Consider the following 71,661-nt stretch of genomic DNA (forward strand, 5'->3'; position numbering starts at 1 on the left):
TTCTACCATAAAACAGCAAAATAAACACATTTCACCTATGGGTATTTTTCCAAATATGAACCCTAACATGAATTATTGCTAGAATAAGCTAAATTAAGCTACCGAGACTCCAAAAACGTAAAGAACATTAAAAACGGGGCTTGGGATCACTTACTATGGAGCTTGGAAGCTTGAAAACCCTAACTATGGCTTCCCCCTTGCTGATTTCGTTCACCATGAAGAAGATGAGCATATTTTGCCATCTTTTTCCCATTTAATTCTATTTAATTACCAAATGACTAAAATGCCCTTACTTAAAAAAATCTATTTCACTAATTCTATGCCCATTTTTGTCCATCAACTAACTACTGGTCTAATTACCACATAAAGACCTCCAATTTAAAATTTCATAACAATTAGATACCTCTAAGATGTAGAACTCAACTTTTGCACTTTTTACAATTTAGTCCTTTTGACTAAATTGAGTGCCCAAACGTCGAAATTTTCGGACGAAATTTTTATGAAATTTTTCCGTAAAATTTTAGACCATAAAAATATAATAATAACCATATTTTCCCTCATCGGATTTGTGGTCCCGAAACCACTATTCCGACTAGGCCTAGAATCGGGCTGTTACAGCCCAACTGTAACGTCCCCCTACCCGAGACCGTTGCCAGAGTCAAGCAGGAGACATTACAAAACTTATCTTAGCACTTAAACAGTTTTCGTAGTAAACTATCCATCTGCGTCACGGTCGCTAAAAAAATCATATCTCGAGTTACGAAACTCAAAATCTAATTCCGTAAATTTTCCCTGAAACTAGACTCATATATCTAGTTACTAATTTTTTTCTAGAATTTTGGGTCTGGCCAATTAGTATAGTTTATTAGAAAAATTCTCCCCTCTTTCAGGGTTCGGCTACTCTGACCCTTGTGCACTACGAATCAAATTTCTTCCTGTACAGAAATCCAATGACTATTCCATTTGTTTCAATTAAAAATAGACTCAATTAGGAATCCATACATATAAAGTTTGAGTCCTAATTCTTAATACACAAATTATGGTGAATTTCTAAAGTCAAAACAGGGAATTTAGAAATTGCTCTAACCCTGTTTCACCAAAACGTAAATATCTCATAAAATACAACTCTTTTACCTATTTTGTTTCTTCCATATAAAAAATAGATTTGTTAAGCTTCAATTACATATTTTATTCATCATCTAATTCACTTTATACTATTTTTGGTATATTTTCAAAGTTGGACTACTGTTACTGTCCAAATCTGTTTTTGTATAAAATGTTGATAACTAAGTTTATAATATCTTCATTTCTTCTCTCTACAATATTTACCAACACTTCCTCTTATTACTCTTCACTAACATATCAAAACATACCATACTTAAGGTTTTGGTAACATTTACAAAACATACCAAAATATCACTTAACAACTTAGATACTTTCAAAATGACCAAAAGACATCCTAGGTACAATGTCATTTTCCAAAAAGATAGAAACTTCACCAATTTGAGTTCGGGGATCAGCTTGTATGCTGAGTCCTTATACTTTCGTACCTAGCCTGCGCACGGAAACAAACCGTACGCTGAGAATACTCTCAGTGGTATTTCTATAAACAATAGCTTAATCAACTTTAAAACATGGTAATTCAAACACATTATTGCTATTATTCAATATCAATCAGTACTTTAATAACCTTTACTTTATTTACCCTTATTAACATAACTCGGACACTGACGGATACACGGATCCAACCCACACTCCGGGATAAGCACATAGTGCTTCATCGGAATAAATCTGGAACTTTAACATTATAGTACACAAAGTACTTCATCGGAACAAATCCGGAACTTTAACAGTAGTCGACACATAGTGTCTCATCGACTCAATGTCGGAATATCCCAATACTTCCAATTCCTATGACATGTCAACTATATCCGGCTAGCCTGACACTGTTAATAGGGTATTCAAAATCACATTCATTTCAATATGGTAAAAATACTTACCTCATTCACATTTTCATACAATATAAATATCAAATATAGCAATAACGATTAAGCTCGGTTTATAGAAATACAAACCACTATTTATCGAATTTAATCGATATCTTCGTTCACTTTCTCTTTTCCCTTCTTTGATGACGTATCCAGTGCTACGTTTGCTACTAACAATCATACAATTAAAAATCATCAATATACTAATTCATAAAACACATTTTCACTTTCTATCAAACTTTTACAAAAATTCCAATTTCATTCTTTTTCCATTACTAATCTTTTTTCTTTAACTTAAGCTTCATATTCTCTTTTAATCAACTCATTAACAATTTCTAACTCATAAATTTCATTATAAAACATAAATTTTAAGCTCTATTCAACTTAATCCCTATTTAAACCTAACTTAGAATTCTTTTAATAAATCACTCAATTTTCACTTCTAACTTCAATTTCTATCAATTTAACCCATAAAACCTCAATTTATTCAACTAAATCAATATATAAAAATTTTCTATTTTTCTTCATTTTAACCTCATACATGTAGAACTTTGAATTAGGCATCCATAAACATAGAAATTATAAGAAAATAAGCTAAAACATCTTACCAATCAAGCTTTAGGGCCTTAAACCTCTAATTTCCCTTTTCTATTTCTTTCTTTCTTTCTTTCTTTCTTTCTCATGTTTGCTCTCTGTAACTCTTTCTATCTTTCTTTCTTTCTTTCTTTCTTTTAACTTACTCATAAATCTATATTCAATATAATAATATTAATAATATAATATTATTCTAATAAAATAACTTAATCTATAAGAAAAACTACTTTAACACATTTAATATCTTTACCAACTATTACACATGTTATATCATACATTCACACACATGGCACTTAGGGTCTAATTGCTAGATTAGTCCCTTTACTAATCTTTAATCTATAATTAAACTTTCATACCGTATGCAATTTAGTCCTTTAAACTAAATTCAAGGTACTTCACTTAATTAAACATTAAATAACCATTCAACTATAATTCATAAATATTTCTAATAAATATTCATGAATTAATTTCACGGAAACAGTACTCAAGACTCAATTTCCGATACCGTAACTTTCGGTTCATTACACCAACTTAGTCACTGAATCAGTACTCAAAACACCAACTTTAGCCTCACTTTTAGCATCCTCAGCACTTTCCTTATTCTCCCCATACTTGAATTCCCTCCAAGCATGAATCCTCTAGAAAGCACCTCCGTTGGGTAAGTCAGTTAACTCAGGTGAATCAGACAAAGCGACATCGTTTTGGCACTACCAGAATCAGAATTTGTCGCCTGTAAGACTCTTTTTCTGTAAATGATTCCAACAGTCATCATCTCAAACATAACAAAATAAAAAACATCAAAGCAAAGAAATTCAGAAGGGAAAAAAGAAAAAGAAAAAGAAAAAGAAAAAAAACTACAACAATGGAAGTTTCAACAAACAATTTGGATTTTCTGGAATCAAATCAGTGAAAATTAAACAGAAAAAATGTTTTCTGGAATATTCAACAATAGAAGTTTCAACAAACAATTTGGATTTTTAAAAGAATTAAACAGAAAAAATACTTGTTGATGACAGAGAGAGAACCACTGCTTCTGGGTCTTCTTTTCTTGACTGTGGCTGCTAATTTTTTAAGGTTTCTTTAAAATACAAGTAAGGCCGACGGTTGACGGAGATGACGGACGGAGATGGTGAGGTGAGGTGACGAACGGAGATGAGGAGGCAGATGATGTGGAAGAAAATTTGCTTAGAAGAGAAAGAAGATTGCTTAGAAAAGAAAGGAGAAAGGGAAAATGTCTTACGGATTAGAAATCGGTAAGACAATTTCCAAAATTTTACTTCGGATTTTACCCGTGTTTCCTATGGAAATCATTTTACACAAAACAAACACCGGAAATGAATGAAAATGTTTTCTGGAAAACATTTTCCACCAAACAAACACTCCCTAAATTACTCTCAAATTCAATTACTATACAAAACTTGATTTAGTAAAAAATTCAACTAAGTCAATGATTACTTTATCCAAATTCCAATCTATTTTTTTTCATTTTCTTTGTTATTTTTCCATTTCCCCAATATATTTTATAATTGAATGGTTAAATATAAAAACCACATATGTGGCATCCTCTCATTCGCACTTCATGGGAGTTTTTTTTTTTTAGTAAAAACCATAACGATTTATATTTTTAGGTATTTAATTGGGCTAAAAAAAGTTTAAGTGTTAATGTGAGAAAAGAATATTATGAATTAAACCTGTATAAAATATTATGCTCAAAATATAATAGAGTAAAATGTAAAGTATTATTACTTTTAGTTGTTGTTATTACCATGATGTTTTATTATTTTGGTATTAATAAATAGGGTAAACGATTCTAATAGTTATCTAATTATCAAAATTTTTATTTTAGGTATCTAAAAAAAATTGTAATTTAAGCACCTATGTTACATAATTTGGCTATTTTAATCACTCGTTAAAATCACAAAGTGCAAGCTGATGTTGCAATTAAAAAATCGACATAATAACAAACTTAGTCCTTAACTTTTTCATATTATATAGAGATGAGGTGGGGGAGGTGAGACACGAGAGGAGGAAAGGGAGAGGGATGGGGTGGGGTGGGGTGGGGTGGAAAGGATTTTTATTTTATTTTATTTTATTTTATATTAATATAATTTTTATTTAATATTTATATTATATAATTTTAAATTTATTATTGTAATTTAAAGAAAAATATATTTTATGTATTTTTTTATTTTTTTTAGATTTAGGATTAGGGTAGTTTACCTTATTAAATATTTAGCTTAAATTTTAATATAAATATAAAAAATAATTTATGATAATCCATAATTAATATTATAACATATGAAATATAAAATTTAAATATGAAATCACATTTATTCTTTTATGGTTAAAATAAATTAGCTATTTGTTTAAAACTACGTTTAGGTTGGTTTCACTTGGAAATCACTTTTGAATCTCACCAGAAACAAAGGCTTAGGCTTAGGGTGGGTTTTTGGTTTCACTTGGAAATCACTTTTGAATCTCACCAGAAACAAAGGCTTAGGCTTAGGGTAGGTTTAGATTGGCGATTGGGTGTGGTGCGGTGCGTTTACTTTACTTTTTGTCTCACGCTACAGTATCGCTATAGTATCTAATCTCACCGCCACCGATGTTTTTACACTAACTGCAGGTAAATGCACCGCCCATCCAAACTCACCCTTAGTTTGGATGAGCGGTGTGTTTACCTCCGATGAGGTTAAAAATAGTGGTGGCAGTGAGATTAATTACTATAGCGGTAAGATTGGATACTGTAGCAGTGACATTAGAAACATCGGTGTAATGTGTGTTTGGATTCAAATGCAGTTGTAATGGTGAGGTAAAAATAGAAAATAATTTTTAAGGACATTATATTAAAAATGATATATAATAGAAGTTTTTAAAATTATTTAACAATTACAAAATTAATAAATGATTAAAAATTATTACAATTATATTTATTTTTAATAATAAATAATTAAAAATGAATTAAAACTCGAGAAAAATTCAAAAATTTATTTTATTTAATATTTCAAAATTAATCATATATTTAATTATAGGGGCTTAATTCATTATTGAAATTATTGAGCCTTTAGAAAAATAAAAAATTGTTGAAAGATAAAATAATAAAGCAACTCTAGAATAAAAAATAAAAGAAATAATATATGAGTAAAAGAGGAAAAGAAAAAGTAACTGAAGTTGCTAAATTTTTACTGGACCAAAAGGCTTCAGTCTGGAATTAAGCCTCCAGTGAGGTGAAATGTATTTTCAACGTATTGAAGAATGCTTTCCAAACAGCCTTACGTTACTAACATTTCAGTTGTAATGTTTTTTAGCCTAAAAAAGCAAACACACTGAGACCCGATTGCATCTAAAGGAAGCCCTAGACAAAAACAGAGGGAGTAGAGTACATTTCCCTCCCCCTCCTGACCGGCGAAGAATCCATCAGCGGCGGAGGAGAGAAGACCCAGCTGCCCTAACAGTTTTGACAAGAAAAGAGAAAGCAAAACACGAAAACAACTGAGAAAAGAAAAAGAGAATAGCAACCGGAGTAGAGGAAGGGTGAGCGGTGCTGGCCAAATAGCCGGACACGTGACAAAAATCTGTTTCTGTCTCTGGTGGCAAAGGAGAAGGAAAATAAATCTGAGTATTAGGTTGATTATCGTCCGGAATTAATGAGATGAATTTTCTGTAAGAATGGTGGTGGGTTGAATCAACTATTCTTTGTCCAGTTTTGCCGATTGTAATTAGTTACTGTTAGGATGATTTTATAGCGTTACTTTTTAAGCTTTCAATAATAATAATGTGTGACTTCATATTTTTTAAAAGATTTTTTAATTAATATCATACGTATACGGTTTCTAATATTAGATTGTTTCGTTTTAATAATATTAAATCTTAATTAGTGTTTATTATTTAGCTAAAATTTATGTAAAAAAACTTAATAAAATATATAAATATAAGGTTTAAGAGTTTTTTAAAACTAGAATTTTAAGATTTATAATTTAGGGAAAGGGTTAGACTAGAATTTAGGATCTAATGGTTCTAAAGTCTAGAACTTAAGGTATTAGACTTTTATATGAAAAATAAATTAATAGTAATAAAAGATAATTTGATAATTTTTGATGTATTATATTATTTGTGCACTCTAAAAAAATATAATGTGGGGCGTTATTATTGGGTGTCTAAAAAGTGAATTTTTAGGATAATCTAATCTAAGTTAAACTCTTAAAATTTTACTTTAAATTCAAATTTTATTAAATAAAATATTTTACCTTGAGAATTAATTTGTAAGATTTCAAGCATTCAATCGTCGGTTTTTCTTTCTTTTATCTTTGATAATATATGATCCATTTATCAATTTTATTATTTTTTTCTCCTATTATCCAATCTCTTCAAATATAACACGAAAAATCCAAGAGATCAAATTAGAGATACACCTTGCACAGATTTTTTATATTAAATTAAATCATTATTAATCACTTTAGAAATGACTCTCAGTTCTCAGTTGACTATGTTTTAGTATATAAATTTTTTTTTGAAAAGATATTTTTTTTTCAAATTTTTTTACTTATTTTTCTAATTTCAAACAACTACTTGTTTAAGAACCAAAGCAGGCATAAATGCTGGAGTGCGAAGTTTAGATCATAGTTATTGATATCGCATTGATACTGCTGGTGCCGCATGGTAGGATTTAAACTTTCGATATGTTTGGGCTGTTTTTGATCCATTAGCATTTCCATGTCATGCTCATATTGTATTCAAAATAGTCAAATCAGCAGGGAGGATGATGAACCAGAAATAAACAACCAAATAACAGGAAGCTATAATTCCATTCATCTAGACAATTTCTGAATATTGTCAATAAATGTATCTCATAAATATAAAACGGAACGGAAAGTGAAAAATGGGGATTGTGTAAAGAATGGAAAATTATTGACCATCTTCTTTCTTCCCCAAAACGCAATCTAGCCTAACTTACAGGAGACTTAAGGAGGTGGATCAATTGAGAGATAAAATAACCTGAGATATCAGCTTTCGTACTTGCACAGGTTCTCGAATCCCATGTACTCGTGCCGCTCGATTTTCCCGATCATGTTTGATATGCCAACACCACCTACCAAAAGTAAGCCAAGAATTGTTTTTTGACAAGTTTGAAGCCAAAAAAAACAAAAGTCTGTCAAAACAATTGGAGGAATATCTAAGCTCACCTAGTGATATTGCACTGACAAATATTGTGGAGGCTAGAATGAAGATGATCAAAGATGCCCTTCCAAATAAAATTATCAGCTTTCGGACAACATGCTGTCCGATAAAGGCAGCAACTGTAGCTACCCCAGTGAAGTAGAGAGCTGCAAAATAAAGTACGGAATACGTAATGTAACTCCAGGGAAAATGTGGAACAACGATATGTTCATGTAGACGCAACATCCCTTGCAGGTTTCAATGTTCCCTTTTATTTCAATAATAAAATTATCGCACTGTTGAGATACCAACTTACCGTAAGGTACTGGAAAACGCTTCAGAAGGTAATATTCTACAACAGACATGGACGAGGAAAATGTCATGGCAAAGGTAGCTGTAGCACTTGATACCTGCATGGAAGTTGGTAGGAAGCCAAAAGAACAAAAATAACAAACATTGGATCATCTTCAAGGTCATAATGAGACAAGAACTGATTTTCCCTCCAATGTGATCATCATTCCAATTAACATATGAAGGATAAACTTCAAGGCTATGACTACACATTCAAAGGGCACAAAGAAACTCACTTGAGGAGGGACACCCAACTCCAAGAATAGTGGACCCATGATAAATCCTCCTCCTAGGCCAAGTAGACCGCCGACAACTCCAGCTAGTACTCCAAAAGCACAGTAGGTAACAAGCTGGGCTACTCGAAAACTTGTGCCATCTTCTCCCTTGGATGCAATTACTCTATACCCTTTATAGAGACTAACTGCCTCGTATAGAGATACCCCAAGTGAAACTGGGATCTGGACAGAAAAAGGATACATTCAACCAGGTCTCAAAGAAATCATTGTGACGAGGATCAATGATGATCCTCAATGTCAAACAATTATATCTAGATCATGCCAGTCAGCATTGCAAAGAGGCAAAAAAGATAGAATGTACCTGCAGCAAGTTCAACACCCAATACAATGCTGAACAAGTAGTTGTATTATTCTGTTGCCAAAAGTCGTGCTCATCAGTTATGCCTCAATGATTCATATTCTGTTAAATATTTGAACCATAAAAAATGGCAGAGGAAATATAACCTTGGTAATCTGCAGTACAAGGAATGCAATCCAAACGAAACAAAGGAGTCCAAGTTCTTTCCAACAAACATTCTCCAAAATAGAGACCTGCAATGGCGGTGTTATTAATATTGAAAACAAAAAGGAACTTGGTAACAGCAGATTACAAAGTCGACCTACTTCTTTATCTGAGTCATCCTTAGGAGGATCACTGCTTGGGCCACTAGGAAGAGGCTTGTATGCCACATCTCCACTACCAGTTTCTGATATCATATGACAAGTATATGGGCTCAGGTCAGAACGAAAAGCATGAGGAAAGGATCACCAAATGATCTTAAGAACCAACTAAAGGAAAAAAAACAAAGTAAACAACTGACCAGTTGGTTCCAAGCGCCTAGCGGCCTCCTAAAATCCAAGAGAAGAAGCTTTCAGATAGTTAGCAATTAATTTTAATAATATAAACACAACACACACTGAATGAGAAAGTCACTTCATTGTTTTTAGTAGATTAAGCAGCAAAAAGATAAAATTCTGAAAGAAATTATCCAGAAGTTGTCAGCGCTTATGGTATTCTGAAATAAAAAATCCTTGAAATCTTTCAACTGGCCATCGATGAAAACAGAAATAAATTATTTTAAAAGTTTTGACAATCGCTGCACATCAGTATGAGTGAATGAGTTAAAAGAAATCACCTTTTTCAATATGGTTTCCTTTTTCCACGTTTCTACACCCTTGAAGAATGCCTTTGTTGATGTTCCTGCAAACCATCCGATTGATTGAAATTAAAGATCGTTCTACAAGAACATTATGCCCAGCAAACGCAACACTAAATCAGCCAACCGTTACCTAGAAAGAGAATAATAAGTAAAACTGTGACCATCCAATCTGCAAAGAGCACATTAAAAGTGACTCCAATGCTAATTCCCATCATGAGCATTGGCTGGATAAGAAGAGCCAAATCATAATCAATGATAGGCATATCCAGTGTAGGATGCCTTAGCTTAAGGTTGTAGTAAACAGTTGAAGCTGCTGCACCCATGATCATACCTAGGAAAATGCCAAAAAAACACATAAAGCATAAACTCATCTATATTATATCAGGCTCATTCGTTTTGGTAATCACTGACTAATACGATTCAGAATTCTCACATTAATGCATTTATAACTCATATAATTTTATTCGAAGCATCAAATCAAAATACACCTATTTATTTCCCTTGTTAGTGTTGGATAGGAAATTCCAAAATCTAGGAATCGAAGTTAGCTTACAAGCAAAACCGTAGCTGCGATTTTCAATTACTGAAGTATGGATCAACACAAAAATAAAGATGAGTAGATTCCTTTCTTTTATTTTCTTTAAAACCAAACTCAGTGTTCTGATACAGCAACAAAATCTTTTAATAAATTCCCATTTTTTTTACATTTCAAGTGACCTCCTGCACCTGAGCTATACGCTTAAGCTCAAGAACAAATCAAACTAGATAAGAAAAGGTGTTTAAATATATACATACATATAGACAGAGAGAGAGAGAGCGAGCGAGAGAGAATGATAAGAAAGAGTTTGTTAAAAAGAACATATTGAAGAAATCCTTTTCTCTTGATTCTTGAAAAGTGAAATTGGTAAACATATTAACTAAAAGGAACACTTTACCCAGAAGAAACACGGTACTTTTTTTTCCCAGTTTTTCGTTATTATTTGCTTCATAAAAATTTTCACCATCTTCTTTATCTCTCCTAAACATTAAAAAAGCAGAAGAAGAAGAAGCTTATTTGAACATAAACATCGGATTCAAAAAACTTACATTTCGAAATAGCTGTGGATGATTTTGCATCAAACCCAATAATAAGGCTAAGCATAGGAACAAAAATGCCACCTCCACCAACTCCACCTACACTCCCAAACGCTGCTCCAAAGAATCCAATTATACTTCCCAGCACAATTTGCCAATTAAATTCCATTTCCTATTCCCCGAAAAACATTAATCAAAAAGGTTAAAAAGCTATAAACTAAGATTAAAAAAAACCCAATTAAAGACGTTAAAACAACAACCCAGCGAAGTGAAAAGGAAAACATTTTTATGATTTGTAAAAAGGAATTCTAATGGTGTGTATATACTTACAGGCCAAACATGGTGATAACCTGATTCATCAGATTGCCACAAGAAGTTAATAGCTTTGAGGAAATAATTATTGTTTGTTTCAGACTCCTTGACAGATTCTCCATTCCTCAAGCTTCTCTCAGCTGAAACTAGCATAAAAGCTACACCAAAATTGAAGAAATTCAACATTATCGACCTCAAAACACTCGGTTTTACACCAAATTTCGCCATCTTGATAGTAAAACTCGACCAACTTTTTGTTTTTGACACTCTCGCTCTTCTAACAAAACAAATAAGACACCTTTTTTGGTATCAGAATCTCTCCTTTTCTACCGTTAGCTGAGAAAAGAACAACGTCAAAAAGGAGTTCAGTTTCCAAGGATGCAAAATGGATGAAAACAAACAAGATTAGATTTAGGGATTCAAAACCAAAAATAAAAACGATTGTAGAGAGATGATTTTTTCGGATTTGAGATTTGGAAAAAGAAAACGTGAACGCAGAAAATGAAGAAAAGAATCACAATTCTTCGGCACTACGACTCACGTCTCTGTTTTTCTCTGTGAAAAAAGAAAAATGACTTTCTAAACATAGCACGCTCGAGAAATAAATACACAATAAAGTGGATAACAATAAAACTGAGATCTTTCTCTTTAAATTTTTATCATTAATTTTCTTTGTTTTGACGCAGTTTGTTTGCGGTTCGGTAGGACTTGGATAGGTTGCCTATTTGCCCCATTCACCATTCGGGTGGACCTCCATATCCATCTCGCCCGTTCTAGAGGTGCTCATGGCCCGTCGGCTCGGCCCGATAGCCTGCCCGAAATATGGGAGGATTCGGGTAAAATATAGGCCCGAAATATGGGTTTAGACAAAAAAATGAGGCTCGTTTTCTCAGCACTTTTTCAGCCCGGCCAGAATATAATATTTTTTTTTATTATTTTTAAAATATTTTTAAAATACTATTTTATTTTTTTAAAATTTTTTTGGTGTTTATTTAAAAAATGGGCCAGGCTGGGCTCAGGCTTATATTTTTTCCGGGCCGGGCCAAAAAAATTTTCTCAGCCCCGCCTGACCCATGAGCACCTCTAGCCCGTTCATACAACATTTTACTTTCCGTGTTAATTTGGTTAAACTTAGCTATTAGTCCTTTGCAAAAATTGTAGATTTAATCTTGTAATTTGGGTCTTTTAATTTATGTACTTTTCAAATCAAAAGATCAATTTTAAGCTCATTAGGTTAGGTTTTATTTCCAAAATTTAATGCAGTAAACATATTTCCATATGTGTAATACTACATCGGTAGAGGTGCTCATGGGCTGGGCGCCCGGCCCGACGGCCCGCCCAAAATATGGGAGGGTTTGGGTAAAAATATAGGCCTAAAATATGGGTTTGGGCAAAAAATGAGGCCCGTTTAGAAAATGGGTTGAGCCTCGGGCACCACTTTTTTGGCCCGGCCCGAACATATAATAAATTTAAATTTTAAAATTTTTTTAAAATAAATTTTTGGTGTTTATTAAAAAAATAGGTCGGGCTGGGCTCGGGCTTAGGATTTTTTCCTGGGCCGGGCCTGGACAAAATTTCAGGCCCATATTTCGGTAGGGCCGGGCCGACACGGGCCAAAATTTTTTCTAGGCCCGGCCCATGAGCACCTCTACATGTCGACTTGTTATTTTTATGTATTACTCAAAATTTCAGTTAATAGATTAACAAGTGTTATTTGCATCAAGACTAAAATTTCAAATTTCAAAAAATATATAGACTTAGAATGACCCTATTGGAGAATATGGACTAAATCTATATTTGTACGGATAGTACGAGATTGAATTTAACCGGATACTCTTGTTGTTTGGGCTAGGGCTATAATTTCATATTTTGAAAAGAATATGGACTAAAATTGACCAATTTTAAAAAAGTATAAAAACTAAATTTAATCAAATTAAAAGTATAATGAATATATCTCTAATTTTTACAAAGTACAGGGACTAATTCATAATTTAACCTATTAATCTCTTTTTATAAGTAGAAAGTTTGAGAAAAAGGACTGAATCTAAGGAAAATAAAATAAAATAAAAGCTGGAAGGTCCAAAGTTCCGAATCTCAATTTAAAAATTTCATCCTTCTAATTTCCGCCCGTCAAATCTACATATTCCACTTACTCTTTTTAATAATTCAATCATTATAGCTATCAAGTTTAAGTTAAAAGAAATAAAATTTATCTATTTATTTTATAAGTCATCCAAATATATAAGTAGATTTCTCTCTATCTAAAAAATTAGTAATATTAAATATGTTAATATAAATAATATTTTAAATCGATATGATAAAAATATTGTATTAAATATAATAAGTACAATTATATTAATAAATTAAATTATTAAAAAATTACTATAATCAATTTATATCAATATAAATAAATCTCTACCTAATATTATTTTGCGTTTACTTAATTTAACATTGACTTAGATGACAATAATCAATTTGTATAATACAAAAATTAATAACAAATTCCACGCAAATCGCTTATAATAATAAAATTTAACTATTATTATTTAAATTATCACTACAATTTTAAAATTAAAAACATGCATATAATACAAAAATTAAAAGAAGCCGTTGCTTTTTTTAGAATGAAATCATGGCCCAAGCTTCTTGTCGTTATAAATCAAGCGGTAGGTTTTCATTAAAGGCGACGATAGAGAAAGAGTCTCCGTTTGCGTTTTATTCAATCATATCGTTGACATTAAATTTTTTGAGAAAATCTTAATCTTTTGCGTAGAAAATTAAATAAAATGGCCTGCATTATTAGATTTGAGGAGATGTATAAGTGCACGTAATTATAAATAGGTGGGCAGGTGCCAGGTAGGGACATTGATTTAACTTGTAAAATTAAGTGCTGAACCCCATTCTATAACATATAATTGGGTCTCTCTGTGCCCCGACTCATATATTAGCCACAAACTCACATCAAATTGTTTATAAATTCCAATTATAACAATTATAAAACTATAGAAAATGCATTAACCGTAACCACCTGAATGAAAATGAACATGAATAAATGCACATCAAGATTCATCCCATCAATATTCAAAAATTACAAATTTATTTTAAAATTAATATATATAATTTAAATAAAAATCATATCTAAAATAAACTTGGACAATAAATGTCAAAAATCGATATACATTTATTATTTTGAAAATATTTACTAGTTAACAATATTTTAATAAAAATATTACTTACATATATCTAATTTATTATTTTGATACATATATTTAACTGAAATTCAGTACACATTTTAATGAAAAAAAATTGTTACTTATTTTTCATAATAATAAAACATTATTAAAGACACCATTAAATAAATTCATATACAAAATATTTTCTATTTTTAAATTATTAAACGTAAATCGACTCAATCAATAAACTCTCGATTGATTTTTACCTATTTATGGTATAAATGTAGACTCTAATTTTATTTGATTCTTAATAAATATTGACTCTTACTAAAATATTAATGGTAAGATAATATAGTATGCAATACTTTATTGATTATTATAAAACAAAATATTACTAAGTGTGAATATTATACCAATTCATATATTAATAAAAAAGTAAGGTTATTATAAAAAGATAAACCTATTTTTAAATACAATTTTAGTAAATTATTTAAAAAATATTTTTTAAATGAATTTTAATATGTATTGCTAATTTAGTAATTCTTTAAAAATTGTGTCATCTATTTTTTTTTATAAATAATGTCCATAAATAAGTAAAAACTTTTAATGAATTTTAAAATATAGTACTGATTTATACGAAATCCAAGAACCTAAAAATATCTTTTCAAATTTTATAAGAGTCTTAACTTTATTGCCATGGACATTGCTGCCTTTGCACGAGGATGTAGGCTCAGTACGCTGCAACACATTATTCTTTAATTTACAGGTTGGAGACCAGTTTTAGCATTGTTTAAAAAAAACAGATATTATTAAAAATTGTTTAATATTTTTTTAATCTTTTTATGTATTAATTTCGTAATTAAAGTATTAATAAAATCTTAACTTAATTAATACAAAATTTGAACAGATCATATAATACAATTTAATTGATATATATATTCAAAGCCGCACCGGTAAAAAATAGTTTCTTTTCTAAGGGTGGGTTTGGATAGGCGATTGGGTGCGGTGCGTTTAACTTATTTTTTGTCTCACGCTACAGTATCGCTACAGTATCTAATCTCACCACCACCTCTGTTTTTACACTAACCGCAGGTAAACGCACAGTCCATCCAAATTCATCCTAAATCAAAATTAATGTTTAAGTTAAAATGGAGTTATACTTTGGAAATATTAGTACCGCTGAGCATGATGCATGAAAGCATCAGAAATCAATATTTAATCATTTATTTTATTGTATAAAAAAAACCATTTATTCTATTGCCTTTGCGTAATTCAACCCCGTGTTTGTCTCCGATATTAAACGAATAGCAGTAAACGTCAGACGACACCGAATGCCGCGAGGGAACAGAAAATTAATTTTCATTTCCATTTCTATTTTGATATTAATTTTCGATATTCTGATAAGGCTTAATTATCAGGTTCATTATTATTACTAGATCATGAGGTACTGTAATTGATATGATAAAAATATAAAAATTTATTTATTGTTTTATAAAATATTAAAAATTTATCGATAATCTCACAACTGAATTAAGATTAATTATAATTTTAAGTAATATATTTGATATTAATCAAGAGGAGTATATATTTAAGAATGTTTGATTTTAATAAATATATAATAATATAATCAATAAATTCTATCTAAATTTAATATTTTATACATCAGTTGCATGTGTCCTCATCGCATTCACAAATCTCTGATTTTTTTTTTACTCCAAGAAAATTCAATTTATTGATTTCAATTAAAAAATATATATATTTATACAGCAATAAGTTAGATAAATCCAAGTCTTGAAATCCATATCAAGGGGAGACGACGACGTCAATAAATTTTAACCTTATTAGTACGATTTACATAAATATGTAATCGGGCAGCTGATCTCAGTCTGACTTGTAATTTGTAACTACATATTAGTCCTTACCTAATTGATAATAAAAAACATATAAATTGGCTATTATAGTTGTACCAGTGTTTTCAGTTAATATATTAGGAACGGACATTTCTGTATCTGATTTGTGAATATGAACAAAGGCTTCGCAAGTTGGATATAAATAATGCAGCATGCCATGGGCATGGGAGATTCAATCAGCATCTTAATTATGACATTAATGAATATTCTATCTATAAAAAATATTATTTATTTCTTCAAATTCAATAATTATAAAAATTAACACGCCAAGTGCAATTCCTTTTAAATCTTTGTAAAATCAGAAATATGAACCTTAAAATTCAAAACAGACTCTAGCAGAAATTTTACAATAACAGTAATAATTAGGTACCAGTGGTTGAACAACTTGACATTAATATCAGTTTTTAATACCCAGAAATAAAATAAGAGTGACGTTTGAGACTGGATTAAATAGGATGACTGACGACAGTGGCAGATTATTGCAGTTTATAAATTAATTAACCTTTTTTAAAGAACTAATTATCTAAATACGCCAACGAAGCTCGTTGGTTAGCGAATGTCATGCATGCTACTTCACCAAACTGATATTAAATTATCATAAATTAAAAGACCTTTGGTGGAAGTCATAAGAAGGAAAATTTATAGTCAAAGTAACATATATTTGAAATAAATTATAGTCATATTTAATTATCATGTATATAAATTCAAAACAAACCTACCCACTTAGGCTTAGAAAAATGCATTATTCTTACTGCTAAACAGAAAAAGCTGGATCATTGGTCATGTTAATTAAAACCATCTTCAACATGCAAATTTATGTCATTTGAACATAGGGTGTATCAGATGCATACTCACTAAAAATATGAAACTATTAATTAGAAAAAAAGAACTATTTTTAAATAATTATAAAAATGATTAAAATAAAATAATATTGACTAAAACAGCTGAAATACATATGAAATGAAACATAGAGATGAAGAGTAAATAAGAGAATCGACCACGTGGTTAGAAGTGAGGTTAATAATTGAGATCCTATCCAAATTTAATCGAGTACTTATCGGACCCACCACTGTACGAATACTGTTGAGTGTTATCAACCACGGCTTTGCGTTTGATGCCTCCGTCTCCTTTGGACCATTGCTGTAACACACGTACTAATATTCCTCTCCTTCACCCCTATCCTTTTCTTTCTTCGATATAGTCGAGTATGCGGGAAGGTCAGCAATCGCTTTCAAAATGACCTGGGATCCATTTTTATTTGTTCCACATTTCCACTTGTGGGTTTCCCAATTTTCACTCCCACATTTTAAATTATTTGCGTTTCACACGATCAATTTAACCTTTCTCGGCACAAATGAAAGAGTCAAAAAAGATAAAAGTCAAAAATTGTAATGTTTCAACTACAAAATGGATAAGCATTCCAAGTAAAATAATTATAAGTTGGATAAAGGATAATTATTACGATGGTAATTATGTCTGTTTTTTTTTAATTTTAAAGAACTCTACTTATATAATTATAATATATAAAATTTAAAAATTATTATTATAAAAATATATTAATAATCTTTTAAAAAATTATCATATATATAAGAAATTTGAAATATTTGCTTTCTAACATTGAACATATATATTTATTGTCATAATTAGTTAGTGATTGATCAAGTATAAATAATTAATAATAAATATACATCGATTGAATTTTAATTTGATTAATATGAATATTATTGTTAGTACAAGAACACATGAATATTTTAAAATTATTCAAATGATATTAACAAAATAACATTAGTTAATTAAATTTAAATATAATTATTTATAATTATCTCAATTGACAGGCTCCAATTAAGTGACGAGTTAATCTAAAATAAATTATTGGATGAATTTCCCAACTCACCGTAATGTTTCAAGTACAAAGGGATAGTCCATTTTTGACTACCGTATCATCTGTTCACTTCAGTGTTTCTACAATATTAAACTCGTGTGCATTACTGTTCCCCTATTTAATTCAAACTTTATATAGATATGATGTGTGCAAAATTTTGAACTGATCCGCCATTTTTGAATTCTCTTTCAATGGGTTCACCACGTGAAATTTAAAGAAAAAACAATGGTTCCACGTGTCTTTAAAGAAATGTTTATAAAACAATGTTTGGTCTTATAGTGGAAGAAAGGGTTAAAGTTATAATATTGGTTTGATATTTTTAGCAGTAATTTGGTTGATTGGATCTGGACTAAATTTGCTGAAAATGTCGAAAAGGAAAGTGGATCTGGCTTTTTTTTGGGATATTTGAGAAAATATTTAGGCTAAAGTTGTACGACGAGTTTTTATCTTCTTTCTTTAAAATTAACTCATTTTCTTAAATATCCCAAAAAATAATATTTTTTTGGACATCACTAGTTGCAAAGATAGTGGCCAAGTGTTTGTGCAGTCGCAGGTAATGATGAACCAGACTTACATTAATTGAGATGATCCAAAACACTAATCAAACAGAATCAGATTATATTAACATTACATGTGGGATTTAGTGATGGGTCACGGACGTTGCCAGTTCATGTTGTATATATAATCCCTTTGCTTCAGGACAGTTAAGATGGTCCGTTATATCAAGCGGTCCAGTAATATACCTTTTGCAACTTGTTCATTATTGCCCCAGTTGGATCCAGTTCAACATTCCCTTTTCCCTTTTGGGATTTTTTATTAAAGCACATGCGAGGGCGGAGCCAGAGACAAAGGAAATAGACGGATTCTTTTTTGGCTTTACTGTGAAATTCACGAGCTAAAAGTTATAAAATTATTTGCTAATTGCTTTCAAATCCTTTAAATTTTCATAATTTGAATTCGTCCAATATTATATATATATCTCTCCCCGCATGTAATCCTCGTATTCGTATAGTTGGTATGAAAAAGAAAACTCAAACAAATACTTGATCTTTAAGAGGTTGTTTAAACGAGTACTTATTGTTTCAAAACAATCGAATAAGGGTTTAATGTTTTTGAATTTGATCAAACTAGTACCTATCTGAGTATTTGGATTGTATATATGCATGGGCGAAGCTAAATTTATTTTTACGAGGGCCGAAATTAAATTTTAAATTTTAATAGTTTATATCTATATAATTTTTAAATGATTAAATTAAACTTTTATCATTTTTAGGGGGTAAAAATCTAATTTTACTATTACTAATTTAAAATTTTAAAATTTTTAAAAGACCTAAATAAGTAATTTTCCATTTTAAGAGTCCGGATGTGTACATGAATATATTTGTGGTATTGAAAATTTCACTAATGTAACATTCATAAATAATGTAAATTTTAAATATATTAATTCCAATGTGTATTTTATATATAAAAAAACACACACATTATTTGATGAACTCTTTTACACAATATTATTAGAATCTATTCCTAAATTTTATAAGAATCTTAAAATTCAGAAATTTCTCAAATTTATCAAAGTTTTTTTTGAATCCAAAGAAAAGAAAAAAACTAAATTATTAACTTATATTGTAATCTTAGACAACCCATAACATCAATGCCTCAAAAAACCTAATGTTTTGGCTCTTCATCTTCAAGGTTAGTTAGCTTATTTGTTTTGAAATTATGAATTTAGAAAAATAGTTTTTTAAGTGTTGTGTTGTAATGGTCTCTTTGTTTGTTTATGTTGTCGGTTCAAACATAAATAAAACAAACGAAATTGCTTAAGGTGAAAAAAACGTGATTCTTTGCATCTTCAATGCCACTTGAGTACACCGCAAAATTCATGGTTGATTGAAGACAGATTTGGATGCTAAGGTTTTACAATGTGTTTAGTGGCCCTTTTACTTAAATAGCTCAAAAAAATATTATATTTATAAAAATAACTCAGGTTTAAAAATAATCTCCAAAATAACCTAAAATCAACCGTACCCACTCTTTCTTTGCACCAATAATTGTCTAATCATTGTGTCAGAATTAAAAAATTATTTTTTTGAGTTTTAGCCTGTCAATTACCGGAACCCATATATTTTTTTAAATTATATAATACTGATATACGAAAAAGAAAAAAAAATTTTTAGAGTGCTGGCCTGTCAATGGCCGGTACCAGTAAACAGTAAAAAAGAAATTTTTTTCTTTTTTTTCGTGTCAGAGTCAGATATAAAAATACGAAAAAAAATTTTAAAAATTTTTTTTGGGTGCTGGCCTGTCAATGGCCGGCACCCAGTGAACAGTAAATTTTTTTTCTTTTTTTTTCGTGTCAGAATCAGATATAAAAATACGAAAAAAAAAATTTTGGGTGCTGGCCTGTCAATGGCCGGCACCCAGTGAACAGTAAATTTTTTTCTTTTTTTTTTCGTTTCAGAATCAAATATAAAAATACGAAAAAAATAAAAAAAAAATTTAGGTGCTGGCCTGTCAATGGCCGGCACCTAAATTTTTTTTTTATTTTTTTCGTATTTTTATATCTTATTCTGACATGTAAAATTTTTTTTACTGTTCACTGGGTGCTGGCCATTGACAGGCCAGTACCCAAATTTTTTTTTTCGTATATCAGTATTATACAATATTTAAAAAAAATACATGGGTTCTGGCCATTGACAGGCCAAAACCTAAAAAAATAATTTTTTTAAGTCTGACACAATGATTAGACAATCATTGGTGCAAAAAAAGAGTGGGTACTGTTAATTTTAGGTTATTTTGGTGATTGTTTTTAAAGTTAGATTATTTTTGTAAATATAATATTTTTTGGGCTATTTGGGTAAAAGAGCCGTGTTTAGTAGATGTTAGCTTTGTGAAATTGGGGTCCTTCAAATCTAAAAGGGAGGAGTAGAAAGAAAGCGCAAATGCAATGGATTAAAATTGGTTTGACGTTTGCAATAATGTCGTGACTGTAAGTTGTGTTTTCCCTTCCCATGGCCGAATTAGAAAGGACAAGAACAAAGGTGTGGAGATTAGAGCTAAGGCTTATCAGTGGCATGGTCCCAATGAAAATTTCCCCGAGAGTAGTACTAGTACCGATGCTTGATGCCCCCACCAGGCAAGGAACTCCTCCATTAACTGACTAATTACGAAAACCGATGATCCCTATTCTCTTTGGGCCTGGTCTTGTAGGCAGATTAAAGGTTGTGTTTGCGCCTACACCAACTCTAGCAGGCAAGGTCCAGATGAAACGAAAAAAGCCCATTCGGTCTGATTCGGCTCTTAAATCTTTAAACTAACCCAGTAAAGACTTGGCTAGAGTCACTACTGCCTTCATTTCAGCGACAGTTTTATTTTCAAAGAAATGGGGCAGTTTCAGCTTCAACAACAGATCATGGCACTGAAGCCATATCCATGCACATTCATGTCTTTAGCTTCTTGTTATAAACCCCCTAAACTTTTCAGAATTCGTTTTTTCCCCGCTTTTCCCACACTCAATGAATCCATCAAGTTTCATCATCTTCATTCTCTGCCCCCCGTTCAACCCCGTTTGGTATGCAAGATGAATGGCTCAGGTTATTTTCTACTTTACTAATCCTAGTTCTACGAAAATATCTATTTGTAATTTGATTGTTGTTGTAGTTTTCTATAAGGAAAATCATTTCCGTGCTGACTTCTAAACGAACTCTGTCTGCTCGGCATTTTCCCGAGCATTTAATGTGCAACTGCTGATAAAACTTTGTGTTCCGAGAAAGGGATAATGATTTATCAACCCAATGTTCTTTTTAGATATTATTTCGGATCTAGAACTTGGAAAGCCAGGGGATAGACGAAAACCCGAGAAGCGCGTTAATGGAGTGTTTTGGATTATACTTCTGAATCTTGGAATATATGTAGCTGATCACTTGTTTAAGGTACTCATTTACTTTCTTTTTGGTTACTCTTTGTTTATTATCGATGGGTGTTTTTCCTAATAACATCAGTAATACGTAAAAGCTTTCTGCACTAATTTTTGCCTACTGAAACAAATGAAGTTTTGAATGGTTCAATTATTAATCTTCTTGACCCCCAAAGTTTCCCTTTCAATAGGTTCAGGGCATTCAGTCTCTATACTTGTACCATAATTGGCCTGCTTGGTACCAATTTATAACGTCAACGTTTTGCCATGCTAACTGGTAAGTTCTATCTATGAATGCTGTGGAAGACCAAGTGTGAAAATCCTTAAATCTTTTGATAAATGAATTGCTGTTATTTTATGCGTCTGCCTTCTCATTTAGATGTTCATTATTCTGCTTATCATCCTTATTTAGGAAGCATCTTTCGAGCAACCTTTTCTTCTTGTACATTTTTGGTAAGCATTTTGCTCATCGTTGACTTGAGAATGCTTGTAATTTTGTACCCTTTTTACTTTGGAAGTTTGATTGTATCCTTTTTTATAAAACAGGGAAACTCGTCGAAGAAGAGGAAGGAAGTTTCGCATTGTGGCTGTCCTACATTTTCACAGGTGCTGGAGCTAACATCGTCTCGTGGCTGGTTTTACCAAGAAACGCAGTCTCCGTTGGTGCTTCCGGTGCGGTTTTCGGGTTATTTGCAATCAGTGTCCTTGTAAAGGTAAGCTAAATTTATCCACAAATATAGAGAACCATACGAATGAATACTTTAAATTTTTATTGTTTCAAGGAAAAATAAGTTGTCTAAACATTGGAACAAATGGAATGACTCGACCCCTTTTGCTTGTTGTAAGATGTCCTGGGACTGGAGAAAGATCCTCGAGGTTCTCATATTGGGCCAATTTGTTATCGACAAGGTCTGAAATTTTTAATTGACTAGTTTTTATTTCTTGTTCCTGAAAGATTATATTGAATCAACAGCTTCCTAATAACGTTTGTGATGTTGGTTTGGGGCAGGTGATGGAGGCAGCCCAAGCTTCAACAGGCCTGTCTGGATTTTCCTATCCCTTGCAAAATGTCAATCACATTGCACATCTCTCTGGTGCTCTTATTGGTGTTCTTCTAGTATGGCTTCTCAGCAAAATTCCTTCTGAGCCTCTTGATAATGAAATATCAAATTCTCCTAGAAAGAGAAGTTGAGGTTCTTAAGAGTTTCTAAAAAAGTTTATCAAATTGTGAGTTAACGTATCATTATGGAATGGTGATTGAATAGTAGAGGAGATGAAATGTGGCCCAATTGCTTTATACACGTAAAAAATTTAATGGTTCAACGAATTTTGAATACCTCCCATATATGTATACTGTCATCTTCAAAGAAAAATAAAGCAAGTAGACGTTTCTAAAGCTAAGCATGACATAGGAGTAAACCCATGTTATGTTAATATCTAAATACGATATTGATAATAGACCCTTTGGGGGATAACATTTCAACCGCAGAAAATAGAAAACATGACATGTAGATGGGGCTGAACGATCCTCAGTGTTGAGCAAGTATAAGATCACCCATGGGTTGCATATCACTATTTCATACAACGCAAAGGGATAGAAGTAAATTGTTATGCATAATGAAAATAAAGTCGTGAAAGCTCATAATATAAAACAAAACTTCCCGTTTGTAGACATTTGGTGAAAAATAAGAAAGTAACACAGTTGAAAGAAACCCAAAAACCTATCGTTTCTAAATTCAGGAATCTCTCTGAACAAAACGAAAACATCACAAATTAACTTACGAAGCAGCAACTGCTCCCTTCTTCCTTGGAGTTGCTTGAGTACCTGACAGACAGACAATTCAACAACACCCCATCACTATATGCTATCTACCAAACATGTTTTCATTTTAATCAACCATGATTGAATACGAAATAATCATAAATACCTTCTCTAAAGCCAGTCTTGAACCTTCGGGGAACATGTCGGAGGTACCTCATGCGGCCAGTCCCGGTGGTCTTTCTTCTAATAGCCTTCACGCTCCAGTTATCTTAAAATCAATAACACAACACAACCCAATCCAACAAATTAATTAAACAAGAAGATATTAAAACAAAAGGCAATGTTCAGCAGACAAAATGCCTTTAAAAAAACAAACACATAAACCATATTTTCAGGATTCTATCTTTCAACCAAGCAATGACACTCAAAGATAACGGAAAATGGTCTATGATCTGTTAAACCTAAATCAAGAAAATATCTAACTTATAAGTTTCATTGGATATCATCACTTATCCTGAAAATTTTCATTTGCTAAATTTATCTAAGTTCAGCTAAGCAACTACCAAGAGAGCTACAATGACTAAAAATATACGTCAGATTTGGAAAATCTAAAGAAAAGAAAAGAAAAGAAAAATAAAGATCTTACATTTTCGGATGCGACTGGCAGGGTAGCCACAAGCACCGCAACGGCTCTTCTGTAGATGGAAGCTTCGGCGACCACATCGAACGCACAGCGTGTGAGTCTTGTTCCTTCTCTTTCCAAAGCTTCCAGTTCCTTTTCCCTATCCAAAAAAAGAAAACCTTTAAAGTCATTTTCTATTTCTTCTTAAATGGCACGAACAATAAGAACGAATTCGAATAATGATAATGATGATACCATTTTCTTTTGTTCTTCGAGCTGCAAAAACACCAGAAAAGTTTTGACCAAATCTAGGTTAAGGTATTTATATAGAGATGAAATAAATTAGGGTTTTGCTCATTTTCGACAACCAAGACGCCAGCGAGAGAGTCCAAGACAATTCTAACGGCGTTCTTTTCTGAGCCCATTTACCAATAACGTCCACTAATAAAGGTAAAGGCCTTCGGTTCGGCTTCAATGGGCTTTTGTTACATTTCTTTTATTTTTTCTGTTCGGAGGCTTATGTTCAATTTATTCATATTTTCTCGAGCATGTGAATTCTTTTAGGCAAAAAAAACCTGGAAGAGGAAAATAAAATTTATTCAAATCATGACTAAAACCAATGAAAGTTTGGGTTTTGAGTAATTAGGTTTGAGTTTTGTTATGTGTAGTTGGTGTGAACGGGTCTTCAATTTTATCATGTGCAATAATACATGTTCGGGTTTTAGTTTAAATCATTTTTTATTATTCATCTATTTGTGTATTGTAATGATTTAATTATACTTTTCAGTTATGCATATTAAAATTTTATTTATGTATTAAACTATTTTTTTCAAAATTTTCTCTATCACTTATATCATACAGTGGATTATTTGAATACTCGTACGTTCCTTAAGATTTTGTCGCTCTCAAGTGGGCCGGCTTTCATATATTTGAACTTGGAACATAACACATATTTAAGTACTCTATAGAATAGATACATAAGAGTGTACAAAAAAAACAATTCCAAATTATACTATCAAAATATGACCAAGTGACTGGATGAGCCATAAGATATATTATAAGTATGTATTTTTTCAATAATTTTACTTGGAGAAGTCTAAAACTTATGCTAACAGTCTTCTTCACGATATTAAGCAAAATACAAATATAACACAGGAAATAATTTAAATATAATACAAAACGTGATACAAATATACAAACCTTCAAATATATAAATATATATATGAGATATCATTGAGATTTGGTCTTCTGAAATATTGTACATATTTGGTGCTACAAATCCTTGCTGGGCTGCTACGTCATAAAAAGAAAGTTGAAAGCTCCCTCGCTTTGGGGGTTATATATTAACTACCAAGTGTGTGTTTTGAATATCCATGTTCATATCCTTCTGCATTATTACTATTTATCATTATTATTTTTTGGAAAAGTTAATGCTTTTCAAAGTTGGATTTAAAGAATGCATTGCATCAACTTTTTAGTAATCTTCACAAGAAAACAAAAGGGTTAGTCCTTGTCCAGAATAGAAATGCAAATGGACTAGCCTTGGTGTTCCCATGATTACTTTGAATTTGACAACCCTATCACAATGGAAGTCAGAGATGAAGCAATAATATGTACTGGTCCATGTTTATTTTTAATGGAAAGTCCAATTTAATAAAGCTTAAAAAGGATTCATGTACTCAATTTATCCGTTGATACAAATTTCAGCATATACAAAAGTGTACTTTGGAAATTCCCACTCGATCCTGCAAGGTACAAAGAACCGTGCAAAAGGCCTAATGTTATATATGAATTCGTGAGCATGCTTGAATAATGAGAAAGTAATATGCAAAAAGGGCAAAGTTAAAGAAGATAATAGAGCAACCTAAGCTGGGGAAGAATCATAGCTAGCAATATCCAAGACAAGAGCAAAGTGGAGAGGGGGAGAAAGTGGACAAGTGGGTTTTGAAGCTTAGCTTTCACCAAGCACATAGAAATATAAAAACAATACGCCTCTCGTAATTTCTCCCAATAATTACTTGTCACTTACATGGAGAAAGAAACTCCTTGGAGACTGACATAAAGCTACCTATACATTAACAACACATCACCCCTCCATCTGTATATGTGAACGACAGATGGAGGGTGTGTTGGAAAAAGCTAGCTTAAGGGTTGAGATTCAGCAAAGGAAGCTTTTTCTTTTCCCCTGCTGGCTGAGTTTTGAATTTTGAATGTTGATGATGAAAGGGGAAAAGAAAAAGTACATGAAGATGGACCCTGTGAGTAAATTAACACCTTCACGGAGCATGTGAGGATTAGAAAGGTGGTGGTGGTATGTATGGTGTAAAGCTTGAGAGAGTGGCGGTCCCTCCCAATATGGAGAAAAAGAGTGGAACAATTCTCTGCATGAACTGGATATCTCTCCACTCCACTCTCTCCCTTAGTGCAACATTTCTTCTTCTTCCTATTATTGTTATGATGATATTCAAAGTCTGTCAATTTCATCTCTATGCATGCGCTTGCTTGCTCGTCTTGCCCTTTTCTTCCATCCAATTTCCCTCATGCATATCCATCTTTCCTTGTTTTTTTCTTTCAATATTTCTTTTAGTAACATTTAATTTATTCCTAATGGAGTTGAATTTAAGGCGGTGAATATTTCATATTTTTAAACATTATATATATACATGACAAGTATACTTAAATTTATACTATAACCAATGGAGGAGACTGTTAATGAAGAATTTGGAGGTCCGTCAAAAGTTAAAATCAATTAAATCTGATTCAGTAGGCAAATCTAATGGAGACAATGAATAAGTTGGCGGCATATGCAGCTAAAATAGCATTCAATTCCCCTTTATTTTTTAATAAAGAATAATTAAATTGGAGCCATCAGCAAGCCAGCACTATCAACATTTCTTATATAGTTGATAATCCCGATTTTATATCACCATCATTCTAAAAATAAATCAATAAAATATTACTTATTTATATTTAGTATATTCTCTAACTTAATTTAATTTCAATTAAACTACCTAAAATAATTATTTTTTTAAATTACAAGCAAACATCTTTTCTTTTTTTTACAAATTTTAATCATTTTATTTTTTTTTCCATAAGTTTATATTTTTTATTTTTGTGCAATTTTTTCCATGTCATTGATACATAATTTCGGTAACTTTCTACCCGAACCTCAAATTTTGAACTCAAACCCCTGAAGCTTAAATCTTGAACTCCAAAAATTGAGGTTCAAGTTTGGATTTGGGGTTCAAGGGTTTGGAGTTCGGGATTCTAGATTCAGGATTCAAGGTTTTGGGTTTGGAGTTGAAGAAAAAAATAATTACCAAAATTATGTGTCAATGAGATAAAAAAAATTGTTGAAATGACATTAAATAATTGGAAATGAACCATGAATAATATGGTGGGAATGTTCCATAAAATAATTCTTCTATGTCTTTAAAATTTGAAGATGTGCCAAAATTTTATTGGCACCTACAAACCTTAGTTTTTAGGGTTATTCATTTAATTTTTGTATGTAATTGTAAATTATATATATATGTTGCGATAAGTGGAAGAAAATAAAAAGAATAAAGTTTAAATCCTGATTTTTGTTTTATAAAATGTCTAAAGAAGCCTTCTTAAGCTGTTGGCTATAGTTATAATCTTAAAATTATATATTTGTCTGTTTGTTGGAAAAGAAAACATATATTATTGGTAGATGATTAATGATTTTGGCAGTTTCCTTTTTTCTTTTTTTGGTTTAGAAGTGTATCCAGTTTCGTGACAGTGGATAACATTCAAAGGAAATATTAATGATGAAATTCATGGATTCCAATCACGAGTTGTATTGTTGTTAGATGAATAAGCATTTCGTTGACTGATTACTTCCCAGCTGGCTTCATGTTGCTAGCAGTCAATTTTTAGGTCTTTGGAAATTAACTATCCATCATAATAAACCTCTTAAAAGAAATAAAGGAAAATTTGCATTCATCAATTTTAATGGACCATGCGAAACTCAGACTATGAATGAAAGAAAACAGTCATTCAATTATTTTGAGATTTTCTTTTATCTATTTTTTAGTTTTACTTTTGCGGGTGATTTTAGGGTTAATTTTGTCGTCGTCCTTTCTAGTTTGGTGGATATACGCGGTTCTTTTTCTGATTTATGCCCGCCGCTTTGGACCACGAGGCTGATTTTCTCATTGTATTAAGTGCTTGCAATTACTCCGAATATGTTGTGCTTGAGTTGTGACCAACATGTCATAATGTTCTGTTGATGCCGAGACTGAAGCCTTTGTTGTGTTAATGGAGCTTATCCTTCATCGCCTACAACGGGTGTCTCTTATTCTTCCCCCAATTGTATGGTCTCATTCGTTGAATGAATTAATGAATCTCCCTTTAAAAAAAATATTTTGAGATTTTCTTTAAGTTGTACTCTACCCTATTTAATTTAAAATCAAATTATGAAATTATTTAAAGATAATAAATTTTATTAAATTTGAAAGTATGATTTTTTTTTTAAGTCTCGTTAATTCATGACGCAATTTCAATTAAGCCAATTGAGTTTTTTTATTTTGGATTATTAATTGATATCTAAGAAATATATATATATCTAAATTTAAAGAATTAGTCAACATATTCAGGATTCGAATCTAACTTTTTTTTATTTTTATTTTTTTTAAGTTTGAGCATTTTTAAATATTGTATTTAAAAGTCGAATGATTTAAAATTTAATAATCTATCTTAAAAGTTGGTATAAATTAAATTAAAAATAAATATCAATATTATCAAAATTTAAAAACGAATAATTATTGAAATTAACTTTTTTGGAAAAGAAAGGGAAACATTTTTAATTAGTTTGGTGGGATTGTGATTGATATAATATACACTTGACCATTATAGTGAAAACAAAAACAAATGTAATGATTAAAATGTGATATTCTCGAAATTCAAGTTTTCCTTTTGTCGAAGAACAACGCCAGCTAAGAGATGTTTATTAGGTCATTGTCAAGCTTCGGAAACAGCCATTAAATTGGATTTATAGTATAGTAGTGAGATAATTATTAATGTATTTATTATCATCATTGACGCCTACTTTGCAAGACAAGAATCCCAATCAAAGAAATTGTAGATTTGGTTACGCTTAAACAAAATCCATTTCATTCATGTATATTGTTGGTGCCACAGTTAATGAAGAGTGGACCATTTTGATGTAGCGATGTAGCAAAATTACAATAATTTATTTATCATTTTTATAACCAATCATGCTTCACTTATAATAAAGCCACAAACTTTGATTAGAATTCGATAAGGTAGAGTCTCATTTCAAATATATAGTTTTTCGGTTACATATTATTTAAAGATAAATACGTATAACATGGCGAATCTAGATGAAGTAGTTTCGACTGAATACTACTTGAAAATTTATTTGATGATTTAAATTGGGATAAATTGGAGATAATTGATGATGTGATTGATGCTCCTGAAAGATCAATTTTACGCGATAATTTTAAGATAATTCAAAGATAATATATATGATAATTGTGTGAATAATTATTAACTAAACCTTGTATTATCTCGTTTTGATCAGATAAGATTGTGGTGTTTTGTGAATAGAAAGATTTTCCTGGGATTAAACAACGATGTGCACAATTTGATTTATTTGTGAGGAATGCTTTTATGCTCTTTTATTTTACTTCTGAGAAAATTTCTTTCATGGGAATGATTGTTTTCGTTGGTGAGAGTTCATACTAAGTGTATTTAGGTGAGTGTAATTATTCGAGGGTCAGGATAGATTGAGCTTAAATAATTGCTTCTACAATGAGATTAAGTGGTTGGAATTTCTTCTCTATCAAGACGTCGCAGATGTAGATTAAGTTCAAACAGCATAAATAACTTCATACGTGTAATATTTTATTCTTTTTGTGTTTACTTATCGGTATAACATTTGGTATATCACTCAGTGTATCCACATCTCTTGACACACCTTAGTATCAATTTCACATTTTCATATATATGTACATATATAATGATTTCTTAAACATGCCTTGACCATAATCTTCTAATTTGATGGAAATGGTGAAGGGGAAGTGGGGATGAAATTGCAATGAATAGAAATTTCTTTAGTAAATATGTAAAATGAGCTTTAATTAAGGTCAAGCACAATATAAGATCGAAAAATATTTTAGTTAAATGTGTTAGATTATGTGATGTAATCACAAAATTTTGCATTAGGTGATGTAAAGTTAATGATTTACAAATTAAAGAAATTTATTTATAGTATTAAGTAGACTTTTTGTCAATGATATTACAAATTTCACCAAGTAATTATCTCGTTTTTTTTTTTAATTTGGTTGAAGATTATATATACAATAAGCAAGAGTAAGCATTTTTTTTTTGTTTTGTTTTATATACTGACGACATAATCCTTGTCAATAATATTATAAGCTTGTTCCATGAAACCAAGAACCTTCAAGTAAGAAATTTTGAAATGTTATACAACTTTTTTATTAGGGTTAGATATATTACTGTCGCTCTCCAGGAACCCTTAAATTATTGTAAAGGGATTATATAAAAAAATGTATGTAAGAAATTTGACACGTAGGATTGTTAACCATGTGACACCCATGTTTTTAGTAATTAATTTTAGTGACTATGTGACATATATTTTTTATTTGTATATATTATTTCTAGAAAAGAGAAAATTTCGTTCTTTTAATTATGTATATTGTAATCTGAAAGATCAAAACTAATATCAAAATCAAAAGGAGTTGAAGTCGAGGATTGATATGTGTGATGCATGATTTGCTTACTGTTTGTGTAGTGGGAAGAGAAGTAGCAACAAAGGCCCAAACAGGCCGACCATATGGGATCCATCGTATGAGCCGTACACACCTCCCATCATCCCATCTCCATTCATTGCTTTAAATAAAGCTTGCACCAAAGGAGAGGAATGAAATAAAATAAAATGAGATTGAGATTTTTATTAAGGAATTTAGAATTTGAGAATTGGATAAAATTGAACTTTTTATTATTATTATAAGTTTATTGTATGAATCCATTAAGTTAGATGATAATGGGAAGCATGCGGTGAATGTTGCGGGCTTATATGAATCATATATTATTTACTAGATGCATGCATGCATGTATGCATAACAAGAAGACATTCTACATTCCGACGTAGGAGAAAAGTGGCCCACATCTGATTCGATGGCGAGATGAAAACCATGTGCAAAAGTGTTTGATGCTAGCTTCTAAAGATTCTGGTTCATCAGTACACAAATAATGCCCCTTAATTAAAGTGTTTTCTGAATAAAAATAATAATTTTCAAAATATTTATCTTCGGCTTAAGGATCTGGTTTGACTTGACATTATATTTGTAAGTAGACATGCTTTAATTTTCGAATTTATTAAATTACATAATAATAAACTCTCTCGTATTAAAAAATTACATAATAATAATTTTTTGGTTGCATCTATTTGTAATGTTTTATAAATAAATAAAATAATCAGGTTGTCTTATCGATAAGAATAAAAGACAAACATAATTTAAAAAAAATCTGATTGATCCTTTGATCATGGTTTCTGCTTTTTGGCACAATTAAAATAGAGGAAGACATGCATATAGCAAGAAATTTTATAATTTTTTGAAGGAAAATGTTTTTTTTTTTATTGTTGAGTGGTGAAGAAAAATGGAAATTAAGATGGCAAAGGCAAGTGAAAGTAGTTGGAAATTGGAAATATAGGATAAATGGTCCATGCAATGCAAAGCAATATGTTACCAACAAATATATGTAACACATGTTAATTAGGCTCCCAGCCTTGAATAGAAATTGAAAACGACCAATTATTCCGCGGTTCCTTCTCTTTTTATCTCCTGCAAAAGCTGCTTTTCTTTCACCTAATCTTTTTGTCCGTTTATAATTTTTTAAGCTATAATTGGGGGAAGGATCCGTTTAATTGTTCTTTTATATATATATAGTTGAATTTCTTTTCTTTATGACAGGCTATCTATCAAATCCAACTGAATTGTCAAACCAGCTCAACTTTTGCAGATGACACACAATGGGTTACATACAGTTATAGCCAGGTCGACCCTTTTTCCTTTGTTTAAAAATGAATTGATTGGTCCCTTCATTTTCCTAAAGTGACACGTAAGTTCCCTTCATTTTTGTTGAAGCATGTTTGCTCTACTTGCAGCAAAAATGGGACTTTCTTTTAATAAATGTAATCTCCATGTACATGTAATTTGTTGCTCATTTTTAAATGCACATGATGAGGTGGTCGAAAACATTCTATTTGGAAGGAAATCATTTTGACAGCGATATTGCCGGTGTTTGATATGAAGCCAAGCACATCAACAGCAAAAAGCCAAACAAATAATAAATGCTTTAAAGGAAGCTGCATCTGATTGTTACTATCGATTATGGTAATAAATCACAATCTCCAAAGCCTTATGGAAAGTACAGGTCAAAAAACACAATCATATGCTATGCAAAACACTTACCAGATAGAATCCATAGCTCCAGTTTTTTCCTTTTTATCTCTTTATAAATATATATATTCAATCAAATACTCAAATTTCAGCTTCATCTGAATCTCTTTGTGTCTCACCCTAAAAACGAAAAAGTATGATGCCTAATTAGGGAAAAATGGTAATGTACAAGATGTACAAATATAATCTCAGGTCCCTCACACAATCCAATTACAAAAAACCGACCCGTGTTCTTAAACACTTTGAAATTCAACTTTCCTTCATATACGTCCCCAAGGCTTGCAATGGCAGCTGGCTTTGGTGTCATCTAGAAAAAGGAGACAAGGGTTCACTGAGACAACTCTCTTCCTTAATTTTGCTCATGTGCCTTTGGCTTTGGCTATGAATCAATCAATATCCACTGCTGCATGTTCACGTGCAGACGCAGTATATTATGTAGTATATCTTCCATCTTCAACCAAAAAAACTCTCGCTCTCTGACGATTTTAATTCAAAAACCCAAGAAAAATAAAGCTAAGGGAAAAATGAATCAACCACGGAGATTATGATGATGAATCTGAGGAAGGTTGCTGCAAAAGTGAACGAGTGAAGGCCATACGGTGTTTTGCTTCATGTTTCCAACACCGTTCAATGTCTTCTGCAATCCTCCTAGCATCCATTGATGTACCAAGTAACCCACGTTTTGTGAACCCCACGGCGTATAGCCCACTTTCACCTTTCCACCCATTAGGGAATGGCCTTCGAGGGTACCCATCTTTCTCTGAGAACATCTCTCTTTCCTGTCAATATTTTCAATTTCCTCTTTTCTTTTAGCCTTTTTTTTGTTGGTAAAGGAAATAAAGATAAAAGGGCAAGTATATATATATAATATACCTTTAGCCAAGAGGGTACATTGCTTTTATAACCAGTTGCTAAGATGATTGCATCAAAGTTCTCAGTTTTGCCATTAACAAACTCCACGGCATGTCGTTTTAGGCGCTTAATGCTTGGACATACCTATAGTATAACAACATCTATAAGTTAAAGAATTTCGAAATTTAACAAAAAAATGGTATGGGAATTATTGGGAAACTATGTTTGTGGCAAAAAAGAAAAGCATGTGGGTACGATTGTGGAAACACAGTTCGTTAGTTGTCAACAATGAACGAAAAAAAAGGGCAGGTGTTATGTGATTTCAATGAGAAAAGGCAAAGTACCTTAATGTCTCCACTTTTGATATTGGCAAGCGTGCCAACATCTAAGACGGGGGTCTTTCCAGACAGATTCTTGAGTTCCAAGGGACCCAATCGTGGCCGGTCCAATCCGATGCGAGCGGTGTCACCCAACATCAACCACGTTACAATCAGCAATAAGCGATCGACGAACCGAATGGGTAGCCACTTGAGCAACCACATGGACAACCCGAAAGTTGATCGCCCCAGCATCTCTCGTGGAAGGACGTGCACCTTCAGTTCCATAAAACAAAAAAGCCAGGTTTTTGAGTGGACTCGAAACTAAAAAAGCAAAAACATGAGTTGATATAGAATGGGTTAGTTGCCTCCAGGCCATTCCTCCATAACTTTGGAGTTAGTTTTCTTTAGTCTTTTCCAGGGGGAAAAAAACTTAATCATAGGGACAAAAAAGAAAAAAAGGTGTAGATTCATTATGATTACGACAACACAAGATCTTAACGATGATGAGCATGCTTGAGAATCCCAAGAAAGTGAGAGATCAAAGATTTTATCTTCTCTTTAAATTTTGATTTATATAATTATGTTCAATATTTTTTTCCCTATCTATCCCAATTAAGATCTCTTTTTTGGACCCAAAAGAGATCTCTTTGTTCACCTGAAATTATTACTTAGTAACAGATTGGTTTGAAGCGACACAAATTATGGCAGTTGTGCCATTTGTGGTGAAACATAAGCAAAAAGATTGAAAAAACTTGTTCAATTAAAAACCATCTTTTATTCCTCACAAAACAAAGAGGGGGGTTCAGAAACCCTTTTTTTTTTTGGTAGTGAACTTTACCATTAAAACAATGAAAAAGATAAAAGAAAAACCCTTTAGTGGATGTGATTTTGGGTTAAATATGTTTAGTGGGAAACAGAAGAAATTTTATATCGAAGAAAAGAGAGAGAGAGAGAGAGAGATGGTGAAGAAGTACTTACTGTATCTCTGACCACAAGTGAAGGCTTAGCATTATGATTGCAAAGATCCAAACACACCTCCATTCCTGAATTCCCACACCCCACCACTAAAACCCTTTTTCCTCTGAACTCTTCTCCACTTTTATACAAACTTGTATGCCTTATGTCCCCACCAAACTCTCCCATTCCTTCCATCTCCGGCATCACAGCCTCCGCATTCTCTCCCGTCGCCACCACCAACCACCGGCACACGTATTCCGTCCCTTTCCCATTTACTCCAACGCTTTTCACCCGCCAAAACCCCAGCGTCGCGTCGTACTCGGCTTGGGAAACCGTCTCATTGAACCGTGGTTTAATGTCGAACTCCCTTGCGTATGCTTCCAAGTAGTCCACGAATTGTTGCTTAATAGGGTAAGTAGGGAAATCAGTAGGGAACCCCATCAGAGGAAGTTCGCAGAACTGTTTAGGCAAGTGAAGGCGTAGACGATCGTAGGTCTTGAGTTGCCACAAAGATGCTATGCAGTTGGATCTCTCTAGGACTACACTTGGCACCCCTTTCTCTTTTAAGCAAGCTGCTGTGGCTAGACCCGAAGGCCCTGCACCAACGATAAGTGGCCCTGGAACACATATGCAACGCCACGACGCCGACGTATTCATCTTCTCTATGAATATGGGATCGTGAGCTTGTTTTCCTTGTATTTCTCTCAAGCAATCCATGAACAGACCGCAATTTGAGACTAATTTTTTTTTTATACCACCACTACATATATATATCCTTTTTGTTAGCTATACGAAGCTAGCTACTACGCAACTAAATAGCTACCGCTAGCTAAAGTACGTTCAGGTTGAGGTTTTGATGAGTTTCCAAAGGGAAGGAAAAGGAAAATGAAACTAAAAAGGGCAAGAAATTGCTGTACTTCGAGGCTTAAGATGGAGGGAGAGACAGATGGTGATGTACTGATATAATATATATATATAACTCTCTTCTATGTATATATTTCTTTGGAGAATGTTCTGTAAAGGATTCAACTCATATTCATATATGAGGTAAATTAAGTTTAAGAAGCAACTAAAAAAAAGAGGAAAATTTAAAGTGGGGACAGTGTTTTTTTTTTCCACAAAATAGACAGACAGACAGTATTGAAGTTTAGAGATGCTGGTAGGATAGAGTGTGTTCCGTGTATATAAATGGTAAAAAAAATGGAATTAACTTTTTTTTTTACAAAAAAACCCCTAAACTAATAATCCCAAAAATAGGATTATATGTTAAAATTATGATTAATGTAGAAAAGATGCTGGTAGGATTCTCACAGGATATTGAGTTTTGATTATGGTTGGCAATCATAGGACCAAGTTGGGGCGTGGTGGGTTGTGAATAATAGCCAAGATGCCTCCACATCCAATGGTGTTGAAATTGGAGTATTACTATTGGGATATTTTTTGGATTCTAGGGGCCGATTCTGTAATCATGGGATTTTAGATTCAAGTGTTTTAGAACAACAAAAAAGCAGGATGGCATGTGCATTTGGTTCAGTTTTATGCATATGAGTTGCCTCCCATCAATGTTTGCAGCTTCAGTTTGACACAGACTAGTTTATGTTTCAATGTTGCGAACTTGATTTGGAATTTGAATTCAATACAGCAAAAATATATATAATGTGAAGTGGGATTCGGCTTGTCATACGGCAATGGTGGTGATGATTAGAGTGAGAATGGCATGGCGGTTAGGGTGGGGATGGATCAGTGGCCATTGTCACATTGGTGCATGGCGGTCCCAACATTTAATATTTGAAGTAATTTCGTGTTTGCAGGGAAGGCCCTACCAATGCCATTGCCATTGCCCATGGCTTCCTGCTTATCTTATGATTTTTCTTTTGCCCACAGCAACTTCAACAAACTGGATACTTAAAATATCATCACATCCCAATAAGGGATTGTTGCCTTTCATTTAATTCCATATCATATATATTTGATCAAGCTGAAAGTTAGTCCTTGATATTTTATATTTTTATTCGAAGTAACCGGTTTGATTTTACAGTTTTCGGTTTGATGGAACTAATTGCGTAATAAAAAGTTGTGGTCTAGTCCATAGCTGGTTGAGGTCGTGCCATTGTTTGGTTTAAATCATGTTCAGACCCAAGTTACACTCAGTTTGACCACCAAGTTTCATTTGGTTTTAGGCAACAGGAGTTGTTTTTATTTTAGTTTTTGAAAATGATAAAGCAGTTATTCTATTGTTTTACCTAAAAATGATTTGTGATTTTCAGGGCACCATTTAAATTTATATCAACACTTTTTAAATATCAAATTTATTAATTACTGATTACATTTCAATTTAGAATTTCTTATTCTTTTATTTACTATGTTTCTATTATAAGAAAATATGAACCTATTTACAAAATATATTTTTGAATATCCGAAAATAAAAAATATTTTTAAAAGTCAAACAGAGCCCGAGTATTCTTTTTTTTTTTTAATGCGAGGCAGCATCAATAAGTAATTTTATTATTTAAATATTATAAAATATTCTTTAAAATAAATTTACAAATATATATAATTACTCATAAGAAAAGCCTAATTTATTAAAAATTAGAATAAACCTACACACGATTTGTACATATTGAAATTTGAACTCGAAATAATCTAAAAGAAAAGTAGCACGTGACATTTATGTGTACTTAATATCTTAATGACTCATTTATTATTATAAAATATTTTTAAATATTATAATTACAATAACGTGGCAAAGTTCAAACAACAAGCGTGATTAGCATAACTCGAACGAGAAGATCGAACCATCTTCAAAAACTAAAATTTAATTATCTTGTTGAATTCCGACCGGAGACTATACTAGTCTTGAACTTTGTTGCGTGATGAAATTCTAATCCAACTTACAAACCATAATTTATTGGTATTTAATTACAATAAAATAAATTGATTTTTGTATAAATTTTACCATTAAGTGATAGTGCGTCAGCCCGAAGAAGTCTCTAGCACATGCACATGAATGATATTTTTCAACATCTTTCAGATGTTTTCAAAATTGTAAGTTTATTTTTGGATTTTTTTAGAATTGTATACTTGATTTGGAATGATTTTCAATTTTTCACTAACATTAAATTAAATTTTATTTCAATTAGTCCTATTGTGCATCGATGCATTTCTTTAAACCATTATAATTGCAATAAAAAACTAATTTAGGTGAAAAAACTATTAATCAAATTATCAATTAATAAAACAATACCAAATTAAATAAACTCAGTATAATATTAGTTATAGGCTTAGTATATTCTTGGACATTTCTGATTATTTTTTTTCAATACCATATTTGTGTTTTTTTTAATTTAATGTGAAATTTATATTTGGAAAAGTTATATATTTTGGTATCCATAGGTATCGGCAGTAATTTTTTGGTACTTAATTCGAGTTTTAATGTTGATTTGATGAAAATTAATTGCTAATATAATTTTATTTGAAATTTCATGATTTTGCTAATAGAATAAATTTAGTTTTATTGGATAAGAAATGTATAGCTTTTGCTAAATAGAATTGCCACATCGGACCAAAAAGACTAGTTTTATTGGAACCGCACTAGATTGACCGAACGAAAACTGACTATTAAACCAGTATGGACATAGAAGTTGAACTAGTCTTTGAGCGAATTGCTCAAAATCGGTAAAAAACTAGAAATCAAGACAAAAACCTATAGTTGAACTAGTTTTTATAATTATTCTAATATTTTATTAATTTTTATGATTTTTAGTTATTTTAGATCGATGGTTGAACCAATTGTATCGCTAACTAATGGTCTGATCGATTCAATTGTCAAGTTTGGTTATTAAAACTTTGAAGAAAACATAAATACCACATTAGAGAAAAGTGTCAAACTTAAGTACCAAATATATATTAAGCATTAGTTATGAACTCACGCACAATAAATCATATATTGTCAACCCTCTTTATAATAGAGATACCTATATGTAATGCCAACATTTGACGCACCTATAAAATTATCTAAGATTTAGATTTTTTTTTTAAAATTCAAATTAAAAACTATAATATATTAATAACAATATTAATTAGTGAAATTTAGATTCTGCTTTTAATAAAATTTAGAAATGTAATTTTATTTATTAAAATTTATTTTTAATGGTTATTATATTTTTGTATACAAAATTTAAATATTTTATTTAAATAATACATTAATTAAAATCTAGATTTTTTTATTTTACTTAGGAAAATAACTAGTTTTACAAAAAAATTATGAAAAAATATTGTTATAAAGAATTATTTTAATAAAAAATTTATGTATTCTTATTTTCTTTTCTTATTATTCTTCTATTATTTTACTACTATTTTTATAACATAATAAAATATAAATAATCGGCTCAACAACAGATTTGAACTTTAGAAGTCCAAAATCGCGTATTGGCATCAAATCCTAAATGCCAAAGGTAAATCATTCAACATAAATAATTTTTAGACAAAGAAAATTATTAGAATAATTCCTTACAAGGTTTATATAATGAAATGCGAAAAGTACATAGTCCTTACCACATGATTATATTTTACATTTTAATCATGTTGTCTCATCTAGTCAAATTCATCATTTGACTTCCGATGTATCATTTTTTCTTTAAACTATCTGATAAACCATTATCCTTTAGCTGTCACATTTTGCTAAGACTAAAAAACATTGTATTTTTCGTTCAACCATAAAAAATATACAAAAAATTTAAAAAATAAAAAAAAATCACATCGTGCATTTAGAATTTAGTCTTATATTTTTATTTTTAATTTGTTTTTTGAATTTAAAAATTCAATTGTAATTGTTAATATCATTAAAGATTTTTATTTAATTCGTTAGAGTGATATTTTAATTTTTTTTAAATGCCGACAAGGTAATCATATAAAAAAAAACCATTACAATACACGTGACTTTAAATTAAAAACTACATCACCATTTTAATAAAAATAAGGCATTTAGGCTAATCAATGACCTTATAAAAGTTGAGGTAGCAATTCATGTCAAGAAGTTGAAGTATAGGAATTAAATCTTAAATTATAACTTGATCATTGTCATATCATCTATAGAAAAAGTTACAGTGTCATGCCACTTTGCCATGTTCACAGTCTTTGTTTTTTTTGTCAAGACGTTTATGAATGTATAGTCGATAGCCTTTCAACCACAAATAACTTCTTTTTATTTATTCTTAGACACTAGTTAGCATACAAATGATATGATAGTAAAATAATAAGATAATTATCACATATAAGTATGTAAATCATTTGGACTAATTAATGCTATTGTAAAAGTAAAGGCCCAAATTATGTAAATTTAAAAATATAAATATTAAATATCATATGTGAGCGTAGTAGAGAAATCGAAACTACAATTTTACCATTATCTTATAATGACTAAAAATAGAGGGAAAATTCATGTCATTAGTTAGTCCAAATAATTAACACTGTTAACAATTTTGGTAGCTAACTTATTCCAACTTAACATATGGAAATACTTTTTTTGTTAAATTAATATTTTGTTCAAAAAAACACTCCAAAAATTTTATCAGAATAATTGACAATATTAATTATTTAGAAAAATATTATAAAAAAATAGGACCAAATATTCTTGTTGAATTATTGTAGAAATTCAAGTATAAACATTAATTTTTAATTTTAGCCCTAGTAGAGGGGCCAAAAGTGATATTAGACCAATTTTCTGTAAAATGCAAAAGACTGAACATGTGTCAAGTAGAGGAAGTCAAAGTGATAGTTGACCAATATTGTATATAAAAAAAAGGGATAGAGACTGAACGCGTGTGAAGTAGGAAGGATATGTTTAGCCACTAAACAGTAATTACAATAAACTATAACTGTCAAAGTAATAATTATAAAAAAATTGTATGTTGATTGGGATTTTAAAAATAAAAATTATCATACCTAAATCCCTTTATGTGATTTCTTTAAAACTCAACTTTTCATAAAAATTAGAGTCAGAGGCGAATCTAAAAGGTTTCTCTAAAATAAAAAATTATTATTTAAATTTAAAAAAAAAATTAAATTAATAAAAATAAAATTATACATTGATTCTTTTAAAATTATAAAAATTTAATTTAATTATTTAAAATTATAAATATATAGACTATTAAAAATTAAAATTTTATTCAACTCTTAAAAGAACTTTCTGGTATCAGGAGATAATTAAAATATTCACCTCAATCAATAAACAGAAATAATTAACAAGAGTTAGTGTAAGTACAAAATTCTCAAAAAAGAAGAAGAAATTAACCTTATGCCATATCCGTCTTATCATGATCTTATCATGGTAGTAGTAAAAAAAGCAAGAGATCTATATTATAAATAAATAAGTAGGGAACTGTTTTGATAGCCATGCATGGAGTGGATATATAGTAAACTAGGCATTTAGGCAAAGGCTAAACAATAATAAAAAGTATAGGATGAGTCATGAGATGAAATTGCAGTTGATTTATGAATAATAATAATAATAATCAATCAAAAAGATTGCATCGAAGACCAGCAAATTCATCTAGCAAACTTGAGTCTTGTCACACTTCAATTCCCCAATCAATCGTTGATTCTCTGTTCTAAAAATAAAAAAGAACCCTCTTCTAATACACCTAGCTAGCCTCATACATTGTCACCAATATTTTCTTTTTGTAAAAAAAAAAAAGGTGATAAAAGAGTCCAGTTTTGACTTCCCATCCAATCAAAGTGAAGCAGGTAAATAGATACATGTGAAAATGAAGCAGTTCCAGTCAAACCTAATTACCGTTTGATCCCTCTCCTGTCCTCACTCATCCCTTTATCACGGCGTAATAAATGTCTAATTACAGGAATGTGTCACTCATTCTTACCCATTTCATAACATGAGATGACATGCATATTCAGAATTTTACTACATTTACTCTTTTATGTTGTATTTTCAATAATATTATCATCCATGTTAATATAGTTGCGTTTTTTTTTTGTTAATTTGCTTGATATAAAAATAACCAAATAACTGAAAGGTGTTAGTAGGTGAGAAACGGATTGAGGAAGCCGTACTTAGATTGACTTTTTGCTTTGCTTCATTTCAATGTTTATCCCTATCCCATGCATGCCCTGTTACAATAATTTCATCGTTTCTGATTTTTTCTTTAAGAATATTGTAGGTATGTGTGTACAACGGTCCACTTATTGTCTCCAACGATTAAGTATGTTGCAGTTGGTAATTCAATTTTATAATTGTTTGAAGAACTTCCAATTTCGATACAAGATTAATTACTTGTTGATCGTAATGTGTTGTTGCTTGATCAATGTTAACAAGCTGATGTGTTTCTTTATACTGAAAACAGAAAAATTTTATATCTATACTGTGTCTGATTAAGTTAGTGTTGTTTATTAATCCGGTAATTGAATAATTATTCAAAACCATTCTTTTTATAAATAACAAGTGTTGTTATGAGAATAGTTTTGTCATATTAAAAAGCTGACTAATAAACAATAATTTGGAATCCTGATTAAAAGAATTTTAATATTTGTATTTATATATTTTAGGTAGTAACATGGTTGATGGGCCTACTTCAGAAACCCAAGCTTTGCCCAATGATGTGTGGGTTAAGGGGAGAATGGGGTATTAATTATCATATCTTCATTTTGACGAGACAGCTTTAATGGAAATTAAAGGGACAAATATTGTGAAATAACAAAGTAAAAGTATCGTGTACGTTCAAATTTTAAAAATAATATTATTGAAAAAAAAATTATGTAAGGTGTGCTGACCTTTTTCTTATTTATACTCACATTCAAAAAGTCAACATTAGTTAAAAAAAATATTTATGCTTACTTTAGCTAATCACACTATTTTTATTGGATTTTCTTTTAAGTTGGTAAGTTATGAATGACTACAAATTTATCTTCGCTTTTGAATTTATATTATTCAAAATTTTATAATAATATAAAATTAAGATTCAGATGAATCTTTTTAATTTCAGGCACGACTATTACATGTATAATTACTTATTCTTAATTTAAAATTTTTTAAAAATGGATTTTTGAAATATTACATTTATAAAGTTAAAAAAATATGTATTATGACGTAAAATTTAAAATTTGGTATGTGGTAACATATCTATAATATATAATTAAGTGATTTTTAACCTAAATTACTTTTGTTATCTAAACAAACCCTAATTTACCACTATCCTTGTATGCTGAAATGTGAAATGACTTATTCTAATTTGTCAACAAAGTTAATTATCTAACGCGAATGTTGGTTTGTCCATTAATTAATAGTGGAGGTTTCATCATATTTCTGGGGCATGAGATATATTGTGATAATGAGAAAGGTGTTTTAACCTAATAAAAAATCTTCATCTAGAAATCAACAAATGGGAGGATCATTAATTAGCTAAGTTTACGCAAATCCCCCACAAAAAATTCAGTCAAAATTTCCATCATCTTAATTGATGATCATGAGATTTATAAGTTGTTAATCCAAATCTCATGTTTGTTTAAAGTGAATTTAGAGAGATGTTATATCTTGAAAGTGTGCGGCCTTTAAAGTTGAATTATGGGGCATCCTTAATGGTTTAATGCTTATTATAGCTTGAGGATTCAATCTGATAGTGTGAAGGTGATCAAAATTATATTCAGGATTCTTCTCTGACGAGTTCCAACTCTGTCTTCATTAGACATATTCATCACCTCTTGATAAACGCAAGATATTGAGACATTTCAACATACTCCTAGAGAATGTAATAAAATTGTTGACTGCTTGACCAAAATGGATTTAAAAACAAATCAAAAATTAAAGACGTTTGAGGAGATTTCAAGGGAAGTACAAGCACTTTTTTTCTATTGCCTATCCAAGTGGCAATCTCACACATAAAAACATTATGTAATTAGTTTTATTTAATTATTTTATCTACAAAAAAATGTTTTGACTTTAAAAAAAAAATAAAAAAAATAAATCCTTAAATCATCATGGATTCTTGAATATTAATTTGGTTTGTTTTAGTTTTTGTCTCTTTTGCTGGGTAGCTAAATCAATTAATATGATAATAAAAAGGTAATAATGCCCATTATTATATGTAGAAAATAGTGATTCGCGTGCTGATATATAAAATATAAAACTATTAGTTATGTACTTCAACTTGTAAAAGTATTCACAATGGTTATAGTTGACAATTTTTTTTAGTATTAGAGAAATATTAAAACCGAAAGCAAAATGTAACCATCTTCTAAATTTGTCATTAGCATCAAATCATGATGATATTTAGTGGGGTAGGAAAGATGTAAAATTAAAGTAAAGTGAACTACTGTGAAAGTTAACCCACGAAAATAAGTCATATATATATATCAGGGTAACTAAGAAAATCAATCATTCCAAATCATTAATTTATCTCTTTTAATTTAATGCAAAAAATGTGCTGTCTAGCATTATTAAGAACAGTAATGGTTGATTTATACTCACCAAACAAATTAAGAACTAATCAGATGCCTTCTTCTTGTAATTTATTATTTTACCACCATATATGTAGTCTCATTGCTCAATCATTTTTTTAACTTACATTTCTTAAAAATATATGCTTTTTTAACTTACATTTTATAGCTTCATGTGATTTAGCTTATAGTAATGAAAGTCCATGAATTAAAGCCTATTGTACTATTAATTAACATACTTTTTCATTAATTCGTCCTCTAAAAATTTCATTATTTTAAGGGTCAGTTTGTGATGCACTAGTAGTAGTGTATAATTTTATGCATTATCTATTGATGAACCAAATGATAACACATCATCAAAACGGAAGTTGAGTAATTTTCGCCAGTCCCCTTAAAATGAAAAAAATTCTTGAACCCATTAAAAATTTTAAATTAATAAAGGTAAAATTGCACTTTGGCCTCCATTAAAAATAATAAAATTTGATTTAATCATTTAAAAATTATAAAAATATAGACTATTAAAATGAAGAAATTATATTTTTACTATTGTTAAAATTATAATTTAATTTCGGCTCCTTAAATATCTGAGTTCACCCCTGAATAAATCATAATAAAAAATTATATTGTGTAATAATCTACATTAAACATAGATCTTAATTTTAATATTATGAGAATAAAAGTATTGAGATGATCATAATTAAATTAGGTCATAAATTTGTCAAAGTGGACCTTTAATTTGCCTACATGGAAGTTGTTTAATGGGATTGTTCTCACTCTCTTATGATTGCAAATCTCTCGTTATATATATAATAAAAGTTCAAATGTGAGCTTTTTAAGCCCTTTTTTAAACCAAAAACACAAAAGAAACAGTTTTGGGTTCCATCAAAATATCATTGGCTACATTTGATGTATCTATTTTGATAAAGACGTGTTGCTGAAGAGATTTTTTTTTAAAAAAAAAAAGAAGCTAAGAAAATAAAACAATAGCAAAGCAAAATTCCATGGATTTAATTTTGGGGAGAAGAATCTCAACTTTGTGAGAATCATTACTTCCGCTCCCTTGTCAGGGCAACTTAATCATATATCACAGAATCTTTGTAGGTCATGTCTTTATATATATACACGTATGTATGTCTATGTATTATATTAAACTTTCCCAGTTTTTTTTTACCCAAAGAGGCTGAGAATATGTTTATGTCTTTAAATCACTAACAATGCTTGATTAGACAGTCGTGGGGACTTGTCTTTTTTTCTTCCCTAAGATTTAAAGTGCATTTGTCCAATAATCAAGTTGTTGTTCCTAAAGAATAAATATAATAAAACTTTTTTTTTGGGGTATAATTTAACTTTTGTCAAGTGGTTATATCACTTCTTTTCATTTTTTTTGAAAAAAAAATTTAGACTTTATTTATTATGTATCAGTGTTTGATGTTCCTTTCTGTGAAATGAAAATTATGTTGAATATATATATATATATTATTATATTAAATGAAAATATAACGATAGAAGCAATAATCATAGGGAAAGTTTAGAAATGGAGAAAAATAGGGTATATATTATTTATATGAAGGGATGAGAAATTTGGAAAACACCAAACATCTCATCATTAATCTCATCCACACACAGAATTTAGAATTATCCTTTTAAAAATTTCCTGTTATCCTTTCTAAATTTGGGAGATTCCCTTCTCCTTTTCAAAAACCATTTAATATGTATTATGATTGCAATATGATTATATATAGTTCATGAACCTGGTTCTTTGGGAATTGTTTCAATAATTTTATTAGGGAAAAAAACTGAAAATATAACTAATAAACAACTTGGAATATCATAATTGAAATTGCCTTCAAAGAATAATACATTTTTATGTGTTTCCGTATCTGGTTGCCTGTATGTCAAGAAGCTTGCCCACAGTGTCCAACTCTAAATACTAAGATTGTTTAAGTATATGAGTTCTGCGCATAATTTAGAATGAATATCTGACTCATATAACTTTTATGTGTAAAAAAATTATTAGGTTTTAAGTTTAATTAGTGGGGATTAATTATGAGAGCTGAGCGTGTAGATTGGAATTTTGGATCACAATTATGTGAATAAGACAAAATAATAATAATAATAAATAGGGAAGAACTGGTTTAGGGTTCTAAGTATTTCTATATATAGATATATAAATACGATATAATGGGGAACTGAGTTTCGAGGGAAGAAAGTGTGGTTGAGCATAAATGCCCAAGAATGTTTTATAATTAGAAATGCCAGGAGAAACAAGCAAAACCTATTGGTTACTTGTGTATATATGTGTATATGTATATATAGAAACATGATTCATGAGGTTGCTTTAATCATTTTCTTCCCCAATAATCTGAGTTTTACTGCTCTCTAATGATTATTACTATCCAATAAAGAAAAATGACATCTTAAACCGCCCCACCAGTGTTGGTTTGCCAAAAAAACAATCCAACAACAATATTGGTTTTCTGATCACCAAATAGCAGTGCTGAAATTTTTTTTTTAACGAGTGGATGACACAAATCCCCACCAAAGCAAATGGTTATGAAACAAACGGGGTCTTAATGAAGTGGGGGCAAGGGGTGTTTTCAGATAGGCGAGATAGATCACAAATATTATATTGATACAAAGAAATAGATATGGTTCGTGGAAAACCATTAGTGGAATGAAGGAGTTAAGTTCGCATGGTGTTCATAGAGTGACTTTGGAGTTTTGAGAAAATTTTAGAAAAATAATAATAAGTGGAGTGTGCATGCCTTTCTAGATTATTAGAAGATATGTACGTAATTATGCACATCTTATGGAATAAGTGTCTTATATGTGTAATATGTTTGTTAAGTTACAATGAATCTTTTTATGCGTGATTTATCAAGTTATATAAAGATTTCTTTTTATAAAGAGTTAATGTGATTGGACAAAGTCTACATATTGATCATATGGGAGACAAATATCAATAAGCAAAATGTTTATAAAAAGTAAATTTTTTAATCAAAATAAATTGACTTAACAAAAATTTTCAAGGTAAAATAGTTACGGATATTGATTTATGTTGGAATGTACATAAAAGTACCGTTAGCCCACCATAAGAGAGATGATTGGATGTGGGTTCATAAATGTTAAGAACTACGGCAAAGTCAATTGCCAAAACTTTCCTTCCCTAGATGGCCAACCAAAACCAAGGTAACTAACCATGGCCTACAAACCAGATGTTCATATAGGTTTGGGGGTTGAATTCTGGTATGTTGTTCGCATAAGCATATAGATTAGATGCAGGACTAGGTATGTATAGGAAGTAGAAGCCATAACCTATAAGGCTAAAACTTGCCACATGCCCACATGACATCTTACTCTCAGAAAAGAAAAAACTTGACATGTTCAACTAGTCTATACATATTTGGTCAAAAAACCTACCCTAAGGAGGCTAGAACTATCAGATTTTGAAGTTGTTATAAAATTCGCCATAAACTTTTAGACATTCAACTCAAATTGTATACAAACACCTGTGTTTGTAAGAAAAAATTATCTCATTTATCGACTGTAATTATTAAATTTTACAAGTAAAATTAACAAAGTGGTACATAGATATTAGTCCAATGATACATCCGCTATATAGATGAAAAGTATAAATTTTTATATAAAAAATTATATATTTTTCTTTTAAATGAATGCTAATTTAAAAAAAAAATTTAAATGGCGGATTGATTTTATTTTATTTTAAAAAAGTTAAGTGAGTAGTTTATGGGGGAGTGAGTAGTTTTTTTTTAGATCCGAATTTTTTTAAAGGTTAGGAATTAATGAATGTAAAAGTAAAAAAAAAAAAAAGAAGGTAAAAGTTGATTAATTACTGTTTTGTTTTCCATTTTCTTGATTTATATTAACTTTTAAAGAGATATTAGTAATGTCAGTTAAGACCATAAATTTAATCAGAATTTAATATTAATATAAATAGTAAAAAACTTTCTGGCAGAAAAAGAAAAAAAATGATAACCTCTTAAATCTTAATCCACTAATGAAGTAAAAAATTCCAGTATTTACTATCTACTTTCCCTTTTCTGGGCTAGTATTTGAAACTAGAAACTAGAAACTTCTTTGGGTTATCTTCATATTAGATTGAAGCCCAATTTTAAGTTTATGTAGTTCAGGTTTAGACGTAGAACCCCGTCGGTCCAAATCTATTTTCCAAAGCCGAAACCTGAAAATTAAATATGAAGTTGCTTCTAGGGACTAGAATTAAATATATTGACTAAAAATGGCTTCTAGATTCTAACCTCTACCTTCCAGCTCCGATAAACAAGGGCGGTGCACGTGGTTGGGAAAGATTTATTAGAGCATGTTATAATAATATTTTCGAATTTCTAAGCAAACAATTCTTCAAGGCAAATCATAACTGTGGCCTATTAAATTTAGCTTCCAAACTTTGAGACGATTATTGTTACTTGATAATATTATGTTTAAAGGCATTTTTACCTTGCATGATATAGAAATATATAATTAATAGTATATAATAAACACCACAATGACAAAAGACGTACAAACAAGACTGATATAATTAACACCAAAAGTTTAATATCTAGATTTTGACCATATTTACGTTAACAAAGTAAAGAAAAAAATCTGAGATAAAACACACATTTAACCAGATCTATTTTCACATGAAATCTTCCTTTAAATGTACTAAAAGTCACGAAATTCAAATATGGTGGTTCCTATATCATCTAATAATATCTCCCAACAATTTATCATAAATGGGTGGCACTGATGGGCAGTTAATGAGCTACCGTCCTAGTTCCAGTCTAAAAGACAATGGCGTATATGTAGGCAGAGGAGAAAACGGAAAAAACTCTAAACAATCATTGCTCACCTCAGCGCCTCCCAACAGTCTACATTGTAGCCATAGTATTGACACTACTAATTGAAAGGCTAAAACCAAAGTTGAATACGAAATTATCTGAAAGGAACGCATACAAAACCTCATAAATTGGGTAGTTGTTAGTTTAGTAAATCTCATAAAAAGTCCAAAAAGAAATTAAAACAGATTATTGTCACAAAAATTAAAGGCCATAACCAAGTGACGAAGGGCCCAGTCAGTTATGTTTGGCAAATGAATTTGAATACACGCACCACCACCCTCAAAGCTCATCCACCTAAGCCCATGTCATAAACTGCATTTAAGTGAACCAGTGGCAGTTGGAGCCATTATGTTGGTTGAAAAATATTGTTGACAGTGTTATTCAGCAGTACTTGTCCTAAGGCTCCAACTACATTTCTCATTATAAATGTGGAGAATTCTTGCTCTACTTTCCATTCCATGCAACACTAGCTTTTAGATTCCCTTTCCATTGCACTGCTCTTTCTTTCTTTAGAATTAGTCACTCCTGTTCTAGATGAAGGTTCTCTCCCCAATTCTTGCTTGCCTAGCGGTAAGTTTTTCGATTTCATGTGATTATTCGTTGTTGAATGCAAAGAACTATGAGGGTTTTTTTTACCTCAACTTTTCTTGTTTGCTATTTGTTGTTGCAGCTTGCTGTGGTGGCAAGTCATGCTGCTCTCTCACCCGAGCAATATTGGAGCTATAAGCTGCCAAATACTCCAATGCCAAAGGCTGTCAAAGAAATTCTACATCCAGGTGAGTGTTTAATATCCCAAGAATTCCTTTTTTTTAATCGTGTTTACTCACCGACAAAACAGGACTACTGTGATATAAGCTCTTAACTTGAGATGGTCAGGAAAGTGAGGACTGTAGAATACCGGACCCTGGTTTCCCATAGAATTGAATTGAGCCTAATACAACAAACAATCATGTAATCATGGAACCAGGGAAATAATCAGATATGAGGTGCTTAACATAGTTCTGTTCCTGCATTTTATTGAAAGAGAAAGAGCAAGATACGTTCTGTTTAGCAAGATATTTCAGCACATATTGACTTACTATGAAAAAAATTGTTGGAATCATGCATTCATCAGCATGTATCTGAGCTCTCTAGCCCATTTCGGTGTATTTGCAGAACTGATGGAGGAGAAACGTACCTCTGTAAGTGTAGGAGGTGGTGGTGTAAACGTCAATACAGGAAAAGGGAAGCCAGGGGGTGGCACTCATGTGAACGTTGGGCGCAAAGGAGTTGGAGTGAACACAGGAAAGCCAGGGGGTGGCACTCATGTGAACGTTGGGCGCAAAGGAGTTGGAGTGAACACGGGAAAGCCAGGGGGTGGCACTCATGTGAATGTTGGAGGCAAAGGAGTTGGGGTGAACACTGGAAAGCCAGGAGGTGGCACCCATGTGAACGTTGGAGGCAAAGGTGGAGGAGTATCTGTACACACCGGACACAAGGGAAAGCCAGTAAATGTTAATGTGAGTCCGTTTGTTTACAACTATGCAGCCAGTGAAACTCAAATCCATGAAGACCCGAATGTGGCTCTTTTCTTTCTGGAAAAGGATATGCACCCCGGGGCAACAATGAGCCTACATTTCACTGAAAATACAGAGAAATCAGCTTTCTTACCTTATCAAACTGCCCAAAAAATACCGTTTTCATCTGACAAGTTGCCAGAAATTTTCAACAAGTTTTCAGTGAAACCTGGATCACTGAAGGCAGAGATGATGAAGAACACAATTAAGGAGTGCGAACAGCCAGCGATTGAAGGAGAGGAAAAATATTGTGCAACCTCACTGGAGTCAATGATTGACTATAGCATTTCCAAACTAGGGAAAGTTGATCAGGCAGTCTCAACAGAAGTGGAAAAACAAACCCCAACGCAGCAGTATACAATAACAGCTGGAGTGCAGAAGATGACAAATGGCAAAGCTGTAGTGTGCCACAAGCAGAATTATGCATATGCTGTCTTCTATTGTCATAAATCAGAAACAACAAGGGCTTACATGGTTCCTTTAGAGGGTGCTGACGGAACAAAAGCCAAAGCAGTAGCAGTCTGCCACACAGATACATCAGCATGGAACCCAAAGCATTTGGCTTTTCAAGTCCTAAAAGTTGAGCCAGGAACCATTCCTGTCTGCCATTTCCTTCCTCGGGATCACATTGTTTGGGTCCCTAAGTAAAAGTCCTGAAGAGTAGATTCATACACTATAGTTTCTTCACAGTGTGCATTAAAACAGCTTAAAGCAATATCCAGTTTGTTCTATAATAATATACCCACAAGTTTAGTCATGTAAAATCTATCCATGAATCATGTTCTTAGTAATGGATAAAATGATATTACTTTCTGTATCACAAGGGTTTGGTGATAAATGTATTAGTATTTTAAGTAACTTTTCAGACATCGTATTCCAAGTAACTTTGCGGAAATTAGTTTTCCTAATTCTCTTTCATCACAGATTAGCCATCTCCACAGGAAAATTCTCTGAAGGTAAACTATCATGTTCATCACTCGATTGCAATCTGAGAAGAAATTGTTTTTCCTATGTCCCAACAGCAGAAAAATTTTGGACCAATTTACATGATACATATGAGAATTTTCTAAACAGAGTGTCATGTCATGTATCTCGAAGGATGCTAACTTAATATAGTAAGACCAGCATTAAAATCTTTTCAGATATGAGTAGGTTCCAAAGTACACAAATTTGAGCACCTGTACGGAACAAACCATTGTGTGCACTGTGCAGCTCTTCGTGTCTGATTCCTCCACCACTGTGATGAGCAGCTGCAGCATCCTCAGTGGCTAACCTTAGGCCCTTGAAAGACTTATTCAACAGATTATGGTGATAAGTCAAATAATTATAAATGATGTCGGCTCCACGGATCCTTTTATTCCTGCAATGCGGATAAATGCCCAAGAATGTTTTATAATTAGAAATGCCTGGAGAAACAAACAAAACCTATTGGTTAGTTGTGTAATATAATTATATACGTGTATATGTATATATAGAAACATGATTCATGAGGTTGCTTTAATCATTTTCTTCCCCAATAATCTGAGTTTTACTGCTCTCTAATGATTATTACTATCCAATAAAGAAAAATGACATCTTAAACCAATGTTGGTTTGCCAAAAAAATAATCCAACAACAATATTTGTTTTCTGATCACCAAATTGCAGTGCTGAAATTTTTTTTAAACGAGTGGATGACACAAATCTCCACCAAAGCAAATGGTTATGAAACAAATGGGGTCTTAATGAAGTGGGGGCAAGGGGTGTCTTCAGATGCATATGAATTTGGTTTACAGGCGAGATAGATCACAAATATTATATTGATAAAAAAAAATTGATATCGTTCGTGGAAAATCATTAGTGGAATGAAGGAGTTAAAGTTCACATGTTATTCATAGAATGAATTGAAAGAGTTGAGAGTTTTGAGAGAGAATTTCAGAAAAATAATAAGTGGGATGTGCATGTTTTTTCTAGATTATTTGAAGGCATGTACGTAATTATGCACAACTTATGGAATATAAGTGTTTTATATGTATAATATATTTATTAAGTTACGATGAATCCTTTCGCACGTTACTTTTAAAGTTATGTAAAGTCTTATTTTTATAAGTAGTTTTAAGTTAATATTAATGTGATTGGACGAGACCCACATATTGAACATATAAAAAAAAGTATCGATAATCATGTAAAATAAAATGTAATCTTCAAAGTAAGTGAATTTTTTTAATCAAAATGGATTGACTTGACGAAATTTTTTAAAACGAAATAAATAAATATCATCTTACATATATTTATATATGTGTGCAATATACATAAATGTACCCTTAGCCCACCAAAACTTTCTTTCGCAAATTTTAGACGGCGAACCAAAACCAAGGTACCTAACCACGTCCTACAAACCAGATGTTCGTATAGGTTAGATGCAGGATTAAGAAGCCACAACCTATAAGGCTAAAACTTGCCACATGCCCATATGACATCTTACTTTCAAAAAAAAGAAAAAACATGACATTCAACTCAAATCCTATACAAATACCTTTATTTGTAAGAAGAAATTTTCTCATTTATTGACTATAATTATTAGATTTTACAAGTAAAATTTACAAAGTGGCACAGATATTTAGTCCAATGATAAATCCGCTTTATAGATGAAAAGTATAAAAAATTATATATTTTTCTTTTAAATGAAAGCTAAATTAAAAAAAACAATTATATGGCTGATTGTTTTTATTGTATTTTAAAAAAAGTTAAGTGAGTAGGTTTTTTACCCTGTGATTCCCAAAAAAAATGTTGTCATTGAGGATTGTTACCTATACACAGATAAATTCAAGGAAAACTATTTCATGCAAGCTAATCATATTTAAAAGCAAGCAAAGGGTCGTAAACATTGTAGATTGGAGCATTTCATGAAACATAGTTACAAGCTAGAGTATCATCCCATGACCCATAGCAGTCTTCTATATTATTGGGTTTTTGCAAACTTGGGCTTGAATACACAAATAGAATATAATCACAGAAAACTTTGTTTTTTGTGTATTGAATTTGGGTTTATGCTTCATTTTATTATCGACAATGATATCAGAACCTATTTTAAATCCAACATCATGACGATTTGATTTTTATTTGTTTAATAATATTTTGTCCCCTAACTAATTGGCAATTGAAAACTTCTACCCTTTGTATGCATGATTAGTTTAGAAATTTTGTGCATAATTATCAAGCAACGTCGTGATTACAATTCTTGAACTCGATTCCATGATAAGGAGTTCAAATTTTAAAGTCGACCAAAGCAAGTTAGTATCTTTCACTCTTTTAACATATATTTCCAACTTCATATATAAACATTTATTTATACTCATGGTTTAGAAACAGGGCTGAAAAAACTCTCTTGAAAGCAGATACCATTGGCGGCAGCCATGGGTTTATGTGAAGAAGAAAAGATGCCTCTATCTCTATGAGTAGAATTATTGCAGTGGGTCACACCTTCGCTTTCATTTACTTCAACTTCTCAGGTAATATTCCAACATTACAGCGTTGAATTGTTTTCAAATTTATTTACCTCATATTCCCACTTTCTTTGATCTCTCCTTGTCCCAACCACGTTGGATTTTGAACCATTTGGTCTTATATTACATAACATACAAATGAAAAGAAAAGAAAAACATTTGCGATTCCGACCATAAATAAATAATGTTCTGTTCTGTAACGAGAAACAGCCAAAGCTTCCAGCACTTACAATAATAATAAAAGTAATGAGGGTAAAGGCTTCAAAGTTTTTTTTTTTTGTTTTTTTTTAAATAAAGGATAAGGAGTAAGGATTATCTTATGATCCAACTTAACATTAGTGTTTAATTGAAAATTTAAATACAATAACTTCAAGATAGAGTACAGTGTCCGTGTGGTGTTTGTTTTTCTACCTTCCCTGCAGGATCCGAAACTTCCAATTCAAGTTTCTTGCTATAGATAAGGTGTTTCGTAAGAAAACGTAAGTCTTAAAAGAGTTACAAGACAGCACCAGTTATATGGCCCTTGCTAGATTCATAGTTACTTTCCCATGTACCGACTCTAAAGTGAATGACTTTTTTTTTTCTTTGCATAGCACTTTTTTTTTCCCCGAAAAGGATAGGTATCAAAATGATATATGTATTTTAGGGCCAACACTCAGAACCACTTTTTGACCACTCATAGTTTAGTTAAAATCAAATTTCGTTCTGTCTTTTGACACACTATTTTCTCTGTCTATTGAAATGCTCTTCTGCTGTTGTTAGCAGGGATTTAAATTGCGGTCGCGGTCGCGTTTTCGGTCGCATTGCGTTTATCGCGGTTGCGGACATAACGGATGCTATTGCGGTCATTGCAGGTATCGCGGTCGTGAATTTTACATTACTTACTGTGTATTGCGGGTATAGCGGGTTTCGGCAGTAGCGGTTTCGGACGGTGCCGTTACCGCTATATAACGACCGCTATTTCGGTAACGGACCGCTATTTAAATCTCTGGTTGTTAGCACGCTTTCGTCTCTTGTTTTGCTTGTTGTTTATTTTCTTTGATTTAGTCATTATTGTAGTTAAGAACATTGATGATTCTATAGCAGACCTGTCACTGGAGTATGATGAAGATGAAACCATTCAATTAGGGGCCGAATCTTCAGAGAGTGAAACCTTGTATGCTAATTGTTTTGTAGGAATGTTTCTTACCTCCAGTGTAGTTAATTTCCAAGCGATGAGATTGACTTTGGCTAATTTTTGGCATCCAATAGAGGGAGTCTCAATCTCGAATCTAGGCAATGAAAGATTCTTATTCGAATTTTATTTTGAAGTTGACGTGGACAAAGTTGAAAAAAATGGGTCATGGAATTTCAATTCTCATCTATTGGTGCTACATCGGTTAAAGGAAGAGGAGGACCCTTTATCTGTTCAATTAAATTGGGTAGACTTTTGGATGCTTATCCATGATCTTCCCCTTGGTTTCATATCTGAAGCGGTTGCTAGACAGTTGGATAGTTTTATTGGTGTTTTCCTTGAATATGATGCATCAACGACTCAGTTGGGTTATAAAAGAATAATGATGTTAAATGTGCGAACTGATGTTAGAAAACCATTGAAAAAGAAGAAGAAACTCACCTTCTCGAATGGTGAGTCGATTTATGTTCGATTTGAATATGAAAAACTCATTTTATTTTGTTTCCTTTGTGGTAAACTAAGGCATGGTAAAACTTTTTACTCGATCAGAGCTCACAATCCGCTACAAGAGTATGTTTTCCGTTGGGATATATCTTTACGTGCTCAGTTAAGGAAAATTTTGGCTTGGAAGAGTAGATGGTTGGTGGAGGATGACGATTGTGGTACTTCAATTTATGGAAACTATAACACCCCTAACCCTTATCCGTCGCCGAAACAGGGTTACAAAACATTACCAGACTTTACAGATTAAATATGAACATTTCACAACTTTTATTATACATGTTAAGAATCAGTTATAAAACACTCATGTTGTCCCTTAGATGGACCCTCAAGGCACAATATACACTTTAGAAATGAATTGGGACTAAACCGGATACTTAGAGAATTTTTCCTAAAATCTCAAAAAAAATTCTTAAAAGTAGGGGACACACGTCTGTGTGGCTCACACAGCCAGGAGACACACCCGTGTCTTAAGCCGTGTGGGCATTCGATGTGAGGCACACAACCGTGTCTCAGCCCGTGCCCTTACCCGTGTAACTCTCTGACTTGGGTCACACGGCCATCCACATGCCCGTATGCTAGGCCGTGTGCAAGATGTAAAGGTCACACAGCCAAGCCACACACCCGTGTGCTAAGCCGTGTGTAAAAACTTGAGCATTCTGTTTTAAAATTTTAAGGTGCAGGGGACACACGGCCAGACCATACGCCCATGTGTCAGGCCGTGTGGACGAAAATAGACCATTTTCAATACATCAAATAACCCCAATCAAACAATCAACACAAGCCAAAAATCATGTTTTAAACATAATATATCATCACAAAACTCAATTGCCAAAACTTACCAAAATAACTCCGTTCATTGATTTACCAAAATCTACTACTAAATATATGCATACTAACACATATATATGTCATTCACAACCATACTTCAAATTTAGCTCTTTTCTAACTCAGCCCTATACATGTCATATAAACCATAAAATGTATAACAAAATCTACCGGAGCAAACTAGATAGTGTGGCTCTATGTGTTGATCCGATGCTTTAAACTTCTTAAAAATCTAAAAAGAACATTAAATGACACAGTAAGTTTAATGAAGCTTAGTAAGTTCGCTGGCTTTAAATATAAATCTTACCGAACATACTATAATAATTTATTTAGGTAAATTATTTCACAAACATTTCCTGCCAATCACAACTTCAATTAATGAATTCACTCATTTGAGCTCAATATCAATAATAACTTAAATTCTTCCACATTAATTCCATTTGGCACTTACCAATCATTATCAAACCAGAGAACGTCTTACGGATTTGAGTACATCGTAAACAGAAATCCATAAGGGTTCATCTAAAGCTCAAAAGAGTTAAACGGAAACACATTAGGGTTAAATTGAAGCTCAAAAGAGCTGAACTGAAATCCAGAAGCGTTAATTTGAAACTCATGAGTTTACTGAAGCTCATGAGAGCTAAACGGAAAGCAAATACGAGAGTTCGCAACAAATGTTGAACATCGGTTTACTTGGGTAATTTTACCGTCAATTCCTATTTTGCACTAAACGACTATACTCAATCCTACGTTCCATTCACTTCGAACACTTGATGCAATTTCATAAATTTAACAATAATTTTATTTTCAACAAATGTTACGAATAAATACAAAAAATCATTCATCAATTAACATATCACATTAAATTTTAACCATTAGAACTTACTTGGGTTAAATTGTGGAAATTGTAATGGTTCAGAGATTATTTGGCTATTTTCCCCTTTTTCGCGTTGGTCTAAGGGCTCTTGATCTAAAATATAAAATTATTCATTCATTAGCACATGCTTCAATTCTAATTCACTTCACAATTTATACCACTCAATTTTTGAAATTATACAATTACCTCAACTTTTACAGTTTTTGTAATTTAGTCCATCGCCAATTAACTCATCAAATAAGCTAATTTTTCTCAAGTAACACTTTATCTAAATATTTTAAACTATTACACAGCCTTTGATAAACATAATTTAATACTAAACCCTAAGATTTAATTTTTTTACAATTTGGTCCTAAAATCAATTTCCCTTGAAAGCACTTGATAAAATCATCATATAACAAAATTAAAACTTCAAATCCATGTTAATTCATCATAAAAATGCAGCACTCATCAATGGTAGCTTTCAAGATTACTCATAAAATCAAAAACTAATGAATTAGATAGTTAGACCTAATTACAGAAGTCTTAAAAACACAAAAATTTTAAGAAAAGAGCAAGAATTAAACTCACATGTAGCAAAATATGAAAACCAGCTTCTTAAGGGTTCTTCAATGGTGTTTTTAGCTGATAAATTGAAGAAGAATAACTTAGAAAAGTTGAGAATTCAATTTATTTAAGTTTATTTCACAAAATTTACAATTTTGCCCTTTAATCACATGATTTTTGTTTTCTTTTCTGCTTATGCCGCCTCAGGCCTTTGTTTTAGGCATAATTGCTCCTTAAGTCCTTCTTTGTTCATTAATTAAGTCATTTAATCACTATTTCTTTAATTAGCAAGTTTTGCACCTTTTTCTAATTTAATCTTTTTTAATTAATTAACTATCGAAACGTTAAAATTTTCTAACGAAATATTTATAAAAATATTTACAGCTCAGTTTATAAAATCGAGATCTTGATACCTCGTTTTCAAAACTAGTTAATCTAACAAATATTTCTAAAGCATAAATCACTAATTCATAAGCCTTCTTAAATTCAGAATCGAATCAAAAACACTATATAATAAAATTTATGAATTAATTTATCGGATTTAGTGTTCTCAAACTACTATTTTCGAAACTACTTAAAATTGGACTGTTACAAAAACTCTATAAAAATACGGAAAGGAGAAATTTTGAGGTTTCATAATCTGTTTGCATTAATCAATGAGCAAATTCAGAATTTATTTCCAATTATTCCCTCTCAACAAAAGGAATGGTGAATGTCTAGTTGACTTCAAGCCCAATAAATATGGGTGAAATGGGTCGAGCTTACAACGAAGCTAGGAACATCTTTGATGCGAATATGGCAATTTATGGAAGGAGAATAACCCAATAAAATAAAGTGATGGGCTAAAAAGACCTTTTTTTAAGTCTACTTCAGGAGTTTCTAATAAGGAAGATTTGAATGAAGTTTCGGGTACTCTATTACAGGTACCAAATTCTAGTAGATCGCCAGGCCCTGCTAAGTGGGCTAGTCGGATGCAATGAAGCTGTTGAGTTGGAACATTCAGGTAAAGGGGAGGTCTTGGACAGTTTGTTGTCTCCAGCATATGCTGAGAGATATAAATCTCTCTATAGTGTTCCTAATTGAGATGAAACTATAGGGTTTTAATATGGAAGGAACAAGACGCAAATGTGGATTTCTTAATGGGATTGATGTTGATTCATATGGTAGAAGTGAGGGTTTATCAATGGGTTGGAGTAGCGATTATAAGGTTTGTCTTCGGTCTTTTTCGAGAAGGGACATTGGCATTATGATTGATAAGGATACTGATGGTAAAACTTGGTGATGTACGGGGTTTTATGAAGTGCCCGAGGAGAATCTGAGGAGGCATCGTAAAATTTATTGCATTCTTTAGATGACTGCCCACATATCCCTATGTTTGTAATAGGGGATTTTAATGAAATAGCTTATTCATCTGAAAAGAAAGGTGGATTACTTCAGAGGGAGAGACAAATGAGAAGATTTTGGGAAGCTCTTTATGATTGCTCTCTTACAGATTTGGGCTATAGAGGACAATGGTTTACCTGGGAAAAAGGTCGTACTCGAGCAAACAATATTAGGAAACGTTTGGATCAAAGGGTAGCTAATGCAGTTTGATGGGATTTATTTCAAAATTACAAAATGCATCATCTCACGCATTCTTTTTTATTGCAATCAGATTTTGAAAATAATCATGCGAAATGGTGTCACTTCAAGTTCGAGGTTGCGTGGCTTTTGGAAGAAACGTGTGAGTCAAATGTTCTAAAATTATAGACTGAAAATTTGGGTGATGTCCTTAATAGATTGAAGGTGTTTGGTGTGGGCCTTAAAGCGTGGTTCAAAAGGATTAAAAAGATAGGGGTTTGTCGAAAAAAGATCTTAGAAGCAATTCATTAAGTTGAACAAATATACCTAACTGATGAGGTGTTGGGTGATATTGTTGAGATAAAACTAGCCCTTAATATGGAGGCCGGTAGGGAGGAACTCTACTGGAAACAAAGAGCCAGAGCTAATTGGATGAAAAATGGTGACCGAAACACAAAAATTGCAACAAAAAGAAGACGAAGGAATATGATGGATAAACTACTAGATTTTGATGAAAATTATTATAAGAGCAATGAGGAGCAGTTGTCACTTGCCAGTGACTACTTTGCCTCTCTATTCACTTCAACTAGAATCGAAAATCCAGGTTCTATATTAGAAGGGGTTGAGCCGTGCATTACTCGAGCAATGAACGAGGAACTTGCAAAGGATTTTTCTTACGAGGATATTTGTATGGCGTTAAAATCATGAATACATTAAAGACTTCTGGTGAGGATGACTTGGGTGCAATTTTTTATCAATGGTTTTGGCATATTATGGGTAAAGAGGTAGCAAATTATTGTATTGAGATTTTAAATGGAGGCACAATATCGCTAAAATCAACCAGACACAAATTGTTTTAATCCCTAAGGTTAGCTGTCCATGAATTATGGCTCTATTTAAACCGATTAGCCGTTATAATACCCTTTACAAAATTATTGCAAAAATGCTAGTGAATAGGTTTTAAAAAGTCTTTCACTATTGTATAGATGAGGTACAAAGTGCACTTGTACCAGGGAGGCTTATCACTGATAATATTTTAGTTGTCTATGACGTTTTACACTCCATGAAAAAGAAAAAGAAAAAGATAAGAGATGAAGGGTCTTTTGCTTTGAAGCTTAACATGAGTAAAACGTATAATAGACTAAAGTGTGCGCTCATTAATGTCATGCTTAGACGAATGAGTTTCTCGAAGTTGTGGGTTCAGAAAATTATGAGATGTATTGAAATGATTTCTTATTCTGTGGTTATGAGCGGAGAGGTGGGTAATTTGTTTCTTCCTTATCGGGGGCTTAAACAAGGGGGCCCACTTAATCCTTATTTATTTCTTTTTTTGGGGAAGGTCTGTCATCTTTTCTTAGAATGGCTACTACAAGTGGGGATCTCAAGGGTGCTTGCATTAAGAGACACGCTCCAGTTATCACCCACTTGTTATCTTTGCAAATGACAGTCTTATCTTTGGAAAGGCCACAACAGATGGGACTATGGTGCTTAATGAAAGACTGGAGATTTATGCCAATAGTTTGGGTCAATTAATAATTTTTTATAAGTCTGGTATGTTTTTAGTTCCAACGTTGAGTAGAATAGCAAAAAAGAGGTTTATCGAATTTTAGGGGTTAATCCAAACATTAATCCAGAAAAGTATATTGGTCTCCTTTAAATCGTGGGGCAAAACAAAAAGAGGGCTTTTAGGGAGATAAAAGAAAATCTAATTAAAAGAGTGTTTAGTTAGAGTTCGAGAATGCTTTCGGTGGGTATAAAAGAGGCCCTTATCAAAATAGTATTTCAGGCAGTTCCCATGTATACCATTTCTTATTTCTTGATGCCCAATTCCTTTTGTAAGGAACCTGAAACTGTTATTGCTAGATTTTGGTGACAGAAGAAAGCTGGGAGGAATGGTTTACATTGGAGTTCTTGGAAACCATTGTGTATTCCAAAAGAGGATAAAGGTATAGGTTTCCGTAATCTTTCTAAATTTAATATTTCTTTATTAGCAAAACAATGTTAGAGATTGATGGAAAATCCAGGCTCGTTAACAAGATTAATTCGAGAAAAATATTATCACGGTTTAAATTTTCTAGAAGCCCCATTGGGCTCATACCCGTCCCTAATTTGGAAAAGTATATGGTGTTCCAAAACTTTGTTAAAATCTGGTATTGGATGAAGGATTGGTTCTGGGCTATCTATCTTGATATGGCAAGACTATTGGTTACCGAGGAAGAATAGAGCACTAATTACTACAAACAAGGTAGCAAGATTGGAATGTGTAAGTGATTTGATTCTCCCAAACCCAAATAGAAGAGATCGACAATTAATCTACTCAACTTTCACGGAGGAAGAAGGAAATTTGATTGTAAGAATCCCTATACCTATCACTAATCAATCTGATAAAGTAATATGGTCTAGAGAAAAATCAGGTTTTTATTCAGTAAAAAGCAGTCACAAAGCCTTCATCGAACTTCTCATTTGAGTACTATTGAGCAATATAATTTTAAGCAAATTTGGAGTTTAACGTGCCTATCAAAAATTCACATTTTAATGTGAAAATTTGCAAATATATATATTTCTACTTTCCAGAATTTGCATTATAGAAGAATTTTGTCAGAGAATAGTTACCCGCGCTGTCAGGATTGTAGTAAATCACATGTTCATGTTGCTCGATACTGTGCATTCACTATGCATGTTTGATCAAAATTAAATTATCAGTGGCCAAGTTCAATGCGTCTATGAGTTTTAACAACTGGTTAAACTGGCTATTCATTAATTCATCCAGTAACAGTAAAGGGGAAATAGCCATTACAATTTGGGCAATCTGATTTTCCCGCAACAAACTGATACATGAAAGAAAAGTACAAAGGGTGGAGGAAGTTGTTACCTTTATCAGGGGTTATGGCAGGGAGTACAAGAGGCGTTTTGGAATATTACAACACCCCTGACCCAGATAGTTGATAAAATGGGAGCCCCCTACGAATTGGGTCAAAGTGAATGTTGACGTCGGTTTCTCAGAGGCAAAACAACATGCAACATTGGGTTTCTTAATTAGAAATGATGAAGGTCTTAAAATAGGGTCGGAAATCAGAACTCATTGTTGTTCCAATAGGGTCGGAAGCGTGTAAATTATTGTACTAAAAAATCACACAAAGTTCAATTCCCAGGGAAGAGAGGTGGATCACAAGGATCTCTTAAATACCAAGTCTTTCCTTAGTCAGAATATTCCTTCTAACGTAATTTAATAGCACAATTAAATACTACTATTATACCCTCAAATATTGAAAGAAAAATAGGACAAAAAGAACATAAGAGTTTTAACGAGGTTCGGTAAATTATACCTACGTCCTCGGGCACTAACACCAGATGATAACTTTACTATCTCCAAAATATTACAAACAAATAGAATTCCTTAAGAATTCTCAAATGGGAGAAGAGAGAAAACTAAGAGAGAAAGATTGATTGGGATGGTTGAAATGAAAAATGAAAAGGCCTATTTATAGTTGAAGTTCAGGGACTAACTTGCAAATGGCTTAAAAAATTAGAGACCAAAATTGCAATTATCCCATTCAACTTTTCAACATTCGGTGCAACTTGCTCAACCTTTTTAACAAGTTGCTTCCTACCTTTGTTGACCTTTCAACAATCTCCACCTTGAAGATTTGATTAGGATAATCACATCTTCACACACTTCCTTCAACTCCCCAAATTCGATAAAGTTATCTTTTGTAGTGCCTCTAAATGCGCTCTCGAGCGCCATACACCTGTAGGTGCTCAAATTCTCAAGATGTTAATCAAGTTCAAACAATGATTAAACTTGATTATTGTTACCACTTTGGTCATCATATCTGCGGGATTATCTGCTGTCGGAATCTTCTGAAGTAGAATTTTTCCTTTTTCAAAGACTTCCCGCACAAAGTGATATCTTACGTCGATATGCTTGGTTCTTGAATGATAGACTTGATTTTTCGCTAAATGAATAGCACTCTGACTGTCACAATATAGACTAATGTGACTTTGAACAACTCCCAAGTCTTTCAATAATCCATTAAGCCAAATAGCCTCCTTAACAGCTTCTGTAACTGCCATATATTCTGCCTCTGTAGTAGACACAGCTACTGTAGACTGTAAGGTAGACTTCCAACTCACTGGGGCTTTTGCAAGAGTAAACAGATACCCCGTAGTTGAACGACGTTTATCTAAATCACCAGCAAAGTCAGAATCAACATATCCAACTACAAACTGACCAAGTGCTTCATCCTGTTCAAAAATTAAACCAACATCTACGGTTTTTCGAAGATACCGTAGAATCCATTTCACAGCTTGCCAATGTCCTTTTCCAGGATCATGCATATACCTGCTCACAACTCCAACAGCTTGTGAAATGTCAGGCCTCGTACACACCATCGCATACATCAAACTCCCAACTGCATAAGCATATGGGACTTTCGCCATATATTCTCTTTTATCTTCAGTCTTCGGAGATAATTGAGTACTAAGTTTCAAATGAGAAGCAAGTGGGGTACTTACATGTTTTGTGTTTTCATTTACACCAAAACATTGTAATACATTTTTCAGATATTGCTTCTGATTTAAACAGAGCTTGCCTCTCGGTCTATCTCTACTTATCTCCATGCCGAGAATCTTCTTGGCCTCACCTAGATCTTTCATCTCGAACTCTTGATTCAACTGAGCCTTCAGCTTATCTATCTCATTTTGGCTCTTTGAAGCGATTAACATATCATCAACATACAAGAGTAGATAAATGAAAGATCCGTCATGCAGCTTCTACAAATATACACAATTGTCATATTTGCTCCTTGTGTACTTCTGCCTTCTCATAAAGCTATCAAATTGCTTGTACCACTGCCTCGGGGATTGCTTCAATCCATATAGCGATTTGTTCAGCTTACAAACCCAATTTCTACCACCAGCATCTGTGTATCCTTCGGGCTGAGTCATATAGATCTCCTCTTCTAACTCACCATGCAAGAAAGCCGTCTTAACATCAAGTTGAGCTAGCTCCAAATTCAATTGTGCTACCAAGGCCAACAAAATTCTAATGGAGGAATGCTTCACAACAGGGGAAAATACATCATTGTAGTCAATTCCCTCCTTCTGAGCTTAGCCTTTAGCTACCAATCTTGCCTTGTAGCGAATATCCTTCTTGCTAGGAGATCCATCTTTCTTTGCGAATACCCACTTGCATCCGATTGCCCTTTTACCTTTCGGTAATTGCGCCAATTCTCAAGTATTATTCTTCAGGAGAGACTGCATTTCTTCATCCATGGCGCTTTTCCATTTATCACTTTCTAAGCTTTGCATTGCTTCTTGATAAGTGATAGGAATATCATCAACAACGGGAAGGGCGTAGGCCACCATATCAGTAAATCGAGCAGGTTTACGAATTTCTTTCCGTGGCCTTGCAACTGTAACTGGTTCTGGTGTACTTAGTGGTTCTTGGGTCAGAACCTCTTCAACCTCTGATTCCTCCATTGTGGCTGGAAAATTAGACTTATTAACTGGGCAAATCCCCATCTGCTCAAACTCCACCTGTTTTGGAGTACACTCCACCTACTGCGGAGTATTGCTCGTCTGAATATCTTTATCTGCTACCTTTTTCAATGTGGCAGATTCATCAAAGGTAACATCTCTGCTACAGATCATTTTCTTTGTGCTTAAGCACCAAAGACGAAATCCCTTCACTCCAGAAGTGATTCCCATAAAGAGAGCTTTCTTTGCCCTCGGATCTAACTTTGACTCCTTCACATGGTAATATGCAGTGGTTCCAAACACATGTAAGGAATCATAATCTGTAGCCGGTTTTCCAGACCATACCTCCATAGGAGTTTTTCTTTCTAATGCAGATGATGGCAAACGATTAACAAGATGGCCAGCGTATGTCACAGCCTCAGCCCAAAATTGCTTGCCCAACCCAGCATTGGACAACATACATCGAACTTTCTCCAGCAATGTTCGATTCATACGCTCTGCCAATCCATTCTGCTGTGGTGTATCCCTAACTGTGAAGTGTCGAACAATACCATACTCTTGGCACACATCGAAGAACGGATCACTTTTATATTCCCCTCCATTATCCGTCCTAAGCCGTTTGATTTTCTTGCCAGTCTGGTTTTTGATCATAGTTTTCCATTTAAGAAAAACTCTAAGCACTTCATCCTTAGTTCTCATGGTATACACCCAAACTCTTCTGGAAAAGTCATCAACAAAAGTAACAAAGTAGTGTTTTCCTCCCAATGAAGGTGTCTTGGAAGGCCCCCACACATCTGAGTGAACATATTCCAAAATACCTTTTGTATTATGGATAGCAGTACCGAATTTCACTCTCTTTTGCTTTCCCAGAACACAATGCTCGTAAAATTTTAATTTGCAAGCCTTTGTACCTTTCAACAATCCTTGCTTTGCCAGAATTTGCAAGGATTTTTCGCTGGCATGTCCCAACTTCATATGCCACAACTGTATTGAGTCCAATTCTTTGTTGCCGGAAGCTGCAGCGACTGCTCTAATAACTGTACTACCTTGGTAGTAATACAAGTTATTTTTCCTGATGCCCTTCAATATCACAAGTGCGCCAGATGTCACTTTCAAAATCCCATCTCTCATAGTAACAACTGAACCATTGGATTCCAAGGCTCCCAATGAGATGAGATTTTTCTTCAAACTGGGCACGTACCGAACATCAGTCAGAACTCTGGTTGATCCATCTTGATTCTTTAATTGGATTGAACCTATCCCAACAGTTTTACAGGCATTGTCATTGCCCATATAAACAACTCCTCCATTTAGTTCTACTAAATCAGAGAACCACTCCCGGTTAGGGGACATATGATAGGTACAACCCGAATCCAATATCCACTCATCTTTCCTAGAAATTAAACTTTGTGTGATTTTTTAGTACAATAATTTACACGCTTCCGACCTTATTGGAACAACAAGTGGTATCAGAGTCGAAGGTTAATCGTAGTATGCTCTGTGGTTGCAGTTTGAACTGATCTTCCACATCAGAAAAGATTTCCTTAGGTATATTGAAAGATTATGGAGAAAACGGTCGGTGTAGGAGCTTCAACATCGTCCATGTGGACAAGACCGACAATTGCAAATGCAAGACTGGCTGTGGAGATCTTTGATGGCACGGGCCATTTTGGTATGTGGCAAAGTGAGGTTCTAGATGCCCTTTTTCAGCAGGGTCTAGACATTGCCATTGATGAAGAGAAACCAGATGATGTACAGGAGAAAGATTGGAAGGCGATCAATCGGTTGGCATGTGGCACAATTCGATCATGCCTTTCTCGAGAGCAGAGGTATGCTTTTTCAAAGGAGACTTCTGCAAATAAGTTGTGGGTGGCACTTGAAGAAAAGTTTTTGAAGAAAAACAGTCAAAATAAGCTCCACTTGAAGAAAAGACTGTTTCGCTTCACATACGTCCCAAGTACCACAATGAATGATCACATCACCAAATTTAATCAGTTAGTCACTGATTTGCTGAATATGGATGAGACATTCAAAGATGAAGATTTGGCTTTGATGCTGTTGGGGTCACTTCCTGAGGAGTTTGAGTTCCTAGAAACTACTCTACTTCATGGCAGGAGTGATATATCTCTGAGCAAAGTCTGTGCGGCATTATATAGTTATGAACAGAGAAAGAATGACAAACAGAAAAACTCAATCAGAGATACAGAAGTTTTAGTAGTCTGAGGTCGTTCATACACTCGGAAGAAAACTCAAAAGGGGAGATCAAAGTCAAAGTCCAGACTCGGGAAAGATGAATGTGCTTTTTGTCATGAGAAAGGCCACTGGAAGAAAAATTATCCAAAGCTGAAGAATAAGGGAAAAGCTGCTGTAGATGCTTGTGTTGCAAAGCATGATACTAGTGACTCTGAACTATCACTGGTTGCATCATCATCGTCGTTCCATTCAGATGAGTGGATATTGGAACAACACTCATAACCTAGTTAGATCGGTGGTGTTGGCTAAAGCGATGGCTGTTCTTCACGGGCTCTAGTTTGCGTTGGAGATGGGTTTCACGAAAATTATTTTGGAAAGTGACTCTAAAACAATTATTAAAAACCTCCAAGCAACAAAGGAAGACTATTCAGAGATAAGACCGATTACTTGGGATGTGAAGGCTCTTACAATGAAATTTTCTTCATGTCATTTTGAGTTCGTTGCGGGAGAAGGTAACGCAGTGGCGCATGCGATGGCGGTCGAAGGTATGAGAAGATCAGAAGACTCGTTCTGGGTTGAAGATGCCCTATTAAAAGCGATGGAAATGGCAGATTTGGATCGTCTTTTCATCTGGCCACCATAATTTCCCTCCTCTGCTGCTCGCTGCTCTGGGTTGAGAACTTCTAATATTCTAAAGGTATATCTCAACTCCCTTCCATTGTTTGCTAGTTCTGATTACCAGATCTCGCAAGGTTTTGGCTGTTTGGGTTTTCTGGTCACTGAAGGGTTTGGAAGAAGCTTCTAGAGTTGCATCATGTTTTATTTTCTTTATTTTATCTGTTTGAACTTCATTTTCTATCTGCTTTTGTTTTGGACTTCCAAGCCCATTTTAATCAAAATGAACCGTTTATTCAAAAAAAAACTAACTTTTTGACAAAAAAAATACTTTTAAGCAAAAGCTAAAAATTTTTAGTTTTGCTTTTGATAAAAAAAATAATTTTGTAAAATATTTTTTTATCTCAAAAACATTTTTGAAAAGCTCAAAAGTATATTGTTTAGTAATATTTTCATCTCAAAAGTATTTTTTGTCTCAAAAATATTTTTGAAAAGTAATACTAATCATACTCAAAAGTAATTACGATTTTTTTGTGTCCTTAGACACCGATAGACACTCAATTTGATTGTTGGAACTGAAAAAAAAAGAAGTGTTACTTTCATGTATTTTCCAATTATTATATATAAGGAGATGGTAGTGACACACTTTTTTTCTCAATTAAAAAAAAAATTTAAGTGAGTAGTTTATGGGAGAGTGAGTAGTTTTCTTTTTAGATCTGACTTTTTTAAAGGTTGGAATTAATGAATATAAAAGTAAAAAGATTGGTAAATATTGATTATTTACTGTTTTGTTCTACATTTTCTTGATTTATATTAACTTTTAAAGAGATTTTAGTAACGTCAGTTAAGACCATAAACTTAATCAGAAATAGTAAAAAACTTTATGGCAGAAAAAAGTAAAAAATAACTAAAAAAGAAAAAGGGAACTAAAATATGATAACCTCTTAATCCACTAATGAAATAAAAATTTCACTATTTATAATCTACTTCCCTTTTCCGGGCCAGTGTTTCAAACTAGAAACTTCTTTGGGTCATCTTCATATTAGATTGAAGCCCGATTTTAGGTTTATGTACCAAAACCAAAAATTAGTTATGTTTGGTAAATGAATTTGAATACATGCACCACCACTCTCAATGCTCACCCACCTAAGCCCATGACATAAACTGCATTTAAGTGAACCAGTGGCAGTTGGAGCCATTATGTTGGTTGAAAAATATTGTTGGCAGTGTTATTCAGCAGTACTTGTTCTAAGGCTCCTACTACATTTCTCATTATAAATGTGGAGAAATCTTGTTCTACTTTCCATTCCATGCAACACTAACTTTTAGATTCCCTTTCCATTGCACTGCTCTTTCTTTCTATAGAATTAGTCACTCCTGTTCTAGATGAAGGTTCTCTCCCCAATTCTTGCTTGCCTAGCGGTAAGTTTTTCGATTTCATGTGATTATTCGTTGTTGAATGCAAAGAACTATGAAGGGTTTTTTTTTTACCTCAACTTTTCTTGTTTGTTATTTGTTGTTACAGCTTGCTGTGGTGGTAAGCCATGCTGCTCTCTCACCTGAGCAATATTGGAGCTATAAGCTGCCAAATACTCCAATGCCAAAGGCTGTCAAAGAAATTCTACATCCAGGTGAGTGTTTAATATCCCAAGAATTCTTTTTTTTTTTTTTTGAATCATGTTTACTCACCGCAAAACAGGACTACTGTGATATAAGCCCTCAACTTGAGATGGTCAGGAAAGTGAGGACTGTAGAATATCAGACCCTGGTTTCCCATAGAATTGAATTGAGCCTAATGCAGCAAACAATCATGTAATCGTGGAAGCCGGGTAATAATCAGAAATGAGGTGCTTAACATAGTTCTGTTCCTGCAATTTATTAAAAGAGAAAGAGCCAGGATACTTTCTGTTTAGCAATATATTTCAGAAAACATAGGAATAGGATGTGTTCTGCACATATTGACTTATTATGAAAAAAATTGTTGGAATCATGCATTCATCAGCATGTATATGAGCTCTCTAGCCCATTTTGGTGTATTTGCAGAACTGATGGAGGAGAAAAGCACCTCTGTAAATGTAGGAGGTGGTGGTGTAAACGTCAATACAGGAAAAGGGAAGCCTGGGGGTGACACCCATGTGAACGTTGGAGGCAAAGGAGTTGGAGTGAACACGGGAAAGCCAGGGGGTGGCACTCATGTGAATGTTGGAGACCCTTTTAATTACCTATATGCAGCCAGTGAAACTCAAATCCATGAAGACCCGAATGTGGCTCTTTTCTTTCTGGAAAAGGATATGCACCCCGGGGCAACAATGAGCCTGCATTTCACTGAAAATACAGAGAAATCAGCTTTCTTACCTTATCAAACTGCCCAAAAAATACCGTTTTCATCTGACAAGTTGCCAGAAATTTTCAACAAGTTTTCAGTGAAACCTGGATCACTGAAGGCAGAGATGATGAAGAACACAATTAAGGAGTGCGAACAGCCAGCGATTGAAGGAGAGGAAAAATATTGTGCAACCTCACTGGAGTCAATGATTGACTATAGCATTTCCAAACTAGGGAAAGTTGATCAGGCAGTCTCAACAGAAGTGGAAAAACAAACCCCAATGCAAAAGTATACAATAGCAGCTGGAGTGCAGAAGATGACAGATGACAAAGCTGTAGTGTGCCACAAGCAGAATTATGCATATGCTGTCTTCTATTGCCATAAATCAGAAACAACAAGGGCTTACATGGTTCCTTTAGAGGGTGCTGACGGAACAAAAGCCAAAGCAGTAGCAGTCTGCCACACAGATACATCAGCATGGAACCCTAAGCATTTGGCTTTTCAAGTCCTAAAAGTTGAACCAGGAACCATTCCTGTCTGCCATTTCCTTCCTCGGGATCACATTGTTTGGGTCCCTAAGTAAAAATCCTGAAGAGTAGATTCATACACTATAAGTTTCATCATAGTGTGCATTAAAACAGCTTAAAGCAATATCCAGTTTGTTCTATAATAATATACCCACGAGTTTAGTTATGTGAAATCTATCCATGAATCATGTTCTTGGTAATGGATAAAATGATATTACTTTCTGTATCACAATGGTTTGGTGATAAATGTATTAGTATTTGAAGTATCGTTGCAGACATCGTATGCCAAGTAACTTTGCGGACATTATGTTTCTCCATTAGATTACTAATTCTCTTTCATCTCAGATTAGCCATCTCCACAGAAAAATTCTCAGAAGGTAAACTATCATGTTCATCACTGGGTTGCAATCAGAGAAGAAATTGTTTTTCCTATGTCCCAACAGCAGTAAATTTTTGGACCAATTTACATGGTACATATGAGAATTTTCTATGTCATGTATTCGAAGGATGCTAACTTAATATAGTAAGACCGGCATTAAAATCTTTTCAGATATGAGTAGGTTCCAAAGTACACAAATTTGAGCACCTGTACGGAACAAACCATTGTGTGCACTGTGCAGCCCTTCGCATCTGATTCCTCCACCACTGTGATTAGCAGCTGCAGCGTCCTCACTGGCTAACCTAGGCCCTTGACAGACTTATTCACCAGTGTTAAGTGTGCAGTTAAATTTGAGAAATAATATTTTATTAATCTATGTTTCTTTGTCTTAATTAAACTCTTATTAGTCTTATTATTATTTGACTTATAAATAGACTATTTTACAACATTAAAAAATACACCAACTTTTAGAGAATTTTGTGTTTAGCTTTTGGGGATTTTTTTCGAGTTTTTTCATCTTTTATATTCCTCGTTGTTT

General features: G+C 32.4%; 6 protein-coding genes across 8 annotated transcripts; 3 read left to right on the top strand and 3 right to left on the bottom strand.

The window, feature by feature from the left end:
• Window positions 1-7,368: 7,368 nt before the first annotated feature.
• Window positions 7,369-11,556, bottom strand: LOC107906946 (sulfite exporter TauE/SafE family protein 3). Its single transcript, XM_016834102.2, has 12 exons — window positions 10,930-11,556; window positions 10,612-10,771; window positions 9,656-9,856; window positions 9,502-9,566; window positions 9,187-9,214; window positions 8,990-9,072; window positions 8,831-8,917; window positions 8,688-8,738; window positions 8,327-8,548; window positions 8,056-8,149; window positions 7,766-7,906; window positions 7,369-7,671 (listed from the first exon to the last, which is right to left on the bottom strand). The coding sequence occupies exons 1-12, from the start codon at window positions 11,137-11,139 to the stop codon at window positions 7,586-7,588; spliced, it is 1,428 nt and encodes a 475-aa protein (XP_016689591.2). The 5' UTR covers window positions 11,140-11,556; the 3' UTR covers window positions 7,369-7,585.
• A 9,437-nt stretch (window positions 11,557-20,993) lies between these two features.
• On the top strand, window positions 20,994-23,125 carry LOC121217563 (rhomboid-like protein 11, chloroplastic). The gene is made up of 7 exons (XM_041093191.1): window positions 20,994-21,466; window positions 21,681-21,805; window positions 21,981-22,066; window positions 22,202-22,242; window positions 22,336-22,502; window positions 22,636-22,698; window positions 22,799-23,125. Exons 1-7 carry the CDS (start codon window positions 21,256-21,258, stop codon window positions 22,979-22,981), a joined length of 876 nt encoding a protein of 291 aa, XP_040949125.1. The 5' UTR covers window positions 20,994-21,255; the 3' UTR covers window positions 22,982-23,125.
• A 282-nt stretch (window positions 23,126-23,407) lies between these two features.
• Window positions 23,408-24,650, bottom strand: LOC107906944 (60S ribosomal protein L37-1). The gene is made up of 4 exons (XM_041093192.1): window positions 24,429-24,650; window positions 24,198-24,333; window positions 23,718-23,819; window positions 23,408-23,614 (listed from the first exon to the last, which is right to left on the bottom strand). Exons 1-4 carry the CDS (start codon window positions 24,429-24,431, stop codon window positions 23,568-23,570), a joined length of 288 nt encoding a protein of 95 aa, XP_040949126.1. The 5' UTR covers window positions 24,432-24,650; the 3' UTR covers window positions 23,408-23,567.
• Window positions 24,651-32,532: 7,882 nt separating this feature from the next.
• On the bottom strand, window positions 32,533-35,798 carry LOC107906942 (indole-3-pyruvate monooxygenase YUCCA6). The gene is made up of 4 exons (XM_016834100.2): window positions 34,795-35,798; window positions 33,841-34,089; window positions 33,518-33,640; window positions 32,533-33,423 (listed from the first exon to the last, which is right to left on the bottom strand). Exons 1-4 carry the CDS (start codon window positions 35,488-35,490, stop codon window positions 33,187-33,189), a joined length of 1,305 nt encoding a protein of 434 aa, XP_016689589.1. The 5' UTR covers window positions 35,491-35,798; the 3' UTR covers window positions 32,533-33,186.
• Window positions 35,799-49,225: 13,427 nt separating this feature from the next.
• Window positions 49,226-51,493, top strand: LOC121202892 (BURP domain protein RD22). The gene is made up of 3 exons (XM_016834093.2): window positions 49,226-49,649; window positions 49,750-49,855; window positions 50,235-51,493. Exons 1-3 carry the CDS (start codon window positions 49,614-49,616, stop codon window positions 51,281-51,283), a joined length of 1,191 nt encoding a protein of 396 aa, XP_016689582.2. The 5' UTR covers window positions 49,226-49,613; the 3' UTR covers window positions 51,284-51,493.
• A 17,466-nt stretch (window positions 51,494-68,959) lies between these two features.
• On the top strand, window positions 68,960-71,020 carry LOC107906941 (BURP domain protein RD22). 3 transcript variants are annotated; one of them, XM_016834099.2, is made up of 3 exons: window positions 68,960-69,313; window positions 69,417-69,522; window positions 69,935-71,020. In XM_016834099.2, exons 1-3 carry the CDS (start codon window positions 69,278-69,280, stop codon window positions 70,798-70,800), a joined length of 1,008 nt encoding a protein of 335 aa, XP_016689588.2. In that variant the 5' UTR covers window positions 68,960-69,277; the 3' UTR covers window positions 70,801-71,020. The 3 variants fall into 3 exon arrangements, with proteins under 3 accessions (XP_016689588.2, XP_016689586.2, XP_040949127.1); XM_016834097.2 differs by having other exon boundaries at window positions 69,096-69,313; window positions 69,914-71,020; XM_041093193.1 differs by lacking the exons at window positions 68,960-69,313; window positions 69,417-69,522 and adding an exon at window positions 69,696-69,720.
• The last annotated feature ends 641 nt before the right edge of the window (window positions 71,021-71,661 follow it).

The sequence above is a fragment of the Gossypium hirsutum genome, chromosome D05 (assembly GCF_007990345.1).
Source record: "Gossypium hirsutum isolate 1008001.06 chromosome D05, Gossypium_hirsutum_v2.1, whole genome shotgun sequence".
Classification (NCBI taxonomy): domain Eukaryota; kingdom Viridiplantae; phylum Streptophyta; class Magnoliopsida; order Malvales; family Malvaceae; genus Gossypium; species Gossypium hirsutum.

Excerpts from the sequence above, each read along its gene's own strand:
- LOC107906944 (XM_041093192.1), bottom strand. Across the intron at positions 23,820-24,197 it reads TGCCAGTCGCATCCGAAAAT|ATAACTGGAGCGTGAAGGCT; the intron begins GTAAGATCTTTA and ends ATTGATTTTAAG. Across the intron at positions 23,615-23,717 it reads CAAGACTGGCTTTAGAGAAG|GTACTCAAGCAACTCCAAGG; the intron begins GTATTTATGATT and ends TCTGTCTGTCAG.
- LOC121202892 (XM_016834093.2), top strand. The coding sequence starts at position 49,614 with ATGAAGGTTCTCTCCCCAATTCTTGCTTGCCTAGCG. Across the intron at positions 49,650-49,749 it reads CAATTCTTGCTTGCCTAGCG|CTTGCTGTGGTGGCAAGTCA; the intron begins GTAAGTTTTTCG and ends TTGTTGTTGCAG. Across the intron at positions 49,856-50,234 it reads CAAAGAAATTCTACATCCAG|AACTGATGGAGGAGAAACGT; the intron begins GTGAGTGTTTAA and ends GTGTATTTGCAG.
- LOC107906941 (XM_016834097.2), top strand. The coding sequence starts at position 69,278 with ATGAAGGTTCTCTCCCCAATTCTTGCTTGCCTAGCG. Across the intron at positions 69,314-69,416 it reads CAATTCTTGCTTGCCTAGCG|CTTGCTGTGGTGGTAAGCCA; the intron begins GTAAGTTTTTCG and ends TTGTTGTTACAG. Across the intron at positions 69,523-69,913 it reads CAAAGAAATTCTACATCCAG|CCCATTTTGGTGTATTTGCA; the intron begins GTGAGTGTTTAA and ends TGAGCTCTCTAG.
- LOC107906942 (XM_016834100.2), bottom strand. The coding sequence starts at position 35,490 with ATGGATTGCTTGAGAGAAATACAAGGAAAACAAGCTCACGATCCCATA. Across the intron at positions 34,090-34,794 it reads CACTTGTGGTCAGAGATACA|GTGCACGTCCTTCCACGAGA; the intron begins GTAAGTACTTCT and ends ATGGAACTGAAG. Across the intron at positions 33,641-33,840 it reads TCAAAAGTGGAGACATTAAG|GTATGTCCAAGCATTAAGCG; the intron begins GTACTTTGCCTT and ends GTTATACTATAG.
- LOC121217563 (XM_041093191.1), top strand. The coding sequence starts at position 21,256 with ATGGGGCAGTTTCAGCTTCAACAACAGATCATGGCACTGAAGCCATAT. Across the intron at positions 22,243-22,335 it reads TTTCTTCTTGTACATTTTTG|GGAAACTCGTCGAAGAAGAG; the intron begins GTAAGCATTTTG and ends TTTATAAAACAG. Across the intron at positions 22,503-22,635 it reads CAATCAGTGTCCTTGTAAAG|ATGTCCTGGGACTGGAGAAA; the intron begins GTAAGCTAAATT and ends GCTTGTTGTAAG.
- LOC107906946 (XM_016834102.2), bottom strand. The coding sequence starts at position 11,139 with ATGGCGAAATTTGGTGTAAAACCGAGTGTTTTGAGGTCGATAATGTTG. Across the intron at positions 8,549-8,687 it reads GGGTGTTGAACTTGCTGCAG|ATCCCAGTTTCACTTGGGGT; the intron begins GTACATTCTATC and ends TTTTCTGTCCAG. Across the intron at positions 7,907-8,055 it reads GCGTTTTCCAGTACCTTACG|CTCTCTACTTCACTGGGGTA; the intron begins GTAAGTTGGTAT and ends TTTATTTTGCAG.